Here is a 65,953-nt window from a genome sequence, read left to right as displayed (position 1 = left end):
ACCCAGGGTGATTCTAGCAGAAGCACTGTAAGGCAAGTTGTGAGTGCAGCATCTCAGAGAAGCCTGCATAGGTTGCATGCAGCTCCTGGCCTCTACTCCTCACCCAGGGCCTCAGCCTGAGCTCCCATTGTCCCTATGGAGTGGGCCATAGAGTCTGTTACCTTAACCAGAGTCTCAACCACAGACCACAGTGTCCCAGGTTCTGTGTGAAACTTGCTGTCTACAGTTGTTGCCAGACTTCCTGTTTCTGCCTGCTTTCCACCCTGGTCAGGATGTGCTCGCTCCATCCTTGTTTCTACCTGGCCAGCTGTATGCTTCCTCTCCCTGACATGCCTGCTGCCACTGCTGCAGCTCTCTCTTTTCAGAAGCGTACAAGCCAATCCTCCCTCCCTACCACCCCGCCTTTCCCTCTTTTCCTTCTTTCCTTCCACACTCTTTCTATCCTTCATGACAGGGTTTCACTTGTTGCTGAGGCAGCTTTTGAAATTCAGATCCAAGTGATCCTCCTACCTCCTCCTCCCATGTAGCTGAGACTACAGGAATGTGCTACTGCATCTCGTTCTTGTTTCGTTCTTGATTGTAAAGTTCCTTCTGTGTCTTGGCACCCAAATTGCTTCTAATACTTTAAAATTTCTTAAGTCAGGTCTTATGTTCCCTTGGTAGACCTTGAACTTGATAAGTAGTTGAGGATGATGGCCTTGAACTCCTCATCCTCCTGTTTTTACTTCCTAAGTGATGGGTTACATGTATGCACCATTACGAACAGTTTATGTCGTGATGGCGATCAAACACAGACCTTCATGAAGAGTAGTAAAGCACCTGCCAACTGAGCTACATCCCCTTTGGGTGCTATTTTGATCATCAGCATATGTGCATCATGACTGGTGCCAGAAGCTAAAACAGACACTAATATAAAAGAAAATCCCCTTCTCCCAAATATCAGTAGAGCACAACATGAGAAACCGTTCTGTATTATGTAGCTATACATATAAAAGAAAAAACCTGAAGATTGCCAGGTACTGAACCACATCGCAGGGAACTTCCAGGAGCAGCTGCTTATTCCTTCCTTCAATTAGGGAGGAGTAGGGTGTTGTCATGAGACAGCTATAGTTTGGGCAGGAATCTACAGAGGTAGGTGGAAGGAGGTTCTCACTCCCAAATTTACAGCTGACTTTCAAAGAAAGATTTGTACTGCAACTTTTTACCACCTTAAAATGTTTTGATGGTGAGAGGGCTGAATCAGTAATGGGATTGTTCTGAAAAGTGAGGACCCAAGCTTGGATCCATCCCTAGCACCCACATAAACATGCCAGACATGGTGGCACATGCGTGTAATCCTAACACTGGCAGGGCAATAGCAGAACGGTCTCTGGTAAGCTATTCTTGCCAAATTGGTGCACTCCAGGTTCTGTAACATACCCATATCAAAACAAAAAAGTTGAAGACTTGTAGGAGACATCCAGCCTCAAGTTCTAGCCTCTACACACATAAAAATGAACACTAACATACCACACACAGACACACAAAGGGGTGGAGCCTTTGAGTCTGGTCTTACACTTGCCTGGCATCCATATGCTTGCCTGTTTTCAACCTGTAGCATAGCAAAAAGTAGTTCTGGAAAGAGAGAAACAACTTATTTATCTAGTAGGTAATAAAATGCCAAGTTTGGGATGAATCAACAGCTCAGCAGAGGACCAAGGTTCAGTTCCTTGCCCCACATCAGGTGACTTAATCTCCAGAAGATCCAGTGTCCTCTTCTGGCCTCTGGGTACATGTATGTGCACATGCATGCACACACACACGAATGCACATTTTTTAAATTTTTTTTTTAAATTTTACCTACTAGCCCCAGTTCCCCTTCCCTGCCCTTCTCCTGCTCACCCCATCACTCTTCAGAGGAGGGAAGGCCTCCCATGGGGAGTCAACAAGCCTGGCATATCAAGTCGAGGCTGTACCAAGTCCCTCCCCCGTATCAAGGATGAGCAAGGTATCCGTCCATAGGGAATAGGCTCCAAAGAGCCAGTTTACAAATGTACATTTTAAAACACAAAGTTTTGTGCTAAGAATTGAATACAATAGGTTTTTAAGCCCTTTTCCCCATTTCTATGATTTTTAGTCATAATTTTTTTGAATGTTTGAATTTTACGGTGCCACCAAAGTACCATAGAGGTGACTATCAAGGGAAATAAATTAAATTTTTGATTTAAAGTTGATAAATTATTAACTACTTAAGGGCATGTCTGTTCTTAGGAACTGCCAAAAGTGTTTCCTGACATGTAACTTTGTCTATGTCAAGCAAAACCAGGAAGACGCTTGCTGAGCCACTGAAATGGTGAGTCTAACTTCTTGTCTCCTTTTGCTAGTTTCCTCTGTCTGCAACCAGTGGTCCTCAGCATGGAGGAGCAGAACAGCTCTGCTGGGAAGGAGCTTCAGCACAGGACACGAGCAGAAGTTCCAGGAAAGAAAAGCTGGCACTCACAGGCCTACACCCTGGGGGCCATTTCCAACTTCCTGTCTACTTTTCTGACCTTTCCTATCTATAAGGTTGTGTTCCGGCAGCAGATCCATGCTATGGCCGTGTCAGAGGCCATGAGACAGCTTTGGCATGAAGGCCCTCAGTACTTCTACCGGGGTATCTACCCGCCTCTTCTCTCCAAGACCCTGCAAGGGACTCTGTTGTTTGGCACTTATGATAGTCTGCTGGGCTTTCTCTCCCCTGTTGGGCCACACTCCCTTGGACAGCGCTGGACGGCAGGGCTCATGTCCGGTGTGGTAGAAGCTGTGGCACTCAGCCCCTTTGAAAGAGTACAAAACGTGCTTCAGGATGCTCGCAAGCAAGCTTGTTTCCCTAGCACCTTCAGTATCCTCAAGGAATTCAATTCTTATGGGCTTTGGGGGCGGCTGTCACTGGGCTATTATCGCGGTTTCTGGCCAGTTCTTGTCAGAAACAGCTTGGGAAGTGCTCTCTATTTCTCCTTCAAGGATCCTATCCAGGATGGCTTAGCAAGGCAAGGCCTGCCCCATTGGGTTCCTGCTTTGGTGTCTGGTGGTGTCAATGGGACGATCACCTGCCTGGTTCTGTATCCTCTGATTGTGCTGGTTGCCAATATGCAGTCTCATATTGGCTGGCAGAGAATGCCAAGCCTGTGGGCCTCTGCTCAAGATGTGTGGGACACTAGAGGTCGAAAAATACTCCTGATTTATAGAGGGGGGTCTCTAATCATTCTCAGGTCCAGTGTGACATGGGGCCTCACTACTGCTATCCATGACTTCTTGCAGAGAAAGGCTCACACCAAGAAAGAGATGAAAGACTGACGAAGTGCCGTGTGGCCATGGCATCTTTGTTCAAAGTCTTCACATGCTGGTTGTACATAGTACATTTCTTTGGCTTGGTTACCTAATACAACCATTATTTAGTATCTGTAAACTGCCGCTGCATGGGAGACGCTCCTAACTTTTCACCTGCTAGTCACAGACAAAGCCTATCAGGATTCCGTAGTCAAAGAAAGAACGTCTCCCTAGTCTATACACAGCTTCAGTAGACTCAGAACCTGGAGCCTTTAAATAAGCTGTAGCCCAGATTAAATAAAATTCCTTTAAGGAATCGTTTTAGTAAGAGGAAACTTTAAAAGAAGACCCTACTAGGTTACTGTGAGTCTGAGATCCTTCTACGTGTCCTCCTGACCAAACCGAGTAGAATTCCATTTTCAACGACCTGTACTAGACTTTAAGGAAAACTTTAGAGATGCCTATATTTTCCTGACATTGCTCACTGCCTCTACCACAGCCACTCTCACTTCAAGCTCTGTGTCCCACTTTCAGGGCACCTGCTCTGTTTTCAAATCCTAGATTAGGCTCACTTCAACCCATTGGGTACCACAAGAACTGATGATGATGCTGGCAAATGGGAATGAGAAGAGATTTGGTGCCCGGATAAAAAGAATAAAGGCTCTGAAGCAAGAGATTTAATTAATTTAATTACATGCCAAATAGAGGAGAACTATTGCTATAGGTGGTTTGTTGTTATCTGTTAGGACTCTTTTTTATACTTAGAGTAAAGTGATTACATTGCCGACTAACCATTTATGTTTCCATAAGGAACCTGGAACTAACATGACCATATTTCTTCACAATTAATTGCTAATTTTGTTGATTCGGACAACTATAGAGTAACTACAGCATAATGATCTTAGCCTGTCATTCGGAGCCATTGGCAGTTTGGCCCCCATATAACTCTCTGCATATTATTACGCCATGTGCATGGACTGTATAGGCCAGTCAAATGCAGTGCTTTTCTCTCCGCAAACATTCCACGATCTTACTCAAGACCATTCTCTGGCCCACACTGTCTCTCCACTTGCACTGCCCTCCACCACACTAAAAGGCCCCCAATTTCCAAAAGTCCAGCTCCAATGCTACTGCTGTTTGTATGGAGCCCCTTCTCTATATTCCTCCACCTGAATGTGGCATTCGTTTTGTGATACCCCCTCCCAACAGTCCATCACCATGCACTGATTCCATTATGTCACAGGTCCCATGTGGCCCCGTGTTCTTGCTGTGCTTCAATACCTCCTACTAGATTGTAAACTTCTTGAAAGCAGGGATTCTTGTAAGCATTTTTAAATCCTCCATTGTGCCTAGGTGCTCAATAAAGTTGGTGAATTATTGAATTGATTATCAAGCTGTGATACGGTCTATAGCCTCAGGGTGCTATCCCTATTACATGAAGATAATGTTACTGACACACTGTCAACAAGACACATGCCTTTGCAATGTGTTTGTTTTCTTTTAATAGTGGATTTAGTTTTGTGCTAATGATGATGCCAATGATAACAATAACAATAAGAATAAAATTATGTTCGACTAGAATACTTGGTGCGTTTGTGGTTTTTACAGCATGCTAGCTATTATAACAACTTTAGCACCAAAATTTCACCAAGAGAATCACACTTCACTGCTGCCCTTCTCCTTTTATCTCTAGACTGTTTAGTATTTCCGAGGTGACATGTGTGGCAGCTCTTGTTTTATACATGATATCATGATAAATTCCTCCACCTGCACCCCCTCACTGAATCAAAGATGTCCTTTAAAATGACACTTTTGTCTGGGGATGAAATTCATCAGGCTACAGGCATTAAAGACAAGGCCATAAGAATGCTTTGCCAAGAAGGTCAACAGAAAATGGCCTTTCTGAAGTGCTGTAGATGAACTTCCACACAGTAGATGTGAGTGGATTGGGACACTGTTGCTAGAATTTCTTACCTGCAGATTCTGAACCCTTGTATTCAACAATTATGGCCAAAAACATTTTTGGAAGGTTTATGTATGTATTAGACACATGCAACTTTTTGGCTTGTTATTATTCATTCAAACAACACAGTATAGCTATCATTTACAGAACACTTAACCTTGTATTAAGCATTATAAATTAAGTATAAATGATTTAAGCTATATGGAATAGAGCATGGTGGCACATATCTGTAATCCTTACTAGGGATGTGGGGGGACGTGTAGGAGAATAAGGAGTTCAAGGGCACCCTAGGCTACTTAGTTCAGAACAGCCTGGGATGCCTAAGATTGTGATAAGTCCTCCTCCCTCCCCACAAAGTAAAAAATGAGCCTAAATAAAAAATAAAACAATAAAATGTATTGGGTGAAAAGTTTCATGCAAATAGAATTATAAAGTTTTTGAAAATACAGAACCTCAGCCATGGCTGATTTTACTATTCCCAGAGTGTCCTGAAACCGAATCCCCATGGATACTAATAACGTCAATGCTTGTCCACTCGAAGGACAATACATACCCAGACAAAGAAAGGAAAATTTGGATAGCAGCTAGTTGTGCTTATGTCTAACTTCCAGGAGAAAATGTGTTCACAAAGATGTGTAACAGCCCGAAGAGCAATAGTGAGCACTATTCTCCCATATTTTTATCCAAAAGATGCATTTACCTCCAAGCACACGGTGAATTCAATGGTCACTGTGTCAGTCTGTATCCCCCTTTTTCTCTCTAACAATTTATTAGAAATAAATTTGAGCTTTAGATAATTTTCATGAATAATTATTAAAGAACACCTATATATCCTTTACTCAGATCAACATATTAACACTTTATCTCATTTGCTATATTATATGAGCATGCATTCTGTCTATAGACAGAGAAATATTTTTTCTAGGCTGGGAACTGCATATATTCACTTTTTTTGTTTTTTTTGAGACAGGGTTTCTCTGTGTAGCCCTGGCTGTCCTGAAACTAGCTCTATAGATCAGGTTGGCCTTGAACTCAGGAGATCAGTCCGCCTATGCTCCTCAAGTGCTGGGATTAAGGGACTGCACCACAATGCTCGGCCTATAATTCATTTTCGATGTTTCTGGATATTATATTCATATATCAATTTTTTAAAAAGACCATCTATTATCTCTATGCATGTCTATGAAGCTATAGCTCTGTGGTAGCGCCCTTACCCAACATCGTCAAGTACCACAAAATAAATAAATACATAAAAATGCAGTCATTAACAAATAATTTTTGACCCGGGATCTCTAGCCCAGGCCAGGATAGAACTTCTTCTATTGACAAGGGTGACCTTAAACTTCTGATCTTCCTGCCTCCATCTCCCAAATTCTGGATTGCAAGTATGCACCACCATGCACCATTTTTGTGGTGCTGGAGATAAAACCCAAAGCCTTGAATATGCTTAGCAAGCACTTTAACTGAGCTACAGCCCCAGTCCTGACTGCAAAATATTAGAAGATGAAAACTCACGCAATATGTAATTGTTTCAATTTACTCCAATCATTTGACACATACTTAAGTATTAAATGTATACTGAAATTTGAAGCTATGGAATTTTAAACAAAGATTTCCAACCAGAGTGTGACATAATTGATATACTTTAAAAATTGGGTCCCCATAAAATCTAGGCAGTGTTGTAAAAATTACATAGACCTACCAATTTTTCCCCACAAATCTTTTCAGTGAAATTTAAGACTGCAATTAGTGTGTTGTGAATTTAAATGTTAACACTAAATGTTTCTTTTTGTGATGATAATCTAGTTGTTTTCTATGATATTTGGAAAATTACTTTTAGGGCTTTGGATAACAAAATAAGGAGTTAATAAGCATGGCTTTAAAGACTTATAGAATCTAGAGTTTAACAGCAACATACAAATGGGCTAAAAATAGGCAAAAATATACAAAATATGATTTGGTCATAAAGAATTACAACATGTGTACATAAACACAGGTGTCTCTGGGATATCTTTCTAAGAATGGAATTACTGGTTTGTGGAATGGGCACACATTCAATGTAACTCAATGCTGCCTAACATTGTCTAACAATAACTATGAGTTTCTAACCTTACAATCCACGTTCAACAGTTTCTGTTGCGCCACCTGCAGGTCAATACTTTGTATTGCCTGACATTATTTTTCCAACCCAGTGAAGGTAAAAAATGACGTCGCCTGCTTTGACAATTCTGATTATTAATACTGTTGAGCATGTTTTCAAAATGCCTGTTGAACATAAGGATTTATTCTTTTGTGAATCATTTATTCAAGGTATTTGGCAATTTCTCCTGTTGGATTTTGTCACTTTTTCAAATTTATTAATGAGAGTTATTTGTTCTACCTTCAGTCCTTTGTCTTGTAAGTATGTTGGAAACAACCTTCCTCACTGGGTCACTTACTTTTCCGTTGCCTTTGTGTTTTCTTTTGATCACTATAATATGCCATATAGTTAGTCTGTTCTCTTTGCAGTGATGTGTGTGTGTGTGTGTCTCCCCAAAGAAATCCTTCTTTGGATGTATATTCTTAGTTTTTCCTTTGATATTTATTTCTCCAACATACTTGGAATTATTTGTGTGTAAAATGTAAGGACACTGGTTGGAGGTAGAGTGTTTTCCTACCATGTTCAAGGCCTAGCATGGAAACACTATGAGGTTACAAGTCCATCTTCATATTTTCTTGATAAATATACAGGTATCCTAATATCATGTGTTGAAAAGCCTTTCTATCCAGACTCGTTTATGATGACATCCTATTAAACATGAAACAGTGGTATATTATTAGGACAGCTTCCAGGTTTGCTGTTCTATTCCACTGCTTTGCATGTCTAAGTTTGTGCCACCATGCCATTGCCTTATTACTGCAGCTTTGAAAAGGTTTGGGGCCTAATAGGGAAAGTCTTCCCATATTATTCTTGTTCCTCCCAAGTATAACTATTCTCACTATCTACAAAAACAAGCACAGAGATTTCCTTTTCTCCAAAAGATGCGGAGACTTTAATTTTACCTTAAGTAGCTATATTTAAGGGCTCTGATACAGTTCAGTGCAAGACATCCTTCAATCTTCAACACCATGACAGAGAACCAGAAAACTATTATTTTAGTGTAAATATGTTTGAGAATCTAATTTTAATGTTGCTCATAGTTTCCTATTATATGTGTGTGCATGACACTCCTAGTAAAATATAGCTGAATGTGTGCATGTGTTATGTGCACGTGTGTTATGCATAGGCAGTGTACATGTGTGGAGGCCAGAGGACAGCAAATGCCAGCCACCTTGCTTTTGTTTCTAAGACAAGGGCTCGTGTTGGTCTAGCACTTACCAAGTAGCCTAGGCTGGCTAGCTGGCCAGGGAGCCTGATGGATCAGCCTGCCTTGTGCCAAGATGAAAGGTGTGTGCCACTTCAACTGGCTTTTTTATATGTAGCTTTTAGGAATTAAACTCAGGTTTTCATGCTTGTCCAGCAATGAGCATCACCTCACAATAAAAAATGCTTTTATCAGTTGTTTCTGTTTTTCCTCTCCTCTACCCCCTCTGTGGTGTGTGCATGACGAGTGGTTAAGGCTGAATGTCTTCCTTATTGATCCCCATATTACTTTTTGAGACAGAATCTCTCACTAAACTGGAACTGTCCAATTTGAACAGAGTGGCTTTCCTAACAAACCTTCAGGATTGTTCTGTATCTGCTAGCAGCCCCGGTATTACCGATGTGAATTGCCCCATATAATTTAAATATTTTTCTTTCACTTTTTATTTTATTTAAATAGCATTTTCATTTATTTTACATCCCTACCGCAGCTTCCCCTCCCTCTTCCACATGGTGCTCGGGACCTGAACTCAGCTCCTCAGGCTTGCACAGCAAGAACCTTCCCCAGTGAGAGCAGCGAGAGATCTCCTCAGCCCTAGCTGCTTGTAGTTTTTTCTTTCTTTCTTTTTTTAAACAATTTATTAACAACAAATGACATTCTCATGAAAGAATTCTGTTTCTTACAAATAGAGTTACGTTTCTTACAAATAAAGCATTTCTCTTTCACTTTAAGAAAAAAATATGTGTCACAGAATCAAAAGTAACCAAAGCAAAAATGTGACATCATAATAAGTCACATCAATCAGGATAGAAACTTTGACCATTTACCTCTCCTTTAGATCCAGTGACTACAGCTCTCATCAGCCTATGCGAGTGAGCTTCTATGTACAGAGCCACACTAAAGAGGAGGTTACTTCTTTAAAGCACTAGATAACTGACACACCCGCCAGTCTGGGACCCAACCTAGTTTTGTAACTGAATGCAAATCAGACATCTAAGGTCTCCCTGTATAGCCCAAGCTGGTCTGGAGCTCATCGTCCACCTATATCAGCCTCCTGCATACTGGGCCTCCAGGTGTGAGCCACGGCAGACAACACTGCAAGCCTTTACCTAATAGTGCAGGATGAAAGTGTGATAGGTGCTTAGAAGCTGCTCATGCCAAGCAAGCATTGTCGTCTCACTGAGGCCCATGAGGGAACTAAAAGCAGGATGAAAGCCCAATATGTCTGCCTTCATTTGGTTTATCTGCCTCCTTTATGCTGCTGAAGGCACAGAAAGAAATGCTTGTCCTTTGCCTTGACTTTGGATTTCCAGAAGAGCGTAGGCACCCATGACAAACCACCCTGATGAGAGAAATTATCCCTCTTTGTGTCCCCTGCTTGTGAATCAGATATAAGCTCTCATCTACTTCTCCCGCACCATACCTGTCTGACTGTGGGCACGCTGCCCACCAGGAAGGTCAGGGACAAAACTGTAAGCAAGCTCCTAATTGAACATGTTCTTTTATACGTTGCCTTGGTTACGGTGTCTCTTCACAGCAATAGAACAGTAACCAAGGCAACAACCTCCTCTCCACCGAAGCAATGAGAACATTTTAAAAGCACCTTGGGAGAAAAGGGCTGAGATAATTAGGCAGGTTTATGCCTTGACCAGGAGAGTGAGATTCCAATGTTCCCTCCATTTAAACCTAAAACGCACTGCCCTGGCTAGTTTAATGTCAACTTGACACACACTGGTCTCCTTCACTTGTTCCTCTTCTCAGTGTCGCCACGTTCTCTGCTTTGCACCAAAAGACAAAACAAAGGAGAGAGTGAAAAATAAAATTAACCAGCGGGTTTCATTTTAAGAAAGTAGTGGTAATTCTGAAAATTCTGCTGCCTTTATAGAAAATAAAAACACCCTTTGTCTGGATGATGGTTTTTCATCCTTCAGGGTTGCTCACCGAAAATATGACCATAGGAAATAGTCAAGATAAAGACTCATCACTAAAGTGCCCTACATTTTTGGCATGCACAGTAATAAGACAAAGGGATGCTCGGTGCCTATAGCAGGCTGTCATTCTCCACAATATTCCATTATGAACTGAATACATGACGAGGAGTATGTCATGACAATAAGTTGTCAACCGTTCTCAAATTAATCCACAAACCAAATAGGATTCTAACAAATGCTATCAACAGGTCTATTTCTTTAACACCTTTCTTAATTGATGCTTTGGGAATTTCACATTATGCTCCCCAATCCCATCCATTTCTCAGTCCCTCTGTATCTGTACTCCACCCTTGTCGCATCCTCTCCTAAAGGAAAAACTTAAACAAAAAATAAGAAATAAAAATACAAACGAGAATATTAATGAAAAAGTAAACAAAAACCAAATAAAACAGCAAAAAAAATCATTACTTTGCCCCCCATCTTTCCTACCACTCCATTGCCTCGTCATTCACCTCACTGCCATAGGCAGCTGCTCTATACTGTGCACTATATTCCCTCTGGCAAATGTTCATTGTGTAGTGTGCTGTTGGTCAGGTGCAAGGCCTCTGGCTTCTGCTACACCATCAATACTGGACCCTCAGCTAATGTCTCAGATATCCTGCTGTTGCTCCAAGTCTTGGAGATCCTGCAGATATGGTTCTTTAGGACCAGTCCCTTCATGCATTCCAGCAGGTCATAGATGGAGCTGATGGTGGGGAGTGCCAACTCAAAGTCCTAGATATGTGCCTGTGTGGTAGCTGAGTTGGTCAGTCCAGTCGCTGGCACCACCTCCCTCAGGTGAGGGATGGAGCCATTTTTCCCAAGTGCAGGGGCCAGCTCTCCTATGAAGGGTAGGACCGGGCACTTACCCAGGACTAAGATCATTAAAATTTTGCCAAGGGAGGTTCAAGGAGTCACTGCTGTGGCTGCTCATTTTCCTTCCATGTCCACCCTCTGATAGCCTGTGGTTACAGGATCTCAGATTGCTTCCAGAAGGCATAGGATCTAGGTTTGATTATTGATGGACTTTCCTCCTTAGATGAGGAGTCCTCTTTCTATATAGAGGGCCCTATGTATAAGAAGGGCAGTGAAGGCACACCCCGATTTTGTATAGACATCCATCTTCTGTCATTTACTTAATTCCAAGATCCTGATTAAGGCCAGCAGCCCTTATTGTGCTGACTGCCACATTGGAAGGGCCCCTGATTAAAATATTTCTTTTTCCTCTTCTCTCTCTCTCTCTCTCTCTCTCTCTCTCTCTCTCTCTCTCTCTCTCTCTCTCTCTCTCTTTCTCTCTCTCTCTCTCTCTCTCTCTCTGTGTGTGTGTGTGTGTATATATATATATATATATATATATATATATATATATATATGACTGCATATTCTGCCATATGCCTCTTATCCAACATGAAGCTACTTCCCCCAGAGGGTGTAGTACAGGAAGGCCAAGACTAAACTGTGAGGTCTTGGCAGCTCAAGTAAATCCTGTTTGTTGTTTCCATGTAGTCATGGCAAGGAGGTCCTGACTCAATAGAGGGCAAAGTCATCAGGCTTAATGCTCTGACAATTTCCAGGTGTACCCAGGGGATTCTTCAATGGAGTCTCTGGCAATAGCTCATACATGGGTTGGTGAGACAATGGCTCCCATCAGTGGTCCATAGGGTTGTGACTGCATGAGGAATTTGGGCTATTTTTATACTGTGTGAAGATGTATTTGCTGTGATGGTGTGGGAAATCCTTCTGTCTATGTGTTGCTTGTATTGGTTAATGGATAAAGAAATTGCCTTGGCCTGTTGATAGGGCAGAACTTAGGTAGGTGGCGAAAACTGGACTGAATGCTGGGAGACGGGAGAACGGAGTCAGAGAGACGCCATGGAGCTGCCGCTGGAAATAAACATGCTGAAACTTTGCTGATAGGTCACGACCTCGTGGTGATATACAGATTAATAGAAACGGGTTAAATTAGTATGTGTTAGTTAGCCACTAAGAAGCTAGAGCTAATGGGCCAATCAGTGCTTTGATTAATACAGTTTCTGTGTGATTATTTTGGGTCTAAGCTAGCCGGGCAGCTGGGAACCAACAAACAGGCCTTCCTCCAACACTGTGATTGGTTTAAGAAAAAGCTGAACACCCAATAGCTAGGCAGGAGGTAAAGGTGGGACTTCTGTGCAGAGAGAGAGGAAGGAAGTAGTAGATGAATCTAGGCACTTGAGAAATGTCAGGGACATGGAGTAGTATGAATAGTATGGAGAGATGAGGTAATGAGTCCATGACAGAATGTAGATTAAAATAAATGAGTTAATTTAAATTATAAGAGCTAGTGGGACAAACCTAAGCTAAGGCTGAGCTTTCATAATTAATAATAAGTCTCTGTGTAGTTATTTGGGAGCTGGTGGTCCAAAGAAAAATCTGTCTACAATTCCATAGTCAGTTTGCTTGCTTCTTCCACCAAGACAACAGTGGTAGTCAGAAACCACAGGCATGGTATCCATCCAATGGTCACTGTGCCTAACTGTTTGGATAGATGTGCCACAAGTAATCATCAGGGCCATGCATTTCTTTTCGTGGGTGAGCATATTGATTTGACGGGTTACATCTGGGAGTCTCAAAGCATTGACTATCAATGGGTCATTTAGGATACAAATCTTACAAAAGCTGCTTGCCCCTGGGAAATCTTGAATTTGCCTTTGGATCCTTGCGGCACAGATGGTTTTCTTTCATTTAGGCCACAAAGCCCAGTGTTCTTTGAGACCTGAAACCCCAAGAAGTTAACCTCTTTTTGACAGAGTTGGGCCTTCTTGGGGATATCCTGTATCTAGCCCTTTGTATCAAATATAACAGTGCCTCTGTTTCCCTACTGCAGCTCTTCAAGGTGGTACTTGCCAGGAGCAGATCATCCACCCATTGAATGAGTGAACATTTTACATCTGCTCTCAGAGTGCATGCAGATCATCTTTAAGGATTTCTCCAAATCTTGCAGGGGAGATTTTGAACACCTGGGGCAATCAGATCCAAGTCAATTGTTCTGTCTGGCCAATGACTGGGCTTTCCTATTCAAAAGCAAATATTGGCTGACTTATTATGGGTGCCGTTTGAAAGCAAAAGAAGAAGACATCCTTCAGACCTAGACAGATGAACCACTGGGCCTCTGCAGATATAAGGCCCAGTAATGCATAGTTAGAGACCACTGGTAGGATGACTGTTGTGGCTTGGTTGATGGCTCACAAGCCCTGGGTAGGTCAGTAGTTTTGTGCCTGGTTTCTTCACAGGTAACAGAGGAGTATTCCATGAAGATTGGTGCTTTTGGAGCAACCCAATCACTAATAGACTCTGAATGCCAATCTTGGCCTCCCGAGGTAAAGAATACTGTCATAATATTACCAGGTGGGTCCCAGGCAATAGTTCATCCAGAATAGGTGAATGACTGATGGCTAGTCCAGGTGGGCTCTTTTCAGCCCACATCTTGGGAAAGTGGGAGCCCTACGGTTTCATAACCGAATCGTTCCTGCAGGCTTTGAGTGGATTCTTCATTATTTCTCATGATGGACAGAATCATGAAGGTGTTTCTCCTGGCTCTCTTCAAGCCAAGGCAGTCAGTACCATCAACAGAGGAGATGCAGACCCCTAATTTGGACAGCAGGTCTCTTCCTAACAAGGGTACCAGGCATTTGATTAGGTAAAAAAAAACATTCATGTTTCAGCCAGTGCCCTGCCCCGGTGCAAGTGTGAGATTCACAGAAGAAATGCTTGGTTTAGGCCCCGCTAGCTCCCATTATTATTTGTATTTAATTATAATTTTATTTTATGTGTGTGAGTGTTCTGCATACATGTATATCTGTGCACCTCTTTGGTGCCTAATGCCTGCAGAGATGAGAAGAGGGCATCAGCTCCCCTAGAACAGCTTGTAGATGACTGTGAGCCACTATGTGGGTGCTGGGAAGAGCAGTCCAGTGTTCTTTAGCACTGAGTCATCTCTCTAGCCCCAGGAATTACCATTATCTTGCCCCTTTTCCATGGGACCTGCAGGCCTAGTAACAACTGAATATTCAGCACCAGTGGACAACACAAAGTTAAATTAGGTAACCCCTGACTGTCATTTTGACCATAGGCTTATTGACTCCAGTCTGTTTCAGTCTGAGTGAGTTTGGCCAGCCCAGTGATGTTTGCTGTGAGGAGGGGGTGGCACTTAATCTGGTATGGAGCATTGTTCTTCTTTGGCCTCTAGTCCTTTGTTTACACCCATAGTGTAAGTTATTGGAGAATGAATTCTTCAAGTATATTATTTCCTTGCAATAAACACACGGGTACTTCTGTAAGGGACTCTGGGGCTTTGACCTTGCTCTGCTTTGCCCTGGTCTGGGCTCAGATGTGCCTGTCACCAGGAGGGCTTCTTTGTTTCATCTTTTTGTCTGTTTTTTTTTTTGTAGTTTGTTCCCGGTTTATTAACACCTTATTGGCTACCTCCAGTAGCTGGATGCTATTCATATCAGCAAATCATTAAGTTTTTGCAGTTTTCTTAGAATATTACCTTGTGCCAGGCCCAGTAAAGCAGTTTTCATCATTCATTTAATTTCAGAAGCCTCGGGGTCAAATCAAATATGTAGGCAGATTGCCTCACATTGTCTCTCATAGAAATCAGATTTGATCTCTTCTGGGTTTTGAAGGATCTCAGTGATTTTTTTTCCTCGCTTTTTTATTTTATTTTTTAAAAGAAAACAAGCTGTCTTTTTTTTCATTTTACATACTAATCCTACTCCCTTCCCTCCTCCCATTCCTTCCACCATTATTCCACCCCCCCATCCACTCCTCAGAAAGGATAAGACACATGGCTCTGAGGAAGGACCAAGGCCCTCCCCATTATATCCAGGCTGAGCAAGGTATCCATCCAAAGATAATGGTTTCCAAAAAGTCAGCACCAGCAGCAGGGATAAATCCTGGTGCCACTGCAGGTGGCCCTGCAGTCTGCCCCAGCCACAAAACTGTCACCCACATTCAGAGGGCCTAGCTTGATCCTATGCTGGTTCCTTCCTTTTCTGGCCAGGGTTGGTGAGCTCCCATTAACTCAGGTAAGTTGTTTCAGTGGATGTCTCAATCATGGTCTTGACCTCTTTGCTCATATTCTCACTCCTCCAACTCTTCAACAATCTCAGTGATTTTTGACAAGTTAATAGGCTTCTTTTCCAGTTCTTTTGGGTGAGTATATGTATATCTTTCCAAGCTGGCTCTATAATAATCTGAATTTGTTTGTTATTGGGGGGGTCTTGTCCTAGAAAGGGGGCACTGACCCATGACTCTGTCCTTAACTTTCCTAACAGAACACAAGCCATCACCATTTCCAAGTCTCAGTCATTATTGTTTGCCACTCCTTGGTATTGAAAGAGTTAATGGGAACTGGTGGCAGCCACTCTGGATTGGGAAATCTATAGGTGGGGAAAAGATAAACTCTACTAGGTTAGTCATAGTGTAAAGTTCCATAAAGTATGAGGGGGTATGGTGCTTCCAATTGAGCAGGTTGGTAGTGAAGAAAGACTGGTAAGACATTACCTGTCCTCCTTGGATGCTTCTGTCTTATGCCATGTCACTCTGAGAGGGCCCCTGATCTCAGAGTGACATATGGAGGAAAGGATGTTGGTTCTGGACTTAACAGAAGCACCTTCCCAGTGATTTGGGTTCTCAGGCCTTGGCAGAGATACCAATGTGGTGGACTCTTTGGTAATGGTAGGCATCTCTGGTATAGGCAGAATGGTGCAAAGGGACAGTGGTAACAACAGCTCCTCTGAGTCTCCCTGGAGGATCAATGGGCCTCTGCTTCTTGGTTGAGATTGTATTTTTGTTGTATGAGCCTTCTTGTTTGTTTCCCAACCACCCAGCTGCCCAAACTTCCAAAATAATCACACAAAATCTATTAATTAAATCACAGCTTGGCCCATTAGCTCTAGCTTCTTATTGGCTAAATCTTACATATTAATTTAACCCATTTCTAGTGATCTGTGTATCACCACGTGGCTGTGGCTTACCAGGTAAAGTTCCATCTGGCTCTGGCAGGGATACATAGCTTCTCTCTGACTCTGCTCTTCTTTCTTCCAGCATTCAGTTTAGTGTTCCCTGCCTAGTTATGCTCTACCCTATCACAGGCTCAAAACAGCTTCTTTAACCAATGGTATCCACAGAATACAGAGGGGAATCCCACATCACCTCTCCTTTTCCATTTAAATAATAAGAAAGGTTTTAATTTTATAGCAATGGGTTGCTTGTTCATCCCAGCTGTCCCATGTTTTGCATCAATTTGTAGTATGGAGGCTGCTTGTTCATTTGGTGGTTGCCCAGACTTCCAACATAACCATACAGAAACTGTGTCAATTCAATCACTGCTTTGTCAGCTACTTAAGTGCATTGCTACCTAGCTCTTATATCTAGAATTAATCTGTCTCCATTATTTTGTATTTACCACGAGGCTTGTGGCCTACTGGCAAGGTTTCAGCATGTCTGTCTCTGGTGGCTGCTCCATGACTTCTCTCTGATTCTGCCTCCTTACTCCCAGCATTCAGTTTAGTTTTCCCTGCCTACCTCTGTTCTGCTATAGGCTCAAAGCAGTTTCTTTATTCACCAATGGTATTCACAGTATACAGAGGAGAATCCCACATCATATTTTGACTAGGAAGACTTTTAAATATTGGTCCTTCCTGCCAATGCAGAATTGTATACAGGGGGGCAAAACAATGCAACTTGTAGCTAAAACTTTATATATAGAAGTTGCCTTGTGTGGCCTTATTTCCCAGTTATCACTTGGTGCACTGCCTTTAACACATCAAAAATCTGCCACTCTAGTTCACAGAAGGTTTTCAGCCCTCCTGGATATATCCTGACACCATAATTTTCAGAATACCCTTTCTTGACATTTTGATTACACAGTCAAGAACAATGGGTTTTGAGAAGGATTCTCTCTTCATATGCCTCCTGTCATATCTGTGTCACAGAACAGAAACAATGACTTCTGGGTCTGTCCAGGAAAGAAATTGTTTCTCTTGTTTCGCTGCTCCTCTCACAGCGATTTAGATGCCTATTAGCAACATACAGGCTCACAGAACCCCCAGATCAAGACCAAGTTCATTGGGAAAAAATAAGTTTTCCAGAGACGGACATCAGTGTTTAGGTGTATGTGGTCATCATGGAACTGCAGGTTGGTACCCAATCAGACTCTAGTAGTCTCAGGACCATGGAGCCACACACACATTTATACTATATACACTCCCCTTACTACCCAATTCAGACAGGCACCTCCCCGCGAGGTCCTAAAGGAGTCAGTTATAAAAAATGATAGAAGGTGATCAGGCTTCTTTTTTTCAATAACCATATGGCCCTGTCTAGCTGGGCACCCCGAGGTGTCATTTCCTCTGTCAGGTTCACCAAGTGGAACATGGCCTAATGAGATGGACTGTGGCATATGGAGTCTGGATCCTGGGCAACTGGCCAGCTGGCACCTTCTGCTGAGTCTTGGGCTACACTCGGCCACAATAAAGTCCCCCCAACATCAGTGGTTCAAAAGACCAGCGTTGGAGTACCATAGATTCTCCCAAACATCACGAGCTCTTGCCAAAGCTATTAGTTATCCTCTGTAACCTGACAGTAAAGCTCTATTGCTGAAGATAGCACTTAGGTTAGTTATCAAACATGGCAAAATTGAGCAAGTGCCCAACTATAAGTTTCACTGCTACTGACTCATGTGCATGGTGCTGGAAGGTATTCTGAACTCTGCTAGAGGAGAAAAGTAATCAATTATATCAAGCCACAAATCCTTCAACTTACAACTGAGATATCTTACAGACGTAACCAACCACTTTTGAAAACTGGCTTTAAGGGCCCCTAAATGAGATAGAATCCATACCTGACATTGGAAAAGTGACCAATAACCTGAGACTAGATAGGTCATGGACCCTGGAAGAAAACTTAGTGCTAGTATCCTGCTAAAAGCAGCAGTTCTCAACCTGTAGGTCATGACCCCTTTGGGGGTTGAAAACCCTTTCACAGGGGCCACATATCAGATATTCTGCATAGCAGATACTTACATCATTATTCATAACATTAGCAAAATTACAGTTATGAGGTAGCATGAAATAATTTTATGGTTGGGGGGTCAGTACAACATAAGGAACTGGATTAAAGAGTCACAGCATGAGGATGGTGGAGAACCACTGCACTAAAGGAACGTAGCAATAAAATAACGCCTACTGGCATATTGCTGCATACAGATTAGCACACTATTCAATACTCATCAGAGAAGCTTCTTGCGGTAGATGGTAGGTAACAGAGATCCACAAATGGACAATGTGCAGAGAATGAGAGACTCTGGGGGGCATTTAATCCGAAATGGAAGGTATTTATGAAGCCCTTTCTCTCAAGGCTCAGGGATCTATGGGGAACAGGACATAGAAAGACTGTAAGAATCAGAGGTGGTGGGTGATTCCAAGGAAAGAGTTGTCTTCCAGACACAACAGGGCTGATGCACATATGAACTCACAGAAGACTGTGGCAGCATGCACAGGACTTACAGGTTCAAACCAGAACAAAGCCCAGAACTGAGAAGGGGAAGTAGACACAATGTTCCATCCCTAACCAAGAAGCCTTCTCAACTGATACCTGCTTAGAAAGGGAAAATCAGTTTTCCCTAATAAAATGTCACGGTATATAAAGCACATCAGAAGCAGCTCCATGCACCATGCCGAAGAGCAGTGAGCCAACAGAAAATGGGCTCCATGTTTTCTTGTGCAGTTTTCATATTTTTGTCTTATTGAGTTTTTTTTTGGTTGTTTATTTTGACTTTCACTTTTGAAGAGAGAGAGAGAGAGAGAACATGGACTTGGGTAGATAGAAAGGTAAAAGGATTATGGAGGGGTTGGGAGAGGGAGAAGATATGATCAAGATATGTTGATTGACAAAAATGTATGAAGACACTTTTTAAAAAAACAGGGCTAATTCTATCTTAGTGTACAGCATGGTTTCCTGGCCAATGTTGTGGGAAAACAGGAACAGGAACAGGGATTGTTATGTTCAGAGCAGACGCTAGAGACTGAGTGGAGAATCACTATTCCAGCCAGCACAGACCTGTGACAGGAGCCTCTGAAGCCTGAACCCCATTCATGGGTTTCTTCCAGCAACTGCAGGTGATTTCGAGTCATTTCTGACATTTTCTGGCGTAAATAGGCTCAGTTTTTTAGTTTAGTAATTGAAGAGCATGAGGGAGAATTTCCAGTAGCAAGCATGTTTCCAGAAGCAGAAACACAAAGGCCAAGTGTCCTCTTCTCTTTTATAGATTAGCTTCACAACCCACTCTAGTTTTCTATTTCACAAAAACAGAAATCTCACCTCACAGGGTATAAGATATTTTATTCTGGAGTGAAGTATTAGCAAACATGGCCTTGGAACACAGATTCAGGTAATTAGAAAAAGCATGTTTCAACCTGGTAGCAGGTCTACGTTTTTTTTTTTTTTTTTAAGGTAACTAAACAAAGATCAAGGTATTTTCAAAACGCATTAGTGGGAAAATCTCATAGGCAGCTTCAGAAAAGTGAAGAGGCTTCTGTTACAGGCCTTACTTAGAGCCTATGCAATGACATCGTTGTTAGGTGTTGGGTTGGTAAAAGCTGTGAGTCTGTTTATACAGTAGAAAAAGTATTTATCCCAATAATTACAAGGATGTTAGGTCAAACACAGAGGCAGAAGATAAATGGGTATCTTTAAGGTATAAAGATACCCGAAGATAATTCAGCTCTGCATATGCCACATGCGAGCATTCAAGATCAGAGAACTTCCAATCAGTGAGCCATCCTTTAAAAATCTTTATCACAGGTGAACTTTTCCCCTGGGGATTTCAGTTGACAACTGAAAGACATATTAAATATGTACATAATGCCATTATTTATAGTGGTCCCTAACAGGGGGTGGTGGAGTTCAGAGTGCTTACCTAAAATGTCTGATAGCCTGGGTTTCATTTCTAGCATTTTGGTAAAAGGGAGAGGGAGAGGAAGAGTGGGGAGGAGGATGGGTGGACATGAAGCAGCTCTCTGAATAGGGTTAGGAGAATGGGGAGGGAGAAGAGAGGAGAGGAAGTACAGATGGAGAAGGGGAAAGGAGTCAAGGGCAAGTCAGGAGGAAGGAGGCTATCATCGTTCAGTATAGTGATTAGAAGGGAGCATACGGGAGGCCTCTTGAGGGTGGGTTATTTGATCTGTGGAATAGTTAGATAAATATCTTTAGTTTAAACATTCATTAAGATGTATACCTAAGGTAGGTCCATTTATCTGTATTAATACATATTATTTTTTCTGTTGTGATAAAATACTATGAATAAAGCAGCTTAATAGAGAAAAGGGAGAAAGGAATTTTTGTTTGTTTTGTTGTTATTGTTTGTTTACTTGCTCACAGTTCAAGGCTATAGCACACTGTGGCAGGGAAATCAAGGCAGGAGCGTGATGCTGCTGGAAGGTCGTATTACATCTGCAGTCAGAAGAGAGAAATGAATGCATGTCCCTTTTCCATTTATACAATCTTGAATCCTTTATCCTTTGTCCAGAGAATGGTGCCACCTATAGTGGGTGAGTTTCTCCCCTCTTCAATTGGCACCAACAGGACAATCATGCAGATGCATACTCAGAAGATAAATTAAAATCCCAAGTGATTTTAGAGAACTAATACTAACCATCAGAATAAACATAGCAAACATTTGGAAACTTGACAAACAGGACACTTTCTAATATTTGCACACAAAAACTCGTTTTCCTCAGACAAGATTACTTCACTTATACTTATTGCAAACCAACAACATATGAATTCATCATCAACAGAATATCAGCAACAGAATCAGAGAAGCATTTTACAAAACATATTGCTGGTCAATAATTAAAACACACAAATATGTTTCAAAAAACCCAGGAGAACAAATCTAAAAAGACAGTAACTTAAAACAAACATGGCTAAAGGATGTGAAGAAGGCACTTCACAGAAGAAGAGAACGGAAGGATACCTGTGCAAAGCTGGTGTTTGAGAAGTAATCTGGTAAACGGATATACATCACGCTCAGTATTGGATGCTGAGGACACAAAAAGAGGTGACTGAAGAAGGACTGAGGGTCAACAAACCTCATTTTTTAAATCTATGTTTTCATTCATCAGAAAAAAGAAAATGGAGCAATGACTAATTGTCAAAACATTGGGATATTGCTAATGGCATTGTTATGTTTCATGCCTGGAATATTGTTGGCGTCAAGTAAATGCTATTTGTTAAATAATTACGCCCTTCAGTTTCAAAAGTTTCTCCACTGGTATACAAAACTCCACCCACAGAGTCCCAAGAATGGATGAGGAAGTCGTGAGTGCTGACTTTTGCAGATCTCTGCCGTTGTAACTGAGGCATGGGGAGAAGATAGGCTGCGTGCCAGGTAGGGTTCCCCTTTCATTTCACTTTAGTGCTTTCAGGTTCTGGTGAGTAGCCAAAAAAGTGTTATTAAACTTTCAGTTGGTTCTGCAACAGCCCCCCAGACCTTAGTAGGCTCCCAGACCTTAGCACAACTGACTCCATGATGGAAATACCATTCAGACTCTAAAACTCAGCACATAGACAGCACCACCAGAGAAAATTAAAACAAAGACCTAATCCATCAGAGTCCATAGTTAGGGTAAAGTCTCTAAATGTAATTGTTTCTTGCTTCTGTACTTCCACTTCTGATTACTGTTCTTGTTAATTGAAGTGTGTCGATCCAGAACATGGTTTTTGTGCTTTAAAGCTCCCCTGAGTAAATCTTCAGACTACACTGGGATCCTAAAAACCCAGCGCAGTCTCTAGCCGGCTAATAAAGACTTTCTATTAGCTCAAACCCATGTATGAACAGTCTTCTCTGGTGGCTACAAGACAACATTTTTGGAGGTCTCACTGAGATGCCCAGAGAGCAGAACTTGAGACACAGGGGATCTCTTAGCCCCTCACAGCAGGGAAGACTGTGGCAGTTAAAGGGCTCCTAGGAGTTATACAACCCGGCATGTTCCAGCCCCCAGAACTCCCTTTAATCAATTGCTGCCTCATGATTCAGAGGAGCTTGATATGACACCCAAAAAGGAAACACATCATAGAGTCACCTGGTCTGTCACCTCTGGAGATAGATAAGTCTGGTTAAGTTTCCTTCTGTTTGGATACATTGGAGAAGTCAGATGTAGCTGCTGATTCAGGCATCAGATTTATCCTCTCTATTTTAGGTTGTCTTTACTGTGCGTCTCACTGCGTGTTTTTCTATGTATTTCTATCAGTTCTATTTCACTGTATTAATCAATGGCTTTCTCTAGTGTGTCATTCCCCTCACCCAGTACATGTGCATGCATGCGAGCGTACATACACACACACACACACACACACACACACACACACACACACACACACACACACAGACACTCAGCTTAAGACCTGTGCCCCCTTCTGTTGGGGACCCGGATCCTTTTGGCTCTGCCAGGTCACCCAGAGAAACAAACAACTCTTCCTTGTTTCCTCACTTGACTCCCATTCGCAGTCCCCAGTTTTCCGGGTCCCAGTGTGGAGTCAGAGAGGGGCCAAACCTGTCCTCCAGAGTCCCCTGCCATCTAAGCAGAATGCACACAGGAAGGGAGAAAAATTTCCCCAAGGTGCCCACTCCCTCCACTCACCGCCTTCTCTAAGCCACCCCAGGAAAGAAAAAGAGCAAATTCCACTCCTTCCTCTTTCATGATTTGTGCCTGCTTTTCCACTAGTAATGTGTATAACTGGAAAACTCAAAACCTATCATTCTGAAAAAAAGTAGAAAAAATATCACTGGGCCCAGATAAGGGGGTAGCTGATGGGCAATGCAACCTGGACAGAATAGATTTTCCCTTGATCAAGGAGAATTTAAACGATTTTAGCTAGGTCCTTTTTAGAAGAATTAAGGACAACTGCTAAAATGATTTCCTTTGTCACCCCATTGGCCCCAAATATTAGAAAGATTATAAAAGTTAGAGAATGTAAAGGTAGGTCCCAGTTGATGAAGAAGGTTCACAAGGTGTTTAACAACAGAGAACTGACTGCAATGATATCTTTTTCACTGTCACCTCTTCTGATGACGAGACATGCCTAGACACCTCACAGAATATTGTGTCTTACCCTCTGCGAGAATATCGCCTAGCTGAGAGTACTGCCTTGAACCAAAGATATACTTGAATTATCTCTCAGATTGATTACTCAACTAACTAGTTCAGCTACTCCCATTCAGATTAAATAATACTCAATTAACCAGGGGAAAAAATTTGCAGTCCATGGCTTATAGAAACAGGAATCCTGGTGCCCTCCGGTCACACTGAAATACACTTCTCCTGCCTGTAATGAAACCTGGGACCTTTCATGCTCATGAATCTAATTCCTCCAGAGAAATAGGTATCTTGGACCTGAAAGATGCATTCTTCAGCCTCCCATTGGCAGAAGTGTGGCAACCCATCTTCGTTTTTAAATGGATGAACCCAGAGGGAGGTTACAGTGGGCAACTTACCTGAACCAGGTTGCCTCAAAGATTTAAAGGTTCTCCAACCCTGTTTGAAGAGACAATGAATGATGACCTCCTGCCGTTCCATGAGAGGTTTCCCAGGAAAATAGATTATAAAAGAGCCACTGAGGGGCTGCTTAAAGAGTTGCAGACCTAGGGATACAGAACAACAGTTGAGAAAGCCCGCTTTTGCATATCAGAGGCTACCTATCTTGGTTACCTGCTGAGGGGAGGCAAAAGAAGCCTGGCTCAGAGTGGGATTGCTGCCATTACTCAGATTCCAACTCTGAAGATTAAGAGACAGGTTTAAGGGTTCCTAGGTGCAGCTAGGTATTGCTGCATCTGGATTCCAGAATTTGTGGAAATTGCAAGGCCTCTATACACCAGCTTAAAGGTACACTGAGTCCCTAATCTGGACTGAGACTAAACAAAAGACATTTGAGGCTTTTCAAATAGTTCTCATTTGGCTCTAGCCCTAGAACCTTCTGATGCCTCAAAACCTTTTCATCTGTTTGTCCACAAAAGAAAAGACTCTACAAAAGGGGTTTTGGCCCAAACTTTGGGGCTATAGAAAGACCTGCGTTATACCTTTCCAAACAATTGAGCCCTACAGCCACAGGATGGCCCACCTACTTAAGATCTGTGGTGGCTACTGCCAGTTTAATGGAAAATCAGAACAAAACAAGTAGACTCTGGACCAGGATCTTATACTCCTAGCAGCTCATGGTGCAGCTGAGATCCTCAAAATAACACCAAAATGCTAGATGTTTCTCTAATGTCTGTGTCACCCAGTACTAGGCCCTACTCTTTGACCACCCTCAAGTCTGTCTTTAGAAACCCGCTGCTTTCCATCCTGTTATCTTCTTGCCTGGTGATGACCTGCAGGTGCTCATCCACAGCCATCATGGGATGAAAGTGAAGTCAGGTACCTGGGAGCTGCAGTAGTTACTTTAGCTCTGTGCTTTGGGCCTAAGCCAGGTTCCTCAGCTCAGAAAGCAGATCTGGCCCAGGTGATCACGAGTGATTGATCTCAGATGGGGAAAAGGAAAGTTCACCAACGTTACATGGAGAGTCACTGTGCTTTTTCCACAGTAGATGTCCACGGTGTGATTGATAGAGAAAGGGGGCCTCTGACCACTGGGGAACAGGGCATTAAAAACAAAACAAAAATATTGGCCCTTCCAAAGTTCATCTGGCTTCCCCTACAAATTGCTACCTCCCCTGCTCCACTCTGAGGACATCAAAATGATGGCTATCCAGAGGCAAGCTAAAACTTGACCACTGTCCTGGCTTCCTCACAAATGGCCCTAAGACCAGTGGGGCCTATTGGTCCTCTGAGAACATACCCTGACCTGGTGTTGCTGGAGATTCCACAGTATATCCCAGAGAAAATAGAGATGCAAACTGTAAAATTACACAGCTTGAATCCATAGGTTTGTGGAGAACACCCGTGTATATTTGCCGGGTGGCTAGCAAAGGCTTTCTATAGGCTTAAACTCTTGTCTGAGTAGTTTACTCATGGATACTCCACAACAGTAACTATCAGATTTTCACTGTTCTCTCCCAGTAGCTATGGGGGAGGGTGTTGTCCAAAAGTTGTGCTTTACCACTTATTAGCATAATTAATTACTGTTGTTGTCTTTCCTGTTGGTTGAGAGATTCATACTTGTGTATGATGCTTTGAACAAGGATGCCACCCCGTTCTCTCCCTTCCAATTCATCTTCTATCCCCAATTCCCGTTCCCTCCCTACTTCATGTATTTTCCTCTTTAAAAACAAATAAAACCCCCAAGGATTCCATTTAGAGCTGCCCGTATGTACATGGGAGTAGGACCATCTCCTGGAACATAGGTAGCCCCTCAGGAGCCTCATCTTTGAAGAAAGCTGGCTCTCCCTTTCCCAACATCGGCTGTCAGGAGTTCTCAGCCGGGGCAGGAATTATTGACCTCCTTCCCTCTCCATGTTGGTATTTTGTCTGACTTAATTCTGTGCAGGTCGTGTACACATAGTCCCAGCTACTGTCAGCTCATGTGGTACAATCGCCCTGCTGTGTTCAGAAAAGAGTTCCACTGTACGAATCCACAGACTCTGTATCTTCAAATCTTTCAGCCCCTCCTGTGACAATTCCTCAGCCTTGGGAGGAGGTGACTTCAGTCTACATAGGTTTTCATCTTCTGTCTCTTACGGGCCAAGCAAAGTGCTAGGTGAAAGGTTGTGTCAGATTCTCTTGTGATTATACCATACTAATTATTCTCATGTTCAGTGGCACAAAAAGTCTAAAATGTCACATGCTTAAGTAGAAAATGTTCAGTAGTGAGTGGCCCTGAACCACTGGCCCTCACATCTGCACTATTAGCAGGCTAGGGATCAGAAGAGAGGTCACTGAGCATAGTTTCAAAACCACTCACTGGTCATCAAAGTATAGTCCCTACCAAAGGCTATAAAAAGCCGAGAATGCAGGGTACAACTCATTCAGTTTGACCCTCGAAGTCCAGATATTAACATTTAACTGGATATGATGTAACTGTTTAATGTCAGGCTCCTAAACTGACTGCGGAATGAATGTATTTGTGAAGAAGGAACCACGGATCTCAGGCTAAAGCTCTAGAAGAGGAAGGGAACTGAACTTTGCCCACAATTAGCCCCTCAGCCATCAGATTTCTTCCATCATTATGGCAGGTATGCTGAGGTACTAAATTGAACAGAGACTGCCACCAAGAAAACCTGGGGAGTGGGCGTGGCAAGTCAGGACTTGCCATCCTGTGCAGGGCTTCTGTCAGAAACAGCTGTCCAATCATGAAAGTAGGCGGAGTCGAGGGGTGGGAACTATTGCAGAGTTTATAAGCTCGGGGCTGCTGCTCTGAGGAGCACCAAACTGGTCTCCTTGCTGCGGACTTACCTGCTATCCTGACAGGAGTATTGAGACCAACAGGTAAAAACCAGTGGCCCCGTGGGGCCAGTGCGCTGGCAACTGCTGGCGCGTGCGCTAGGGGTAGCGCTTTCGCGCTTTCAGGTGGACCGGGTTCTGTCTGCAAATCCGAGTTCGCGGAGGCTCTGTTTCTGGCGAATTCAGGGCGCCGTCCTCGGGGGTTCTCACTTTGGGAGGACCAGGGGGTCTGAGCTGCTCCGAGGAGGTACTGAAGGCTGGGAAGAGAGTTGGGGTGGGTGGAAAACGGCCTTCTAGATTTGGCTTTCGCCCCTCTGTCCCTTAAGCTGGGCACTGGGCAGTTGCAAGTTATTTGTAGATGACACAGTTCAGACAGATGCCTTTGCCCCGCTCTGCAATTACAAATGTGTGAATCCCAAATTTCCCCAGCTTTGAGATGGCCGCTGTTCACCTGGTAAAGGAGGGCCTTAGGATACCCTTGACTGAAAGGGTTTGAGAGGTGGAAGCTTCAGAGTTGGGGGGTGGGGTGGGGTGGAGGGCTCTCTAGTCTACCCTGGTCACTAGATTGTGTCCTAGCCCTGCTAAGATAGAACCAGGCCCTAGCTGAAGAGCTGTTCCTTCTTATTTCTGGAAATAGGACTCAGCCGTATTTGGTGGTCCTCATTCTACTTTTGAGTCTTGGTCATAAATAGCAACTTTTCTTTCTTTTTTTTACACACTCTCTAAGGTTACAAGAAACTATTATGAGACTTGTAATTGGCAATGACTAAGTTAAAGCCTTCCCTGTCTTCTTGCAGTGTTCTAATCTACTGACATTGGACATTCATGCTCATAGTCTCATTTTACCTTTGCTGGGATTTTAAAAGTCAGGCTTTTATTTTCCCCTGAGTTTCTAGAGTATCTTAGTTTCTGGAGCATCTTCATCTGCTGTCATTTGCTGCCAACAGAAATGGACTGAAGCTTTGCAATCAGAGGACCCTAAGAAAACATGACTTTCTAAGATTGGTTGTTTCCTTGTTGAAAACCACCATGCAAAAATATTTGTTGATATTTTATGAATTTTTAATTGTTATTCCTAATCTGATCATAGTTCTAGTAGGTAACTTTTTTGTTGTTGTTGTTCTTTATTTCAGTAAACATGTGTGACAAACTGGACATGTCTGAAGTGGAACAATTTGACAGATCAAAACTGAAGAAAACAATTACTGAAGAAAAAAATACACTTCCATCAAAGGAAAGTAAGTCATGGAGGTTTCAGGTTGACAGGATCAGTGGTGAAAGTTGGCATAGTCACTTAACAAACCTATGCTCTATTAAATTTTCCACAAAGTAAATGATAATAATTAGTGTCCTATTATACTTAACAGTTTCAAATAACCAATAGCTGATTTCGTTACTGGGGATATGTAAGTGTTCCTGCATTAATAGGAAGCAGTAGCAATAATAGTAGTAATAGGCACCAGTAGTATGAAGAAAAAAATAATTTCTTGTTGAAAATTACAAAATTCACATTAAAATCAATCTTGGAATCTTTGACTAATCACTAGGGAAAACCCTATGTGTTCTTTTAATCACGCATCTTCCAATTTGAGCCTGAGATCTTGTCCCGCTAATGAATTCTGCAGATGCTGCTCTTTTGATCTGTTCTGCTTAATGAAAAATAAAATAATAAATAAATTCAGATCTTGAATATACTTGATGCTCCCAGACTCAGGGGATCATTGTTACTCCTAGAATTACATCTTACTGGAGAACTTCAAAATTTTTTCCACAAATGCTGTGCTATGCTTTTTGTTACGCCAACATTGTTTGAGAGTTCCAAAACTAAATGAAACTGTTTTAAAGTTTCTTTATTGTATTTTGATAGATGTATTGGAAGGAAATGCTTCATTTACCTTTTCGTCTCAAATAATGGCAACTGTATAAATCAAATGGAATGTGAAACCCATAGTTTAAGTAGATATTAAATCTTAATATTAATTTAATATTAAACTTTAATAGGTATTAAAATGGTTGATGTGTACTCTCATATCACTTGTGAGCCTTTGTGGGTAGTACCTTGGTATTCTGAATTTAAAGCATTATGATAACCATTTAAAGAATTAGCCCAGATTCTTTTTAATGGTGCTGGTTTCAAACCCCAGGTCTTAGTTCATGCTAGGCAAGCACTGTACTACTGAGCTCCACCACACAGTCTGGCAACAAGGAACTCTAGGAAGAAACTAAACATATTAGAAAAAGTCTCTCCTAACAATATTTTGATGTTTCTTTTTTCCCTAGCTATTCAGCAGGAGAAAGATGATATTAAAAGATCATAAAATGAAGACATCCTTTCAAGACCTACTCCAACCTTGCCAGATAGTAATGGCTTTAGGATTGTAGAGATTTTAGGCAGTGACTGATGGAGTCTCACCTCTACTGCCTTGGATGAAAGGTCACCATTTGTCAATGATCATTAAATTTGGTTGTAAACTGCCCACTGGAGTGTAAATGTGGTTTTTCACTTGCTACAAGACAAGCCGATTTTATCCTAGAGTGGGGCCCTCAAATGCTTCATCATCTTTGTGAAATTGTACTCACAACTATTTGCAGCTCCTCGAGTCTATCTTCATATCCGATGTAACAAATATAACCACAATCTTCCTATGGTACATTCTTGGTATTCTAAGACATGAAATTACACAAGGGTACTTTTTCAACTAAAAATAAATGAAAGAAAACCTCTTGAGCAGATTACACATATGTGAAGTTTAAGGTGGTAATGAGAACTAATGCCCTTATTTGGGAATGAAGAAATGGAACCATAGAACCTAAAAGGATCTGTAATAGGATGTGAAAAGATAGCCTTGCTTTCTTGAAAGTGTTATTTTCACCTTAATAGAAACACCCAAACCTGGAGTTGGATGGGGAGGTGGCAGGAAACACTTGCTAAAACACACCATATTAAAGACAACAGGGCCTTCTACTGAGTGTACAATGAGATATTTAATATCTGCTGATGACTTGTATTACTTATTCTCTGTTCTGGTTCTTGCACTGAATAGGGTTTACTCTCTTTCGAACCGGGCATTTTGATCCTCAGTGCTACTGACTTAAATGTGTTCTCCCAGTTTGTATGCATATATTTTAGCTCCCAATATGCTTATACATGGTGGTAGGATCTTTTAAGGGTAGTTACAGTTAAGTAAGGGTATAATAGTGAAGGCTTATAAAAAGAGGGAGTGGGAAAAAAGGACACATACACACACACATACAGAGAGATAGAGACAGAGAAAGAGAGACAGAAAGACAGAGATCTTGGAAGGATGCTGAGTCTAAAGGTGCCTATACAACCGAAATGCACACATTCTGCCTTCTATCCTGCTGGACCTGGTCTGGACTTGCAACATCTAGACCCGTGAAGCTTTACATTTTAGTTATCTAGACCACCTAGACTGCAGTGATTTTGTTAGAGCAGCTTGAACTGACTAATGTACCTAGGAAAACACGTAAACAACTATGCCTCAATTCTTATCTTTAATACCTTCACTGCTTTAAATGTATAAAGCTAACCATCTAAATATCACTGAGTAGAGATGTCCGCCACTAGCCAGGCTGTTATCCTAATGTACATATCTTCTTTTTAACCTAACATGTTAATCTGCTTTATCCTTTCAAGGGGCTTATATCATTAAATAACAATTGTGGTCACAAGAACTAGAAGTGATTTTGTGTGTTATCATAAAATTCCCCAAGTGAAAGACTAAGAAGATAGACTAGGACCAAGTACAAATGTGGTTATACAATCACAGTAGCCAGAGTGTACTGGGACTGGAGGATGTGGACCTTAGAAGTAACCATACTGGTCACCCATACTCCTAGCCTGCAGCAGTATTCCACAGAGTCACTTGGTCCTTTGCAGTGATAAGCTTGTACAGTACCCAAACCTGGCTCCCTATGGCATCTGTAGAACAGTTATGGAGCCATCTACTGGAAACTCACATAGTATGATCAACTTTAAGTGAGATGTTAAAGTTGTACCCATATTCAAAGTCTTCTCAGATCCTTTGACCCAAGTTCCAAGTTGGGAAGCCATCCTGATTCCATATTTGCATATGCTTACTCATTAAATTTCTAGATCCTGATTAAGTCACACAGCACATTTTTAAGTTTTTCAACAGGTTATCTGAAAATTTTATATGATGCTATGCACCCCTGGTAGACTCAGCAATCTCTGCACTTCACACTCAGGAAGGTCAAAGAAACCCGAAACGTTGTCAGTTGAGGTGGAGTTAGATGATAGTGTCTAGTGTTCCATTGTATTTGATAACTATCACTTTATTTCAAGTAGTAATTCTACCCTGGATAGAACACATGTCAAACCATGTGGGAATAGGTTAGAAAGGGGAAATAGTATTCTTAATGAATACTAATGCAGTAATGAAATGGGGGAAACCAATGGCTTATCCAGTATAGCTTTGCCATGAAGTTATTGAATACACAATGTAAGGCTACTATTCTCAGTCCTCCCCCCCCGACAGGGTTTCTTCTCTGTAGCTTTGGAGCCTCTCCTGGTACTAGCTCTTGTAGACCAGGTTGGCCTTGAACTTACAGAGATCTGCCTGCCTCTGTCTCCTGAGTGATGGGATTAAAGGCCTGTGCCACCATCGCCCGGCCACAATGTTGGGCTGTTCTTGTAGTCATTTGCCCTACCCACAAAAGGGAGACCTTCCTGCTGCCAGTAAACAGACTGTGTGTTAGGGCTGTGTAGCTGTTTTTTTGCAAAACTGACAGCAATAAGACTTCTTGAAGCCTGAAGCCGTTAGGAGCAAGGAATGTGTGAAATTTTCATCCAATGCAGATTCATATCATTTGAAAATTTGTTTGTGTGGTTTTTTTTGAGACAGGGTTCCTCTGTTTAACAGCCCTAGCTGTCCTAGAACTAGCTCTTGTAGACCTGGCTGGCCTCGAGCTCACAAAGATCCTACTGCCTCTGCTGGGATTAAATGCATGGGCCACCATTACCTGGCTAGGGATCAGTCTTTTTATGCCTTTATTTTGTCAGTGCACATGGGTGACTATTTAAAATATAAAAGAGTAAAAATTAGATATTAATCAAAATAACACCCCCAAACACACCAAAACTATGTTACACTCACTGTACCTTTGGAAGTGTCAAAAATCTTATTTAAGAGCCTCAGGCATAATCTCAAGTTTCTTTGCAAAAGGAATACAGGAAACTCACGTAACGCTCCCAAGTGCAAAGCGATTTTTACCAACACCCTAGAATTAGAGGAATACATATTCAAAACTTGTTGTCATAGTGTAGAAATACGTTTGAATTTATACTTGTAACACTCCTGGCATAAACAACTTAAATGAGGGAAGATTTATTTTGGATCACAGTCTTGGGGGTTTCAGTCAGTCATGACCAGAAGAGTATGGCAGAGGTGCTGGGCCTCTTTGGTTTTTCCTTTATTCTTCTATTCCGTTAGGGATTTTTCCTAATGCGAGCTCTCTGCCGACACAAAATCCCAATCAAGCCAAATCACAATAAGCCAAACTAGAAAATATCCAGGTTTAATGGGATTCTTGCGCTCTCAGGTGGCCCCAAGGGCCGCAAACACTACCACCAGGAGGAAGGAAAGGAGACCAAGTGATTCTCCTTTGGGAGCTATCTTAAATACCCTGTGGGAGTGGCCAGGACCTGGAATGCTGGGATTTGGAGTCAGGCCTGGGGGCTGGGGCCTTGGCTCTCCACATAACAATTCTGTCCCAGCTTTTAGCACATGAGATGCTGCACCCGCATTCATTTTCTTTCCCCTCATTTCACCATACCTGAAAACATTTTCACAGATCCATCAAAAGGATGCTTCTCTGTATCCTAGATGATTTAAATCTAGTCAAGCTGAAAATTAATAGCAACATTATCCTTCATGTGCAGTTTCTCCATTTATCTTCCATTAAACAAATATCTGAGAGCTACTCTTCAGTTTCCTATGTGATTTGGCTAACAGTGGAAATACGGGGTGATACGTTGGAATATTTTTCCTAGTTTTAAAAAAAGGAGGCTATAAGAAATACTCAAGCCGGGCGGTGGTGGCGCACGCCTTTAATCCCAGCACTCGGGAGGCAGAGGCAGGCGGATCTCTGAGTTCGAGGCCAGCCTGGTCTACAAGAGCTAGCTCCAGGACAGGCTCTAGAAACTACAGGGAAACCCTGTCTCGAAAAACCAAAAAAAAAAAAAAAAAAAAAAAAGAAATACTCAAAGTGTTAGTGGAGTGTATATGATCAAAGTGCTTCATGTGTGATGGAGGAGGGTCATCTGTCTATGTGTTACTTTCATTGGTTAATAAAGAAACTGCTTTGGCCCTTTAATAGGACATAAAATTAGGTAGGCAGAATAGACAGAACAGAATTGTGGGAGAAAGAAAGCAGAGTCAGGCAGTCGCCATGACTCTCCTCTCTGAGACAGATACAGGTTAGGATCTTCCTGGTAAGGTACCAGCTCGTGGTGCTATACACATTAATAGATATAGGTTAAAGCAAGATGTGAGAATTAGCCAATAAGAGGCTGGAACTAATGGGCCAGGCAGTGTTTAAACAAGTACAATTTCTGTATTATTATTTCCGGGTCTAAGCCATGCTGGAGCCTGGTGGGACGAAAAGCAGGCCTGCCCGCAAGTCCTTCTACACATGTGTATATACATGAATATTACATAGATTAAAACTTTCACAATGAAAGCTACGATTTTGCCATTTGTGGTGGTTCATGCTTATAATCTCAGTACTTGGGAGGTGGACACAAGAGGAGCAGAAATTAACACAAGACTAGCTAGAGCTCCATGAGATCCTCTCTCAATGAACAATAGCACCGCTCTGCACTATCTCATAGAATTAATATGCAATATTTTAAAAAGTTAAACTCAGTCACAACATATAATATTTAGACATGTCTAATGAAAACATCCAAGAATATATATAATAATTATAAAAGACATTTTTGTTCTTTTTGAATTTTTTGAATTCATTTTACACACCAACCACAGGTCCCCCTTCCTCCCCTCCTTCTCACTCCCCCCCACACATCTCCCCTACCCCCTATCCACTCCTCCCGAAGGGTAAGGCCTCCCATGGGGAGTCAACAAAGCCTGGCACATCAAGATGAAGCAGGACCAGGCCTCTCACCCCTACATCAAGGCTGAGTAAGGTATCCCACCACAGGGAATGGGCTATGCACCAGGGATAGATCCTGGTCCCACTGACAGGAGACCCACAAACAGACCAAGCCACACAATTGCTACCCTCATGCCGAGGGCCTAGTTCAGTCCCAAGCCAGCTCCCCAGCTGTTGATCCAGAGTCCATGAGTTCCCACAGGAACGGACTCCTGTCATGATCTTGATTCCCCCCACACCCTCCAGCTCATTGATCATATTCACCCCTTTAACTCCTCCAAAATCTGCCCTACCTCTTCTTCCTCCCAAGTCTGTGCCACTTTATAATTTATTTATTTATTTATATTAGTTTGTTTATTTTTTGGGGGGACAGAGTTTCTCTGTGTAACAGCCCTAGCTCTCCTACAACTAGCTGTTAAAGACCAGGCCTTGAACTCACAGAGATTTGCCTGTCTCTGCCTCCCGAGTGCTGGGATTAAAGGCATGTGCCACCACCACCTGACACTTGTTTTTCATTAATAGCCTGTTGAATCCAACTTGTGCTGCCCATAGTCTCCTGAGAGTAAATGTCATACCCTGGAGTGTGGGTGACCTACCAGTACCCACACCCTTAAGGAAAACAGGCCCACCCACCTCAGAAAGCCATCAGCTGTCCACAGCCCTTCAGTTAGGGGTAAGGCCTGTGAACTTCTTACCCCTCAAACTGGAATATTGAGTTTTTTGATCTTGTGCAGGAAAGCACAGCTACTGTGAGCCCAAACACAGCTCATGTCATGTCCAGAAGACACTTAGTTTATTTTGGTCTTCCCTAACTTCTCATTCTTAACAATCTTTCCACCCCTTCTTCCAATATGGTACCTGAACCTTGGGGTAGGGGTGATTGGAAAAAATACTTTTTATGGTTCCAATCTGAAATATCTCCTTCAGGTTTATGTTCTCAATTTTTAATGACCCGCTGATCACGAAGCCTTTGAGAAAGTCGGACCTGGAAAGCAGAATTTATTCAATGTGGCTGTTTAGATAGGCTAATGCCAGCTTGCTTGCCATGGTTCCTGGATAGCTAAGAAATAAAGAGCTACCACCACACACTGTTGCCAGAATGGACTCCACAAATACCTTCCTTGTCGAGGTGGACTCTAGTCTCTGAGACATGTGCCAAAATAAATCCTTCCTCGTTGTTTTTGTCAGGCATTGTCACAGTGATGAGATAAGTAACTAAGTCAGCCATTTATTCAAGCTCATTCTGCACACCCACCCAACTAATCCAACACTCATTTCCCTTTACTCTAGTGGAAATTAATGATAAATGAAGAAAGTTATTATGTAGAGTGATGAATCACGCCAATCACATTGGGGGTGGGTAATGACTCCAGTGGGTGAATTTTGTTATACAAATATTCTTGAAAGTGAAGATAGCGCACAACCATCAAAGAGTTTGAGAAAATGAATGGTAGTTTCCACCTAATTCTTGTAATAATTTCTCATGAGTCACAACTTTGAATTTATATCCTTAATTTGTCACAACTAAACAGAGCAAATAATAACAAACCCAAACACCAATCCCTTTCTCATTCTGGGGACAGAACACCCAGGGAGACAATTACTGGTTCAGGCTAAGTCACTCTCCCATAAGTGTGAGCTGCTAGCTGTGGCCTAGGGGCTGATGGTCCTTTTTTAGATAAGTCAGCACATATGTATGGGTTTAATCATGACATTTTCACACACACACACACACAGATACAGACACAGACATGCATAACCCTCTTTAGAGATAGGGTCCCTGTGTGGCCAACACTAGCTATGTATTCATTTCATTGCCCGGGTTGGCCTCAAACTCATAATTGTCATGATTCAGTCTTCTGAGTGGAAGAATTACAGACATGTGTCACATGCTTGGCTTACTTACATATTCTTTACAATTGTTAAAAATGAATTACTCATTATACATGCTTGAAGGATAGCCTTTTAATTTGAAAATATTTCCCATTAACTTGATTGACTTTCTCTAAGAATGTTTCATGGAGAATTAGATTGGTTTTAGTTTTCCCCAATAGCTCTTTTTACCCACACTAACATTAAGAATACCTCTAGCATCTAAATATTGTAAGGAACTAGTTTTAAACTTGGCAGATGTTTAAGAATTCTTAATATTTACATAAGCACCCTTAGTTTTTTCTCTGTGTTTCTGCCTTGTAAAGATTTTGATCAGATCTAGAAGTGAGGCAAAAAGAACGGGGAGTATAGCATTGGTTTAAGCATTGTTGAATCTGTTAGAATCCCTGACTGTTAATGACAAGCTATTTAGATTGTTACTGTAAGCATTCCAACTGGTATTCATTTTCCTTAACTTAAGCAAAAGTGTTGAGGGATATGGTAACTTGACTTCGGAACTGGCAGCTGTTGGACTCTTTCTTGCTGCCCTGATTGTCTTGAGCAAAAGGACTGCCAAAGAACCAGACAGGCTACCCGTATACCAGTCCATAATGCTGTACTGCATGGCATCCTTGAAAAAGAAAACTACACAGTAGGGAGCTAGGGAGGTGGCTCAGTGGGAAAAGTGCTTGCTCTGCAAGCCTGAAGACATTCATTTGAAACCCCAGAACCCAAATAAAGCTGGGTGTTGTAGCCCACAGGGCAAAAGCTATGGTCCTATGTTGGAATGGAAGGTGAAGACAGGAGATCCCAGGAGCTTTCTGGCCAGTTAGCCCAGCATACAGAGAGGTGAACAACAAAAAAGAGACCTGGATCCAGTGAGATGGCTCAGCAGTTAAAAGCACTTCCCATGTAAGCCTGATGAATTTAATTTTATCCCTGGAATTCACAATGGAAAAAGTGAACTAACTCTCAAATGTCTTTTGACCTCCACATGTGCGCCATAGTATTCATGGCCCACGAAAGCCAAATCCCCTAATAACAAATAACAAATAAATAAGATTTTTTTAAAAAGGAGACTCTGACTTCCACAGGTGTGCTGTGCATGTACACACCTGCACTTACACACATACAGATAAATCATACACTTGCATACACACACACACACACACACATACTTCAGGATATATAAAATTCTCAGAAAGTCCAGAGAAAGAAAGGGTGAGAGAGGAGAGAGAGAGAGAGAGAGAGAGAGAGAGAGAGAGAGAGAGAGAGAGAGAGAGAGAGAGAGAGAGAGAGAGGGAGGGAGTTCTTTGTCTTACGATGTTTTTCTGGGTAGAATCAAAGCACCCAGCCACCTGACTGGCAATGGAGACAAGAAGTGTATACCCAGGGCCTTTTGGTTCCAGTAGGAACATGCTGATCGTGTCAGTGAGATAAAGTTTAAATAAGGGAGAACTATTTTTTTCCAGGAATCGTGGGTGAGTTATGTACACTTTATGAAATATCCGTAAGGGTTATTTTTTTTTTCAAAAAGCTCAGAGCATGCCATGCATGAGCTGATGTTGTCCAGAGACACTTTTGCTCTCTGTGGTATCTTCAAAACTTATTTTATTTGATTTTAAGGATTTATTTTTTTATGCTTGTGTGTGTGTGTGTCTGTATGAAGAAACACACTCATGTGCATAAGAGTGTACATTCCTGTGTGCACATGCAGAGACCAGAAGAGGGCAATGGATTCCTTGAAGCTAGAGTTACAGACATTTGCAGGATTCCTGGCCAGTTAGGAATCCTGGCTCTGCTCCTTATGATTATCCAACAAGTGCTCTTAACAACTGAGCCCCCTAAACTTCCTTCCTTCGTTCAAGGTAACAGGATGGTTCTGTGCCTCAAGAGATTCTATCATGACTAATCAGGCTGTTGCTGAGCTGATGGAGCAATCAATCACATTAAGCACCTCCTAGGTAGCTTACTGGCAAGCTTGTTGCAAGATAACATCCAGTCAGATGTTAACTAGGCTCCTGACATGGGGGAATGCCACAAATAGTGATGGGTCCCATGCTTCAGCCGTCACTATGACGTGTTCTTCACAGCCACTAGCATTGCCGTGACTGATGGCTGATCCAGTCTTTGACGCATCTTCTGAAGAGGTCCTTATTTCCCAAGAGCCTGAGAAGATTAGCTGGAAAACGTCAACTAAAAGACAAGGCAACCTCTGCTACTACTGCCTTCACTGCTGCCCGAGACAAAGAGAGTTTTGTTATATATTTCCCAAAGGTACTAAAGAAAGTTCATGGAGGCAACAGCCTTTTCCAGAAGACTATAAATATCATGGACTTATTTGTGAAAACATGTTGTTTTCTTTTTTGAAATATGTCTTTTATTGAAGAAGAACCACATCACTTTCCCCCTTTTTATTCCCTTTAGCTCCTCCCAGCTACTCTGCCTTGAACCTTTCCCGCACTCCACCCCAGAGCCTCAAGTTGATAGGCTCTTTTTTTATTATGTTATGTATATATGTATGTATGTATGTATGTATGTATGTGCATGAGTTAAGTCCACTTTTGCTGTTTGTGTGTATATGATCTCAAGACTGATCACTCCACATTGGACAACCAAGAATGGGACTCATCCATCATTGGGGGGATGTAATTCTACTTCTCCAACCAGTCATTAGCTGCTTGTAGTTCTTTGTTTAGGAGTGTGACCATGCTGAATTTCCCCCTTCCTTGTTAACCTGTATGTTGATATTGTCACTGTTCAAGTCTTGTTTATGTAGTCATTCCTAGGAAAGAATGTTTCACAGCCAACTTCCTTGTATTCTGGTTCTTACCATCTTTCTTCCACCCCTCTCATGACGTCCCCTGAGCTGTGATGCAGATATATTTTTTGGGAATGGACTTCCCACAATCTGTTGATCTCTGCATTGTGGCCCAGTATTTCTATAATGGTCTTCATTGTTGTAAAGAGAGGATTCCTTGGTGAGATGTAGTCGGTATACTTGCCTGTGGGTATAAGGATATGACGTAGACTGTAGTAAGGAATTATGCTGGTTTAACACAGTGATGGTAGTAGATTCTTTTCTAAGCTCCATGATTTCAGTAGCCTTGGGAAATTGGCTGGTTTTCCAGGACCAGGCACAATTCCCCTCCTGTTTAGTGGGCTTTACATCCAACAAGAGAGCTGTTGGTTGCTACCAACATGTGAGCCTCACTTATTGTACCTGTATGCATATTTACCATGCTAGTAATCGTCATGGTTCATAGGTGTTACAGCTATTTAATTGCTTCACTCCCTTGGCAGCATGCATAGTATGTTCTGGAATCATGAAAAGGAGACCAAAGGAAAGAAGCTTTCAGGTCAGATCCAATTCAAACGATCCAAGTTCTGTGTCCTAAGTCTGCAGCTTATTGTGAAGTACATGCTTTGACCAGGTGTCCAGCCACCATCTTCAGAGATATCTAAACTACTGTGTGTTTCCTGTGGCTAGGAGATACCCACAAATATGCTGTGTCCAAGGGCACAACGCCCCTCATCAGGCATACATGTAAGCTATCTCTCCACACCCAACTATAGCCAAACCAAAGGCTCTTTTTAGAGGCACCACCTGACCAAATAGGACTGTAACACTGGCACAGGCATACAGCTTGAATTTAGGAGCATAGGTGTGTGTGTGTGTGTGTGTGTGTGTGTGTGTGTGTGTGGTGGGGGGGGCAGGTGCTGTTTCTTTAAGAATCCCTTACTAAATTAAATGCCATAACTTCTGTCACATACTTCTAGGTCACCCTTTCTAAGGACTGATGATGGAGTATTATTTTTTTTTCAGATTTAAAATTTCTTTCTTTTTCATTTTTCATAACAATATTTGCATTTTGTGCTGACTAGTTTATTGTTAACTTGACACAGCTAGAGTTACCCGAGAGCAGGGAACCTCAATTGAAAACAATTCAATGGTCTCTTGCCCTGTTTGAGTTCCTGTCCTGACTTCCTTCAGTGATGAACAGTGTTATGGAACTGCAAGTCAAACAAACCCTTTCCTCCTCAACTTTTTGGTCATGGTCACAATAGAAACTGTAAGTAAGACAAGTTGGTACCAGGATAGTAGGGTATTGCTGTGACAGACCTGATTGTGTTTGGGGGGAGAATGGTGGAAGCACAATGTATCGAGATCTCAGTGGGCTATTCTGTAGGAGTTTGGAAGATAAGAATGTTGAATACAGTTGAGACGATGGGGTCCTGGCTTACGAAATTTCAGAGGGAAGCGAAGACTCTACCAGGACATGTGTATGAAGAGTCTATGGTGTTTGGTCAGCCGGAGCAAAAGAAGCTGCTGTGATTAATAAGAGACCAGAACAGTGAAAGTGAAGCCTTTGTTCTACTGGGACAATTGACGCTGGTTAGCTGGAGCTGAGAATTTAGTGGTAATTAAGAAGACACCAGCATCACTAAGGTGAAATCTTCTGGGAAGTGTTTCCTGAAAGTCAGCACACAGACGCTGTGTTCCAGAGGTAGCCAAGCTTGGTGCTGGCAACCAAACTTGGTAGTGCAAGAGTCACCCAGTGGTACTGGTTTGGAAGGCATGAAGGGCTCATGAGAAGCGTATGTGGTTTGGTACTATGAGAGGCCAGGAGAGAGGCCATTGTTAAGGTTCAGCCTCAATGGCCATTGAAGGCCCAGGATTTGAAGGGCTCACGCAGAGAAGTGGAGGTTTGACCCCATGATGAGAAGCTCTAAGATGCTGTTAGTGAAAGTGCAGGCCAGTTGCAGAAAGGGACCCCAGCATTTTGGAGATGCCAGTACCATGGGATGACCACTAAGAACAGCAGCAACATCAGAATGGAGACAGCCGGAGCCTAGAAGACGAGCTGTATGTGTGGCAGAGGGTAGAGCCAGAGAATCGACCCAAGCCTCTTAGAGGAGCTCAGAAGATCGTGAATGAATTGAGTTAATTATACTTTTGGAGTTTGGTTTTGTTTTGATTTGATTGTGACTGCACCCCGATTCTTCCCTCTTAAAGTAAGAAATTATTTAACTCATTTTAAACATTTTTATTTAATTAACTTTTTTGGGTTTTTTCAAGATAGGGTTTCTCTGTGTAACAGCCCTAGCTGTCCTGGAAGTAGCTCTGTAGATCATGCTGGCCTCAAACTCACAGAGATCCACCTGCCTCTGCCTCCCAAGTGTTGGGATTAAAGGTGTGAGGCACCACCACCTGGCTAATTAACCTTTTTTTCATTTATTTTACATACCAGCCACAGTTTCCCCTTCCTCTTCTCCTTCCAGTCCCCCGCTTCCCATTTGCCTCCCTCCCTCTCCCCTTCCATTCAACCTCCCTCTCCATTCAGAAAGGGGCAGGCCTCACATGGGCTTAAACAAAGCATGGCACATCAAGTTGAAGTAAGACTGAGCTCCTTCCCCTTCATCAAACCTGGGCAAGGCAGCCTAGCATGGGGGAATAGGTTCCCAAAAGCCAGTTCAGACAGGGACATGTCCTGTTCCCACTGCTAAAAGCCCCACAAACAGACAAAGCTACACAACTGTCACCCACTTGCATAGGACCTAAGTCGATCCCATGCAGGCTCCCAAACTGTTGGTCCAGAGTCCATGAGCTTCCATTAGCTTGGGCCAGCTAATCATGGCCCACTACATCATGGTCTTGACTCCTTTTCTTATATTATCGCTCTTTCCTTTCTTCGACTGGACTCTGGGAGCTCGGCCCAGTGCTTAGCTGTGCATCTCTGCATCTGCTTCCATCAGTTACTGGATGAAGGTTCTATGATGACAATTAAGGTAGTCATCAATCTGATTAAAGAGGAAAGCCACTTCAGGCACCCTCTCAACTATTTCTAGGAATCTTAGCTGAGGTCATTCTTGTGGCTTTCTGGGGGTTTCAGCCTAGAGGTTGATGAGATACAGGGTGTGAATCTTTGCCTGTGTTTTGTTTTATAAGTTGATGATTTCCAACTTCAGTGCTTTAAAATTGGAATCCAAAGCTGAGCAGAAAATGCTTATCTTGCCCTTTGTGTGAAATTATGAGAAGGGCAAGTAACTAAGGAAACTAAGGTTTCTTGGTTTTACTCTTCTCCTCATTTAAATGCCAATATTCATGTTGTTTTTTTCTAGTACACTAAGAATAAATCTTTAGGTATTCCTAGTTCTTTGAGACTTCTGTACATGTTTGAGAATTTCTTTTAAGAGAAGCAAGTTGACAATTGAAAATGACCGTCACATTTATCTATTAGATTAATCCGATGGTGATATAGGTGCTTTGCCCTTGTAAATTCAGGATAGCAATAGGAGCATTAATTAATATACCCCACAGTGGGTACGTGGATTGAAGCATAATGGGACTGATAGAGATAAGACTGAACGAGAGTGGAAAAAAAGTAATAGAGTTGAAGGATGGATGTGAATCTGAGTAAGTGTGATTATTTGCCTCAGTGGTTAGTTGGTCCGTGAGCAGTTGTAATCTATTGGTTGGTTCACTGAAAAGCAAACCATGGGAAAGCGTTAATGCTTAGTGATTTTTAAAATGCTTACCTTGGTCCTGTGGGATAATGGGGTGAGAAACACAGTGTATGAACACTAGGCAGAGGCATGAAATGGTAACGAACGGAAGGTGGGGCAGGTTGTTGAGGTTGGAGTCACCGTATCTTCAGCCAGCTATTATATCTTCATTTTTTTTTTAAATCTGAGAATTCCTGACATGGACACATTCTGGTAAAAAAATTCTAGGACAAGTAGCTGGAAGGATCCAGGGTTGTCAGTGAGGTAGCTGACAAACAGTGAAGACTGAAAGAAGATTCAAAGAAGCCATGAGAAACCGAACCTTCGGAGACAAATGATCTAGGCGAGTACTGAGAGCACAGTGTCTGCGAGACTGCAAGCTTAGGCCAATGGTTCTCAACATGTCAGTTGTGACCCCACATGTCAGACACCCTGCATATCAGATATTTACATTAAGATTCTAAACAGTAGCAACATTGCAGTTATGAAGTAGCAAGGAAATAATTTTATGGTTGGGGTCACCACAGCATGAAGAACTGTATTAAAGGGTTGCAGCATTAGGAAGGTTGAGACCCACTACTGTGGGAGGAAGGGCAGGGGTAGCTTAGGTGGAGAGATGTGGGAAGCAAGCATGAACAACTGTTGAGGTGGGCACCCAGCCTTCATTAGTAGGTGCCCGCTATAATGTTCTTTAGCTATGAGCATGTGCCCACTTCCCCCTTTTGGGACTTCAGTAAGATTCTTGCTGGAACCCTTAGACAATCTGAGGGTGCTGCCTTCTTTTCAGACAGGCTTGGGTATAAAGGACTTCAGTTGTGCTAGGCTAAAGATAATCCCTGGGTTTATGAGATCAAAAAGCTCACTATATCATGGACTATGCTAATGTCCACATGGCTTCTGTACTGATCAAGTTGATGCTGCTTACTAGGTACTCTGTGCGCGAAACTGGGCCCTGAAGATCCCCACTGCCATCTTAGAAACAATAAGACTTCAGCCAAAGCATTCAGCTCTCTATAAAACCACCACGGAATGGTGAAAGGAGATATGGCAAAGCCAGTTGCCAAACACAGAACATAAAGAGAAATAGGACTATTTCAACACTATAAAATATCATTAGCTTTTATCCAGGCTTGGTGACACACACCTTTAACCTCACAACTCAAGAGGCAGATAGTAGGATCTCTGTGAGTTCAAGGGCAGCCTGGTCTACCTAGTGAGCTCTAGGCCAGTTGAAGCTAAATATATCTAACTAGATTTTATTGTGATTAAGATTATATTCTTAACATATAGATTCTAAAACATATTCTCAAATCTAGTGTTAGTGAACTATCATTAGAAATAATAGATTAAAATTCTCATTCATTCTTAAATTCTTCAAAAAATCACACACAAATCTTAAAGAGAATAAAGGACTCACTCAGCACTGTGGAAATAATTTTGAAATTAAATACATCTGTAACAATAACATTAACAAATCAAAGATTTAAGCATTGCTTTTTTCCACTGCTCCTATCTTATGTCTGAATAAGGAAATGTTTAAACTACTTGGCTGATACACTAATTACACTAAAAGTGGGATTTGATAGTATAAGTTTTCATAAGAACTCATACCACACAATTTAATACAGCTTGGTAAGAATGCCTGAGAAAATACTTCAATAATTTGGCTAACATTCATTTTTGAAAATCACACATTAAGATCTTCTTGATCTTCCAGTAACTGGTTCTTTTTAAATTTGTGTAGTCTACAATGTTCCCAAATGGAGGTGACTATTCAGCCAGAGCTTTCTTGCTTGTGTCTCAGCATAAGCATCCTATAAACATTTACCACCATCGTGCTGATGTGGGTCTTGTCTCTGCCTTATAATTCCTTTATGGTACTGCACTCATTAAAATATTCCATCATGGCAGAGTTGTTGGCAGGGGGCTGATGGCTAGCAGTTTGTCCTGAGAGCTGCAGTGGTGTGGGGTCCTGTATGGAGCTGTATTTTTAATGTTGGTGGACAGGTAAGCTCTGAAAAGGGCTCTAATAGCACATGGAGACCAATAATTGACAACTGAATCTCATGAAGAGGCTTCTGCTTGGCGAAGGAAACTGTCAATCTAGAGAAACCTGTAGAGGAGGAGGAAATCTTTGCTAGCTGTACATCTGACAGAGGATTGATGTTTAGAATAACTTTTACAAACAAGTTTTATAAAATGAAACTTGAAAAGCCCCACAAACAAACAACCCAATTAAAAGTGAGCTATGGAATAGAATTAAAAACTTCTTGACTTGGTACAAGGATGACCCCCACTAAGAGTTTTAGCCATAGTGGATACATAGCTTAAAATGGCCACCTCCTGTGAGCAGGTAAGACTACCAGTGGAGAGACTGGGGCGTCAAACCAACCATATAACCTTTGACATGTCTATGGGATGTGCTAGTGTAAGGGTGGCCTTGAGATTGTGGGAGTGGCCAACCAATGAGTGGTCCAGCCTAAGACCCATGCCACGAGAGGGAGCCCACCCGTGACCCACTCAGGACCCAGAGGATGGATGGCCTGAAGACCTAGGAAAGAACCAAACACGACTGGAGAAAAAAAGGTCACTGTAACAATGCCTAACAATATTCTGCTGTACTCATAGATTGGTGCCTAGCCCAACTGCCATCAAAGAGGCTTCATCCAGCAACTGATGGAAACAGATGTCGAGACCCACAGTCAAACATTTGAGAATCCTGGGGAAGAGAGGGAGGAAGAATGGTAGTAGGCAGAGGAGTCAAGGACATAATATGAAACCTTACAGACTCAACTAACCCGGGCTCCTAGGGGTTCATAGAGACTCAACCGACAACCAGGGAGCCTTCTTAGGACTGACCTTTGCCCTCGGCATATATGCTACCATTGTGTAGCTTGGTCTTCTTGTAGGACTCCTAACAGTGGGAGCAGGGACTTCCTCTGATTCTTCTATTGACTCTTGAGACCCTATTCCTCATACTGGGTTGCCTTGTCCAACTTTAAGACAAGGGGAGGTGCCTAGCCTTAATTGCAATTTGATATACCATGTTTTATTGATATTCATGGGAGAACAGCTTTTTTTTCTGAAAAGAAACGGGAGGAGTGTACGGAGAGGTAGAGGGGAGGTGGGGGAAGAACTGAGAGGAGAGGAGAGAAGAAACTGCGGTTAGGATGTAAAATAAGCAAACAAACAAATAGAAATTCTGAAAAAAAAAGAAATACAAATGGCTAACAAACACTTTAAAATTATCAAATTGGCAGTTGATGGTTGCTGGGAGACAAAGTCAGTTTTCTTCAGGGATGCACAAACAACTGTAAGTGATGATGTGGATGCTGGGAAAGGGGAACCCTTGTACACTGTTGAACTATAAACTAGTGAAACAACTTTAGAAATCTGTCTGGAAGTTGGCATAAGAAAGTAGACTGGGAAGCTATGGAGATCAAGATAGTAAGCAGCATTTCTCCATGGTATCTGCTTTGGTTTCTGCCACCAGGTTCCTTATCCTGACCTTACTTCCCTTTGTGCTGGGCATTTAACCTTCATAGGTACACGAACACTCTCCTCCTCCACGCTTTTGTTCATGGTGTTTCTTACAGCAATGGGAAGCAAACTGACACGCAATAGGAAAATACAAACAAATACAGTAGTGTTACAAAGTAAAGTCCCACCAGTCCCTCACCACGATTCTTATTTTTATGTGGTTCAGATGATGACTTGATGAATTAGCAGTTTTACAAAGGTGCCATTCAAGTTTCAGCTATTTGAAATACTTTACCAGGGCCTTTAAACTCCCTTTTAAATAACATTTTTATTCTCTGAAAGTTCCATACATATATACACGTATATTGATCACATCCATCCATCGCTAATTCCAACTACTCCTTGCTGCCCAGCACCCCACCTCACTCCCAGCCCGATGTCCTCTTTTTATATGATTAATAACCCCTGAGTCTAATTAGGGTGGCCAATATGCACATGAGTCTGTGGACATCCTCTAGGGCATGAACAAACACTCTGTCAACAGCCACATCACCAAAGTGACTCCCCCTCCCTCAGAAGCCATCAACTGTAAACAGCTTCTCTGACAGGAAGCTCAGGGGCCCCCTCCCTTATTGAAGCTGAGATGTTGACCGGCTTGTCCTTGTGTGGGTCTTCCTACTGGTAACCGCAGCTGCTGTGTGTGCAATGGCCATGTCGCGTGCAGAAGTCGGTGTTTCGCAGCTCTCCTCCTCACCCATTGGCTCTCACAATCATTCCAGGCCTTGGCTAATAGGAGGTTGGTACCGATGACCCAGCCACAGCTGAGCACTCAGCTCCTGTCGTGTAGCCCATTTTTCCGGTTATGTGTCTCTGTATTACCCGCTACCCGCTAGAAAAAGAAGCCGCTCTGAACTAAATTGAAAGCAGCACATATGTAGGGGTGTAAACCTAAGTATTGATAGGACATTTTAAGCAGAGTACAGACAGACAGATCAGCTGTTAAGAGCACTTGCTGCGATTTCAACAAGGACCTGGGTTCAGTTCCCAGCACCTACTTGTTAACTCACAACAATCTGTAACTCCAGTTTCAGGGGATCTGATGGCATCTTCTGACTCCCAAGGACACCACACATATGGTACACATACTACATGCGGGCAAAACATTTATACACAAAATTAAGTAAATAGAATACATTTTGAGAGCATGACCTTTTAGCAAAATGGCAACAGGTTTCCCCTTAAGGTCTCTATGTTCCACAGTCATGAGATTTTGATCATTTACAGTACCAGCATGAAATTCTTCCTGTACAAGAGGCCCCATATCCTCTTAGAAAGTAGTTGGTTACTCGGATTACCATCATGCCAATACTGCACCAGTGGGCATATCTTGCCAGACGGTCAGTATTACAACTTGCAAGGTCTGGCACTGGATAAGGCCATTAGAGATTTTTGTCACCCAGCAGCCCATATAGTACTTTCTGGTACCATGTAAGCTAGCTAGCAGGAAGATGTTTTTCTGGTCTGCTGAAGTTAATTTCTATAAACCCTGTATCCAAACTGAGTGATGTTTTCAGGAATAAGGTCTTGTACCTAGTTATGGTGGGCAACCAAGATCAATTGCAACAGCCTATGTTGTTTTAGGAGCATCCCTGTCCTGACTCATAGGAAGGTATTTCATGTCTAGTATGAAGATCATTTGCCTTGGTCAAGCTGTCTGTGTCCCTGTGTCACATGCTTTAAGACTGGCTCCCAAAGAGAGTAAAGTAGCCACTTACTATTGTGGGAGAAGTGGAAATGAACTCTGTAGCTGGTATCCCTATGGTGATAGTTGTAAGAGGCTGCTAGTTTGTTCCCGGCTGCTCAGCTCCAAAATAATCACACAGAACTATATTACTTAAATCACTGCTTGGCCTATTAGCTCTAGCTTCTTCTTGGCTAACTCTTACATCTGAATTTAACCCATTTCTATTAGTCTGTGTATCGCCACATAGCAGTGGCTTACTGGGTAAAGTTCTGTCCAGCTCCGGTGGGGCTGGTTCCATGGCTTCTCCTCAACTCCTCCTTTGTTCTCCCAGAATTCAGTTTAGTTTTCTCCGCCTACCTCTATTCCCTGAACAGGACCAAGACAGTTTTCTTTATTAACCAATGGCATTCACAGCATACAGAGGGGAATCGCACATCAGATAGTGGCCAAGAAGTTATGAGTCTCAGCCCATAGGCTTTTCTATCTCACTGGAAAGTGGTACCAACCAGAGATCTTTACTTACCTATGAGATTTTTAACTAACCGCCATAAAAACACTACAGTGAGGAGAGTCCAAAGGAGACAAGGAGAGAGTTCCCTGGCCGGGCCACTAAAATATTGTGTCAGGAAGGACAATTCAAGATGTGGAAGTAAAAAAGTTTACCAGACTACAGCTGATTAAAAAGTTTTAATATGGAATAGGCGCTGTATATACGAACACAGTGGGCAAATTCTGAGAGGGAGAAAATGAATGAATGAAAGAATGACACTGTTGAGAGGAACTAGAGGCCTTTTACAGCAGTTGAGGAAAGGTAGAAACAGGCACAAGAACAAGTCAGTCAAAGTTCCAGTCTGAATTGGAGGAGGGGCCCAGGAGCCCCACCCCCAGCGGAGAATCTATTGGCAGTTGATGACTGCTGGCAGAGGAACAGTCAGTTGCTTTCAGAATGCGGCCCCGGGTACATTGTTCATGCACCAGGGGATGGCACTACAACTATGTGCATAAGGGCAGTACTGATTTGACTCTGTGAGTTATAAAAAAGAGAACATACAATTGGGAAGAGGATGCAGTAAGGTTGGTATCTGCTAAGAGTTGCAGCAGGGAGTGGGAGGCAGGTATGTTCAAATTATATTTTATTCATGCCTGAAATCCTCAAAGAATAAATTTAACTTTTTTTTTTTTTTAAAAAAAGAAGCTGCCTGACCTTGTCTTCTGGGCCATTTGCATAGTTTAATTTGAGTAGATAAGCCTAAAGCTCACTATCCTGCTATATAGTGATTTTATTTGATTAATTCTTCCCTGGCTATTGGAAAGGGTCATTAGTATTTGTGTAAGACATCACAAATCACTGGGTCAGGCTTCAGGCACCTCTGGTCTGACTTTGAGAAAGGGAGGAATTTTGTTCTGTATTTTTTGACATTTTGTTTTAGCCTTCCCCATCCCACCCCCGTATAAAGATAATGATATTTCCTCCCAAGGGAAGTCAGTACTTCTATAATGGATCATTTTACCTCCAGGGCTCTTCTTGGAATCTGAAGAGGCTTCTGCTTGACTGTGTTTAGACTCAGTTCTTTCTCTCTCCTGCCTCCTTTGCTCCCTCACCAGTGAAGACACTGTATACATAATGTCTCAATCAGAGTGCCAGCCGTATAGTATAAAGTGTCCAACAAAAAGATCTTTCTACCATTTACTGTAGTACTGAGTCTTAGAATATGAAGAAAGGCAAGCTGTGGCCCTTATCCCTTGCTACACTGTAGCTGAATGGAGAACTAGTCCGAATGCTGGATCATTCTGAGTGACTCTTTACGGCAGACAATATTTCATCAAGGCCATGAAGCACACTGCCTCTGTTCTTTCATGAAATGCTCAAGACAGCCTTTCTGTAGGGGAGGAATTCACAGGATGCCCCAGTTTTCTGTAATGGCCAAAATATTTTTCAAAGGATATAGGGTTTGAGCCAAAACTTGAATGAGAAACAGTTTTATATAGGAAGACAGTGGAGGCAGAAGAGATTTCATGGTGGCAACAAGGTCTGGCTTACTTTTCACAAATCCCTAAGTCAGCAATGCTCACAGCTAGGGAGGCAACAAAGCACTTTCCAAATACTCCCTAGCAACTCCCCATCATTATTCAGAGTGGGCTTATCTATGCATAAAGCCCTAAAGTGAGGCTCAGGAGAGAACAGGACATCCTTCCTTATCTCAACTGTCAGTCCTAAGCAAACATGGGGACCAGGCAGTCACGGGTGCATCCATCCACATGGCTGTTTGGAACAGAGCCTACATCCACTGTTTCTCTTCACCAGAGGCATGACTTCCGGAACTGAGAGTCCAGATAGTCGGTATTCACTACTGGTTGCAGAATATGTTTCCTGCCCATACCTCACAAAAAGTGGTAGGCCCTATTCTCCAGAGGAGGGTGCTGAGGGTTGGACATAATCTAGTAATTTACCCAGCATAGTAAATTCAGTAAGAGGCACAGCTGGGAAGCCCAGACTGCATCTAACCCAAAACCTGTGCCCTTTATTACTCTTGCTATAGTAGAGTCCAGTCTCGCTGGCTCATATCTGTCATAGAATCCAAATATGCACACCTTTCTTCATGAATGAAACTCCATTTCAACCTTTGCCTCAAGGAAAACCAAGGCACCCAAAGTGATAGAGAAAAAGTCTTGAATGAGATATCGAAAGTAAAGGATTCCCACTTTTCTTATCAACTATTGTGATCTGCAAATCCTCAAGTCCTAAGAGATATCCTCCTTCACACATCACTCCCTCTAGGGTGTGACTAGACTTTATGATTTATGATGTCTTACACGAGTAATCACAGCACATTCAGATGACCTAATGTGTAATTCTTCTTTGTCTCTTCATAGGGGGTTAACCATCTAATCCAAAAATCATGAATATTTTCATTAGTGAAAAGTGTGCTGTGTATAATTATGTAGGACAAAAGAGGTAGAATATATAATGCTTTGATAACTTCTAATTTTAAAATTATTAAATGTTAATGAAATAGGGATAACAGTTGTTGAAAGCCATTGGATTATGAAAAAAACCTGCTGAATCAAGTCAGACCATGTATTTTAAATGATTTAACATTAAAGTAGTCCAGAGAAAATATTAAGTTCGGGCTGAGGTTATGCCTTGCTTCCACAGGAGATTAAAAAATTATGGACTCCATCAAAACTGATAAAATCCCACATGAGCAAGAGGAATCTCTCTGATGCTTCAGCTGCTGAGATGCCTCTGGGAAACCAAAGACCTTTGGAGCAGACAGCAAATCCTTCCACCTAGAGGCAGCTTAAGAAGTTATGTGACAAAGAGGAGGCAAATGACTCAGAAACTTGAATGCTACAAATCTGATCCTTGATATACTTATTTGTAGTAATTATAGAGGTGGCAAGGACATATCGGGCATTTATCCCCAATTCTCCAATTAGTTAGAAATTTTGAAGGAGCAGATAAAATTAAAACGTGGTTGGAATGTTTCTTCTTATATTACACCCTTAAGATTTAAGGAAAGGAAGTCTGATTGGGATAAGGTTAAGATGCATCTGTTGTATCTCCCTAGTGTTCTATGATTTACAGAAAGAAATTAGAGAGACTTTTGCAAAAAGGTTACCTGATATGACAGGAATGGATAGTATGCACAGTCTTGCAGATACCATAGCTTCATTCAACCCCATAAATCACTTTAACAGAATTTCCTACCAGCCTGGCACCAGAGGGTTAGCAAGCAACCCCCCATACTAGCCATAAACCCTGCTGCGCCATACCTGGCTTACTCTAGCTCCAGAGTTAGCACCCAGCCCTAATCCACCCTTTGTGTTACAGATGTCTTTAGTTGCCCTATGTGAATCTTGTCTGAGAGTTTCCCATGGATACAAGGGAGGAAACCCAGAAAACCATAGTACCTCCTGAATCCAGGTATTTGCACTTGGCATTGTGTATTTGGAAGATCCATTCAGGTTGTTGTGAGCTTATGGAAATGTACTGGCTAAAGTGTACATGTAGGGAAAAATAAAAATGCTGAAGGGATAAGGAACGTGCTTCAGTTCACTGAGGCTGGGTACCCGTGCTGCTGCTGCTAAGGCCAAGTTCATTCTCTCTCTTTTTTTTTTTTTTTTGGTTTTTCGAGACAGGGTTTCTCTGCAGCTTTTTTAGAGCCTGTCCTGGAACTAGCTCTTGTAGACCAGGCTGGCCTCGAACTCACAGAGATCCGCCTGCCTCTGCCTCCCGAGTGCTGGGATTAAAGGCGTGCGCCACCACCGCCCGGCCCAAGTTCATTCTCAAACTGTCTCCAAGTCTTCATCTCATGGACCCACATGAACCTGCACATCTGTGCCACAATACCTGTGACAAAAAAAATGATGCCTGATGGTATTCTTCTGTTCTCCTAGATCAGTTCCTGGCTTATCTGTAATCAGAGAAGCTTCCTCCTGCAGCAACGAGGAACAAATACAGAGACTCACAGCCAGACATATGTGGAGAGTGAGAGACCTTGGAGCAATCTGCTATAAATGAGATGTCTCCATCAAATTACTCCTCGCATGGCTCAGGGAAGCTAGTCCTAGTCGAAGAAGGAACAGGAGAAGTTGTATGATCCAGAGGAGGTAGAGGACGCCAAGGAAACAAGGCCCTCTAAATCAAGATGGTACACACACATATGAAGTCACAGAGACTGAGGCAGCATGAACAGGGCCTGTATGGGCCTGCACCAGTTGGGACCCTAGAGCTGAAAAGAGAAGCCGACATATGCCCTCATCCCTAACCCAGAAGCAATATCCTATTGATAACTGTACTTATAAATGAAAAATTAGTTTCCTCAAAGGAAGTCTTACGGGGGAAACAAACTATACTCTTTTTTTTTCTAGTTCCTATAGGTTACTTTTTTATTGATTTTTATTGAGCTCTACATTTTTCTCTGCTCCCCTCCCTGCCTCTCCTCCCTTTCAACCCTCTCCCATGGTCCCCATGCTCCCAATTTACTTAGGAGATCTTGTCTTTTTCTACTTCCCATGTAGCTATATCTCTCTCTCTTAGGGTCCTCGTTGTTGTCTAGTTCTCTGGGATTGTGATTTGTAGGCTGGTTTTCTTTGCTCTATGTTTAAAAACCACTTGAGTGAGTACATGTGATAATTGTCTTTCTGGGTCTGGGTTACCTCCCTCAAAATAATGTTTTCTAGCTCCATCCATTTTCCTGCAAAATTCAAACTGTCGTTATTTTTTCTGCTGTGTAGTACTCCATTGTGTAAAATTACCACATTTTCCTTTCATTGTTCGGTCGAGGATGATATATATATATATATATATAGTATATTATATAGTATAATCATATTATTATTATATTAATATTATGTTATATATTATAATACCTCAGAAGTCTGTTTTCTATTGAGAGATAGAAACGGGGTAGATCCAGATGGAAGGGGATGTGGGGAGAATGAGGGGGGAGTAGAGGGAGGGGAATCATAATCAGTCTACTGTGTCTGGCTGTCCTACCTTATATTTTCTTTTTATTTTTTAACAATCTATCTATCATCTATCTATCTATCTATCTATCTATCATCTACCTACCTACCTGCCTACCTACCTACCTATGTATTTATTTATTTGCATTCTGACCAGTTTCCCCTCCCTCTGATCCTCCTGTTCCCTACCCTACTTCCATTCTACCCTCATCCTCTCTTTCTCCATCTTCATTCAGATGGGGTAAGGCCTCCCATGGGAGACAGCAAAGCAAGGCATATCAAGTTGAGGCAGGACCATGCTCTGCCCCTTTGTATCAAGGCTGGGCAAATCATTCCACCATAGGGAATAGCCTCCAAAGAGTCAGTACATGCATCATAGACTGGTCCTGGTCCCACTGCCAGGGCTCCCACAAAAGACGAAGCTACACAAGTGTTTCCCAGAAACAGAGGACCTAGGTCCCTTGCTGGCTCCCTGGCTGTCAGTCCAGAGTCCATGAGTTCCCATGAGCTCGGTTCAGCTGTCTCCTTGGGTTTCTCTGTCATGATTTTGACCCCCTTGCTCATATAACCCCTCCTCCCTCTCTTTAATTGGACTCCCGGAGCTCCGCCTAGTTCTAGTCTGTGGATCCCTGCATCTGCTTCCATCAATTACTAGATGAACTGGTTTATATTTTCAATAAAATGAAAAAGTGACAAAGTACAACCTAATTAAAAAAAAACTACCACTTTCCCGATGTAACCGCAAATAAATCATGAGTCGACATATATTCTAACAAACAACATTTTATTAACTTATTTGGGAATGCTTAAAAGAGTGGGAGGGTTTCTGAGGTCAAACTCAAGCTGATGCTACAGCTCTCTTAGGAGAAGTGGTGGCTCTAAAAAGAGCCTTTGGGTTTTGAAGAAGTCGAAGCCATTCACTTGGTGGAGATGTATCGAACCATAGCCATGGTACCTTCAGCTATTGCTCGCTCGCACATCTCTCCAGTAAGGAGAAGGCGCACTGCACTCTGGATCTCTCTTGAGTTGATAGTCGTGCTGTTGTTTAGACGGGCCAGGTTGCTTGCTTCCGTCGCGATTCTCTCAAACATATCTTTTACGAACGAATCCAAGATGCTCACAGACCTTTGGGACAGAGTAAGACCCACATGGACGAGTCTTAGCACCTTGGGGAAGTAGATGGCGAAGCTGTTTCTACGGCGTCTGAAGAGACGGGCTGCTCTAAGCTGGTTCTCCTTCATACGTTGGCGCTGGAGAAGGCGGAGAGAGCGGCGGCGCTTCTCTGGTTTCTCTGACTTCTCCGGCTGCTGCTTCTTCTTTGAAGTAGCTTTTTTAGGCTTTCGGACCTTGACAGCTTCCTCAGATGTATCAGAGGCTTGCTCGTCCACAGCCGTTGGCTCCTCCGCAGAGGTTGACTCCTGCCCAGTGTCCATATCTGAGACACCTGCCACAGAGACCGAGGTAGTCGCCATGAACAGATAAGTCAGAAGATGGCAGTTTGAGAGGGGAGTGACGTACATGTGCATGAGGCATTATGACGCGCGACAGACCAACTCGACATCTGATTGGACAATGAACCTGTTAGAAAGCCACTATACATATTGAGTGTGATTGGATGGTTCCTAAGTCTGGTGACATGTTACCCAATCAGAATAGGACTTAATGATTCGCTAATCTTCTGGTTGGCAATTGGAACCCTGGACCCTTCTAATTTCTCTAAGAGAGGAAGATACCCATGGGCACATCATAACATTATAGGATCATGTCAGGGGACTGGTGTCACACCATTATGGCTTTAAAAGAATCCTTAAAGAGCACATATCAGTTCTGACACCTTTCAAGTCTGAGTTCAGTAATTCAATTATCTTATATTAAACAAGTTTGGGCCATTACTTACTCTTTTTAAAAATAATAAAATATATTTTATTTTTTGAACTTAAAATTACATCATTTCCCCTTCCATTTCTTTCTTCAACTCCTCCATGGCTCTCCCCGTCTCTCAAATTCAGGCTTTCACACTCATATTCACGACCTGTTCTTCGATGCACTTTATATGTGTGTCTATATATTCATATATATTTATGTATGTATATACATGTAATTATCTATATTATATGTATTTCTAAATGCTTATACATTTCTAAATACATGTGTGTAAATGTATGTCTATTTTCATATATATTAATTATGTAAACATACATATATATCTAGATATTATATATTCCTAAATGCTTATATATTTCTAAATATGTATATATGTGTGTAAAAGTGTGTCTATATATTACATATTCATGTATATACACGTATATGTCTATACACATTACATATATTCCTAAACATATATATTTCTAAATACATATATATTTCTAAATGTGGGTGTGTGTACCAAAATACTAAAATACAAACAAACATGAGTTCTGAGGAAGATGCCTTTCCTCTGGAATTTAGTATGTATGAAATTTATTCAGAACACAGGCCTAAGGAAAGGATAAAGAGACAGAAAGAGGTCAGTGTTGGCAGAAGCAGTTGTGTATCATTGATGTAGTTCAAACAAAGTATTCTTTGATCCCAAAAACAATGCTGGAAGTAACGTGGTCTGCCTTTATGTAGAACAAACGGTACTGCTACACTCACCTGAACCAGTCCTGTGTGATCTTGGAAACATCAGCTCTATGCAGTTCAGGTCATAGCCGAAGGCACTCCTAGCATGTGACTGCTCCTCAGCAGCTGTCGCAATGAAGCCTTCCTTGAAGGAACTTCCTGGAAGTGCAGAGATGTGTCTATTGTAACTTCATTCTTAAGTGAGACTTTGGTTAAGGATACAACATTAAGAAGATAACTTATCCTTTAGCATGTGTTACGGAATTCTGCAGTTGACATAGAGAAATGTACTGTGGAAAAAAAAACAGCACTTTACCTACTGAGTTGTCTCCCCAGCCTCTTAACTGGTCAATCCTTGTAATGTTAATATGAATTCCAAAGATATGTGATGATGGTTTATGATAAGACACTGTCCTGCTGTTTTGCCACACTGAGAGTTAAACAGAAGAGGCAGCATTTCCTTTTGCATCTCCCTTTTCATAGTTTTTTTTAAAGGTATAACTTGGAGGACTTATGGGGAAAATGACTGAATAGGGGATATCTCTGTGTGAGTCAGTGAAGAAGAGGGATAGGTTGAGTAAAAATAAGCCACACTCCACCAAAAGAGAGAGGATGAGGCCAGGCAGTGGTGGCGCACACCTTTAATCCCAGCACTCAGGAGGCAGAGGCAGGCGGATCTCTGTAAGTTTGAGGCCAGCCTGGTCTACAAGAGCTAGTTCCAGGACAGGCTCCAAAGCTACAGAGAAACCCTGTCTCGGAATAGAGAGAGAGAGAGAGAGAGAGAGAGAGAGAGAGAGAGAGAGAGAGAGAGAGAGAGAGAGAGAGAGAGAGAGAGTTTTGAAACTCTACAAGGGAAGTGAAGGGACACCTGAAACAAGAAGGATAAAAGTGCATGAAAGCAGAGAAGTTAATCAAGCATGCACTCACATGTGCAGTTCTCTGGTGGCAGGAGAGGAAGGTGGACACTGTTTCTAGCAGGCAAAAAAGATACAGGATGGACAGTCCAACCCCAGAATAAGCCATCACTCCTCACACATGCAGTTATGGGGTGGCAAGAGCACAAGGTCGAAGATATTTGTTAAAGGTGAGACAAATACAGGATGGACAGTTGTACCCCAGTATAAGCCCATGGTTCTCACACAGGCAGTTCTCTGGTGACAGTCGAGGAACGTAGAAGCTTTTTCTAAAAGGTAAGAAAGATACAGGGTGGATGGTGCTACCTCACTATCAGCCCACAGTATGTATATGTAGTTCTTTGGTGGCATGAGATGAAGTTAGAAGCTGTTTCTAAAAGGTAATACTGTAGGGTAAAAGGGCTGGCCAAAGAAACACACTCTGCCTGTAGGGCAAAAGGGCCAGCCAGCCAAACAAACCCACCCTGGCTCTGAAACCAGAGCCAGTGAAAGAAACATACCTGATTCTAAGACCCAAGCCAGTGAAAGAAATACTTTAACTCTGAACCCAGAACCAAAGAATATACCCTGACTCTGAAACCAGTGCCAAACAAACACACTTTGACCCTAGAATCAGAGCCAGTGAAAGAAATATGCCCTGGCCCCCAAACTAGGGCCAAAAAGGTAAAATAAAATAAAATAAAAAGCCAGTAAAAGAAACACACTTTGGCCCTGAAACCAGAGCCAAACCTGCCCCTGACCAACTAAGGCAACTAAGGAGAAAACCAACCAGTCTCTGAGCATAAAACCAACCAACCCCTGAGCAGAGATGTAGCCAATGTGGGCACAAGGAACTAAAATCTGATCAAGTCTCCCCCTGAAAATCTTCTCCCTGGAAAAACTCCACCGCTAACAAGCCCTATATCAGCCCTGCACCTGTTCAGTTTGCTGCTGCTCTTCTTCCAGGCAGCAACTCTCCTGGATTCTTCTTCCTAATAAACCTCTTGAATGAGGTTTGAATGATGACCTCCTTTCTCCAGAGCTGAGATGGAGGAGTCAAGCATAGCGGAGGAGCTGAGCAGAGCAGGACTGTTAAGAGCTTCCTCTAGCAGAGCCGAGTTGTTACACTTTTGGGCACGGGAGGAACTGTAACAACTTCGCTGCAGAAGCTCTCTCCTTCCTGAGCAGAGCTGTTACATCAGGGAAGCCCAGAGCAGGGCTGTAAGCTGCCATGCTCACTGTGACCTGTGCTAGTCCCTGGCTCCCAACTGCCAGAGCCTGTTCAACTCAAACTGTAACAGTCAGTACTTTTTGGCTCCCAACTGCCAGGATCCCTTTCCATCTGAGCTGCAAGGCTTACAAGGACAGATGGACGAATGGACAATGGTATACCAGGATAAGCCCACAGGACTCACACATGCGGTTCTGTCAGAGGAATCGGACGTGGAAGCCCGTTTTATAAGGCGTCACGAATACAGGACGGACAGTTCTACACCCCACTTTACACCCACACTCCTCACACATGCAGCTCTCTCATCAAAGGAGTGAATAGTAACAGCTGTTTCTAAAAGTTAAGACAGACATGGGATGGCCATTCCTACCCCAGTATAATCCCTCAGGCCTCACATGTGCTGTTCTCTGGTAGCAGAGGAAGAAGGTAGAAGCTGTTTCTAAAAGGGAAGACAGAAATACGATGGAGAATCCTACACCAGTATAAGCCCACAGCCATCATACGTACGGTTCTCTGGTGTAGAGGCCAGGACAGTAGAAGCTGTTTCTAAAAAGTAAGACAGATATAGGAAGGACAGCCCTACCCCAGTATTACCGACAGTCCTCACACTTGTAGTTACGTATTCTCATTAGGGTAAGGTGGGACAATTAGAACAGTTATTTGCTTCAGTACTTTGAGACATCAAGTCATTAGCATTCTTTTGTTTAGGCAGTGAACCCAAGCTAGACCAAGTATTCTGAAGGCAGCCACTCCCGAGGTCAAACCTCCTATTTCGAAAGAAGGAGCAGAAGTATGCTTGAATTGCCTGACCATTGGTCAGGGTGAAGTGGATCTACCTGTATGGGTCATCTTAATGCCAAAAAAAAAAAAAAAAAAAAAAAACAACCCAAGTAACCACACCCTAGGTGAGGATATATAGCCCAGGTTGTTGTCAACAGTTTTGAGCAAACTCAAACTCTCTGACCCCAGACAAGGTAGAAATAGGCTCACATTTTTGGCCCTCCACAGGTGACAATACAGGGCATTCAGATCAGCGTGGCCCCCCGATGACAATACGTGGCCCCTCGGCACCAACATGCAGCTCGGGTCTGTGATGATGTCTATGGCCCATGTTGCCACAGGACATAGGAGCCATGTATGCTGAAGTCCAAGGGCTGTGCTGAGCTGCCCCTGCCCCTCACTGGTCACTGCATCAGGAAAGCTGTTGGCACCCCCCTATAGTAGAGCTGCCCCCTGCACTTGGGAGAGATGGCTCTACCCCTCACCATGGGTATGGGAGAGCTGGCCCTGATGGCACAGGCCTAGGAGAGCTGACTGTCCCTCACCTAAGGGAGTTCCAGTGGTCCAGACGATTATCTCAGCTACCACCAAGGCCCACATCCTGGGTCTTGGGTGTCCCACCCTTACATGTACCCCATCTATGACCTTCTGGAATGTGTGGAGTGACTTGTCCTGTGGAACAATAGCCACAGGATCTCCATGACTCAGGGTAATGGCGGGATTCTGAGAGGAGTTGTGGTGAGGGTCCAGTGACGATGGTGTGTCAGAGGCCTGGAACCAGACCAGTGACTCATTGCAATGCACATTTTGTGGGTGGAGCTGAATGGACAAAGGGGTGGACTGCATGACACTGCAGTTCCCAATGCCACTAGGATGAAGGAAGAGGGGTTTGAAAGATAGAGGAGAAAGTTTTGGTTGTTGTTGTTTTGTTTTTAATTGATTTGGGGGGGGTTCTTTTGGGAGTATACTTTGGGGGTAAGGGGAGGATATGGAGAGACTGAAAGTTGAGCAGGATTGGAGTGCATTATGTGAAATTCTCAAAGAATCAATAAAGAATTATGTTATAAAAATCTAAATGACAATTAAATATTTGAAAAAAAATTTAATGTATTTGCCATTGGGGAAATACAAATTATAACTCTCAGCGATTCTATCTCATCCAAGTAAGAATGGCTATCTTCAAGAAAAAAATTAACTCAAACACTGATGAGAATGTGGGTGAAGAGGAAGCTTTGTTTACTGCTCTGGTGGGAATGTAAACTGGTGCTGCTGCTATAAAAATCAGTATGGAGATTCATCACATACATATGTACAACACACACACACACACACACACACACACTGATCCAGATATGCCCTCTTGGATATATACCTGATACTTGCCTATCCATGTTTATTGCTACAATGTTCAAAATAGCCAGGAAATGGAACCAGCATAGGTGCCCATCAATAGATGAATGGATAATGAAAATGTACCCATGTATAATATTATTTAATTCAGTCATAAACAAAAGTTTTTCATATATATATATATATATATATATATATATATATATATATCCAAGAAGGCATAGCTGAATCATACGGTAATTCTATTTAGGTTGCTGTGTGTGTGTGTGTGTGTGTGTGTGTGTGTGTGGTGCATATGTGTGTAATGAATCTCCATACTGATTTCCATAGCACCAGTTTACATTTCCACCAGCAGTAAGCAAAGGTTCCTTTTTACCCACATTCTCATCAGCGTTTGAGTTATTTGTTTCATGACTATCCACACTCACATATAATATACAAATATACACACAACCCCGTTACATAATTTTAAATCCATATTGAGCATATAAAACACACAGTATTTGTTTGTGTTTCTGATTTTAGCTTATTTCCCTTAACATAATGATGTATGGTCCCATCCATTTTCCTGCAGATGTGATGATTTCACTTTTCTATGGCTGAATTAAATAACATTTTAAGTGGGTACATTTTCATTATCCATTCATCTATCGATGGACACCTACACTGGTTGCATTTCCTGGCTATTTTGAACATTGTAGCAATAAACGTGGAACTAAGAAAGTGATCATGAGAGGAGTAGGACAACGCTTAAAGGACAAAGAGAAGCAGGACAAAGGAATACCTATGGTAAAACACAAGGACTATGTCAGGGAAGAGAGGAAAGTAGCCAGAGTTGGGCAGAGGGGATGGAGGAAGGAAATGATCAAGCACAAAGCATAGTAACACTTTTTTATTACTTAAAAAAATACCAATCCAAATTCCCACTCCCTTCCGTTTTCCCAGTACCCTCTCTCTCCCTCCACAGACCCTCTTCCCACACCTCGAACCCTAAGGGAGTGCCATGCACCCCACCCTGTGGAAAGTCCAAGGTCCTCCCTACTATGTCTAGGTTGAGCAAGGTCTGCATAGTAGTAGCACAGCTGTTTAAGCCCATTTCTCTTCTTATCATAACTGTAGAACTTAATGCAGCAGTCATTATTGTAATGGATTAATTAAAAATGCTGTGGATCCCCAAGTGACTACAGCCAGCAGCGGACTATGGGACCATGCCGCAGGTCCCCGAGTGGAGGCAGGCCATGTGGCAGCAGGCATCGGGTCCTGAGAGCAGCCTGTCCTAGGCAAGGATGATGCAGTTCCCCCGAGTAGCTGCAGCAGGTCAAGAGGAGAGAGAGATAGATGGGCAAGCCACGAGACCACACTGCAGGTCTCCCAAGGTGGCTCGTCCCAGGCAGGGAGCCACAGGTAAGAGACAGATGGATAGGCACACCATGCAGAGTAAAATTGGATATTTATTTAATGGGTTATGGAGGGGGAAGGGAGAGGGGAGAAGAGCAGAGAGGTGGAGAAAGGGAGAGAGAGAGAGAGAGAGAGAGAGAGAGAGAGAGAGAGAGAGAGAGAGAGAGAGAGAGAGAGAGAGGAGAGACAGAGCCTGCCTCTTCAAGAGGGAGACAGAAAAAGGAAGAGACTCAGGCTGCAAGCAGGAAGGAAGATCTGCCTGCCTCAGTGGATGGGGAGGGAGTGGGAGTGGCTTGTCTCTTTTTTATAATAAAAAGGTGGGAGGTTAGGCACCACAAGTTATGGAATTGGGGCAGCAGATTCTCAAGACTGCTTCCTGCTTATTTGTGGGTGTACTCTTTGGGGGGAACCTGAGAAGGCTGGGTGCTGGTCACATCCTTGCATAGCTAGTCTCTTTGCTCCTGTTCAGTGTTCTTGGTATGGAAATATCTGGTGTCTCTTACACCTGTTTAAGGTATTTGCAGAATATAGGACTTAGTTAAGTTTAGGGGGAAAATTAGGACCAGGGAATTGAGAGGGGTGTATCTGATCTGTTTATGGTGGACTTTTCAATTCAGCTCCCTGGAACTTATAAGAATTCTTTGGGTTTGTGAAAACAGAAGTTTTAGACATGTTTATCAAGTGTAACTATGAGCTTGACTGTACTGGCTCTCAACTCAACAGGTAAGATTTACACTCATAAAAAGAAAGAAGAAAAAACTGCTTGCAATAGAAGGTTAACGGCAGAGCTGACAATAGTAGGGAACATCTTAATATATTTTAATTGAGGGTTGAATTAAATATAAAGTATTTTAAGAGACTTAAAAGTACATACCAGTTTAAAACATGAGACTTATTGTTTTTGTAGTCTGAAATGAGATGCAGTGAACAATTATAGCATTTAGCAGTAAACATAGGTGTATTTAAGTTACATGTATGAACACACACACACACACAGAGGGAACAGGAATTGGATACTCTTGGTGGGCCCTACCAAAGGCATGCCACTGTACAAAACACACATGCAACAGAATCAACAGGAAGGAATTTAGAGACAAAAACATAAGCAAACTAGGGGACCAGGCAGGGTTACCTCAGTAAAGATGGCAGGACTTGGTCACCTGACCTGGTTCTCAGTTAAGATGGTGGTAAAGTCACCTGACCTCAGTTAAGATGGCAGTAAGGTCACCAATGTAACAGAGTTAACACTGGGGAACCAGGCATGGAATACCTCAATAAAGATTGCAGAACTTGGTCACCTGACCTGGCTCTCAGCCAAGATGGCAATAAGGCCACCTGACCTTAGTCAAAATAGCAACAGTCTCATGTTTTATGGAGAAGCCACTCAGTTAAGATGGCGGTGATTTCACCTAGTCTCAGTTAAGATGGTGGTAAGGTCACCTGACTGCAGTCAAAATGGCAGAGGTCAAATGTTGTATGGAAAAGCTATAATTTTTGAGCTGCTGGGATTTTAAGTTTAATAATAAGAGAGACCTAGAGATGTGATCTGCCCTGTCATTGAGTTGCATGCCACAAGCCATAGCGGGGAGCAAAAGGCTGGAATTGAAAAAAGCCACTTCATGGATCCGACCAATCTTGTTGTCAGCAGTAGTGGTGGCAGGGACAGTTTGAGAAAACTCCTTTCATTTGCCTGTGTGCTGACAGTAGTTAGAAAGCTCCCACTGACAGTAGTCAGAAATCTCCCATCAAAGTGGAGCTGGCGGGACACTGGCAGAGTGAGGGTAGGAGCTGAAGAAGTAGGGCACTAAGGCCTGGGGTTTTAGGGCCTCTAAAAGGCTTCCATCCCAGATAGGACAGACATGGTTGGCTTGCTACCCATAGCTGAAACTGTGAAAATCTGTGAAAAACGGCGACACCACAAGGTGCACAGTGAAACGTCTCTTAGCTATGGGCAGGGTGGGAATTGGTGCAAACATCGCAGGACCTATGGGAGAGTGTCCCGGCTCATGAGTGGGATGTTATGGCCTGGCTGGATCCGGTCAAAGTGACTTGGAAGCCAGAGAGGCCAGATGCCATGCTGAGCGGCCTTTCATGGCGAGGGAATAAAAACGAAGAGAAAAGAAAAGAAAAGGATAAAAAGAGAAAGAAGAATCTGGGGGACCCTGGGCACCCAGTCATGGGTGGGTTGGCTCTGGGCCATTTCAAACACAATTTTAGCTAAGGGACACAATCCAGATATGAATGTCAGTGAAGGGCTCAACCGTCTGTGATTGGGGGCTGTCCCTCCATTTCTAGGAACACCAGAAGATTGTCAGGAGGTCACTGGTCGATTCCCCTGGTTCAGAGAAACAGTTAAGCTGACCAGAAACTTACCAGTTGAAGCCAGTGGTATGCGTAGAAATCATGCTGTAGAAATCACTCTCAGGCATATGGAACACATGGTTGTTATGGAAAAATATACCTGGTTCTGGATCCCGACCCTGGGAGAGGGCTCAGGTTAGGAGAGCTTCCTGAGTCTGATGGCACCAATGTAATGTATTAAATAAAAAATGCTGTGGACCCCGAGTGGCTGCAGTGGGTCATGGTCCCCGAGCAGGGGCAGGCAGCAGGCCATGTGGTGGCAAGCAAGGGGCAGTGGGTCCCAAGCAGTGGCAGCAGGCCATGTGACAGCAGGCAGTGGGTCCTGAGAGCAGCCAGTCCTAGGCAGGGACTGGCACAGGTCCCTGAGTGGCAGCAGTGGGCCATGTGGCAGCAGGCAGTGAACAGCGGGTCCCAAGAGCAGCCAGTCCCAGGCAGGGACAATGCAATTCCCCAAGTGGCTGCAGCAGGCCACAAGGAGAGAGAGAGATGGACACACCACGAGACCACACTGCAGGTCTCCCAAGGTGGCTGGTCCTGGACAGGGAACCACGTGCAGGCAGAGAGATAGATGGATAGGCACACCATGCAGAGTAAAGTTGGATATTTATTTAGTGGGTTATGGAGGGTGAAGGGAGAAGGGGAGAAGAGTGGAGAGGCAGAGAGAGAGAGAGAGAGAGAGAGAGAGAGAGAGAGAGAGAGAGGGAGGGAGAGAGAGAGGGAGAGAGAGAGGGAGAGAGAGAGAGAGGAAAGACAAAAGCTGCCTCTTCGGGAGGGAGATGGAAAAAGGAAGAGACAGGCTGCAAGCAGGAAGAAAGATCTGCCTGCCTCAGCAAATGGGGGAGGGAGTGGGTGTGGCTTGTCTCTTAAAGAGACTGGACAGACCATTACACTTACCACCCCAATTCCTACCAACATTGGGACAAGGAGGGGGTTGCACTCCTGTATCACTGGTGGGATAGCCCATAGGAAAATAAAAGGTGCCCTCCTCTGATCCTAAATAAACATACACTTCGGTGAGGCCATGTACATATACATACATAAGACCCATTATACAGATGTTCTGAGGTCATATAGTGAATGAGATTAGTAGTCGTGGCGAACTAAGTTTCTGTGGGAGTGAAATAAGCTTCTTTGTTAAGAGTAATCCCGAACCTCATATCACAAGAGGTGGAAAGCAGAGAATTAGAAAGGAGGTAATTTACAGTGACAAGACATGAATGCAGAGGGCAAAAACATCTGTGTACGCAAAAGTACTGAAAAACCCAGGAACAGTGAAATGCACAATTTTTCTCTTCAATTGATGAGATGCTTAGCTGTTCCTCCTGGAATTCTGGGAAAGGGGGTAGCTTATAACCTAATGATTCTTTGCTCTTTGATGAGCCGGTTTATGTTTAAGGCCTTACTGACTATTTGAGCTATAAATGTGGTGAAAGCATATCCACTATGATCTTTGACAGGGCAGCCCAAACATAGGAATAATCTCTTGTAAGAGTCTTGACCACTAGCAGAGAAGTCTCCCTCCAGGTAGCAAGGCTTGTATTCATCCTGAGGTGTCCACAAACACTAACAGATACTTATATATGAAGAAGTGTCATCGATGATCAGACTGCTTCCATTCCAAAAAAAGATCAGCCTCTGCTTCAGGCAGGGGAGTTCCCTGGAGGTCTGGGCAACTAACCAGATGGTGATGTAGGCATTTGATACTTACCAACCATTTGGCACTCTTAGGAGAGTTTTCACAGCAACTGTAAGAGTCAGGTCCTGGCTCAGGGTAAGTTTGTCAGCCTCTGTTACCAGTATGGCAGTTGTGACCATGGCATAAAAACAAGATGGCTAATCAGATGCCACCAGGTTCAGATGCTTGGACAGATACACTATGGACCTCCACCAAGGTTCCAGAGTCTGAGTCAAAATGTCCTTTGCAATGCCCTGAGTCTTATGGATGTAAAGGTGGAATAGTTTAGTGGCACTGGGTAAGGCCAAAGCTAGGCCTTGAGTTACAGTCTGATTTAGTTCCAGGAAAACTTGCTCCTCTGTTTCAGTCCACTTCAAAGACTGGTCTCCCACCATGGCAGAATAAATAATCTGCGCTATTTCACCAAACCTAGGAATCCAGAGCCTGC

At 42.7% G+C, this 65,953-nt stretch overlaps 2 protein-coding genes across 2 annotated transcripts; both read left to right on the top strand.

Annotated features, from left to right (window-relative positions):
- The first annotated feature begins 2,394 nt into the window (after nucleotides 1–2,394).
- On the top strand, nucleotides 2,395–3,315 carry Slc25a53 (solute carrier family 25 member 53). The gene has a single exon (XM_038315646.1). It carries the CDS (start codon nucleotides 2,395–2,397, stop codon nucleotides 3,313–3,315), a length of 921 nt encoding a protein of 306 aa, XP_038171574.1.
- A 24,809-nt stretch (nucleotides 3,316–28,124) lies between these two features.
- Tmsb15b (thymosin beta 15B) lies at nucleotides 28,125–29,304 on the top strand. The gene is made up of 2 exons (XM_038317272.1): nucleotides 28,125–28,224; nucleotides 29,267–29,304. Exons 1-2 carry the CDS (start codon nucleotides 28,125–28,127, stop codon nucleotides 29,302–29,304), a joined length of 138 nt encoding a protein of 45 aa, XP_038173200.1.
- Nucleotides 29,305–65,953: the final 36,649 nt, after the last annotated feature.

The sequence above is a fragment of the Arvicola amphibius genome, chromosome X (genome assembly GCF_903992535.2).
Source record: "Arvicola amphibius chromosome X, mArvAmp1.2, whole genome shotgun sequence".
In the NCBI taxonomy this organism is placed as follows: Eukaryota; Metazoa; Chordata; class Mammalia; order Rodentia; family Cricetidae; genus Arvicola; species Arvicola amphibius.
The sequence above is the reverse complement of the archived record's forward strand: the minus strand, read 5'-3'. Positions and strand labels throughout refer to the sequence as shown.

Coding starts and splice junctions, on each gene's coding strand:
- Slc25a53 (XM_038315646.1), top strand. CDS start 2,395: ATGGAGGAGCAGAACAGCTCTGCTGGGAAGGAGCTTCAGCACAGGACA.
- Tmsb15b (XM_038317272.1), top strand. CDS start 28,125: ATGTGTGACAAACTGGACATGTCTGAAGTGGAACAATTTGACAGATCA. Junction 28,225..29,266: donor TACACTTCCATCAAAGGAAA/GTAAGTCATGGA, acceptor TTTTTTCCCTAG/CTATTCAGCAGGAGAAAGAT.